The sequence below is a fragment of the Schistocerca americana genome, chromosome 4, assembly GCF_021461395.2.
Source record: "Schistocerca americana isolate TAMUIC-IGC-003095 chromosome 4, iqSchAmer2.1, whole genome shotgun sequence".
Classification (NCBI taxonomy): Eukaryota; Metazoa; Arthropoda; class Insecta; order Orthoptera; family Acrididae; genus Schistocerca; species Schistocerca americana.
The window spans coordinates 147,677,255-147,749,343 of record NC_060122.1 but is presented as its reverse complement, the minus strand read 5'-3'; positions in this window follow the sequence as shown (position 1 = coordinate 147,749,343).

Genomic DNA, 72,089 nt, shown 5'->3' with positions numbered 1-72,089 from the left:
AACCCTACATTAGGCAACGGCATTTTATTTACAGATCAAGCAGGGTTTACTAGTGCTGGTGTGTTCAGTTATCACAGTTCTCACGTTTAGGGTCACCTAGGCTGGAATCCACATGCTGCGCATTAGTTTCCACCTCTGCGCCGTTTCTCATCGAATGTGTGGTTAGGGGGTAGGCTGGAAGCGTTTCCGAACGAACTAGGTTTGTAAATTGTTCGCATGGAACCGTGATTAAAGTATACCGTGCATGGCAAAATGGCGCTGTCCAAAGTTGGCGCCAAAGCAACTGTGGTCCACCACGGGCTATATAGATCACAGGATGAACGACGGCTGCAGAGATGTGTAAGGGCGGATATACGTGCAACTGTTGAGCAACTTACCGCTCACATTAATCGAGGGGCGACCAACAGTGTCTTCTCAACGACTGTTCAGCTACTGTTGTTGCGTATGTGTCTTCGCAGCGGACACCTGGTTCATGCTCCGATGCTGTTCATCGGCGACGAAAGCTGGAATTTACATTCCAGTATCGCACCTGGATGTCTACTGAGGGGCGACAGATGGTCTTTTCAGATGAATCACGTTTTATGTTCCATCGGACACATGACCGTTGGCGTGTACAGCGTCCAACTTCTGAAAGTAAGCTCTCTGCAATAATCTTCGAAAGGTTCCGGTCCGGAGGAAAGAGGGTTACGATGCGGAGAAGTTTTTGTGGCATTCCCCTGGTGATTTCGTCATTCTACAAGGCACAACGCAGAACGCATCTATCTTTGGGGATCATGTCCACCTCTACATAGAGTTTGTTTTTGCTCGGCGCAGTGGCACCTACCAGCAGGACAATGAAACGTGCCACACAGTTCGTAGTGTTCGTGCTCAATCCGTAGAACACGAGGCCGAGTTTACTGTACTTCCCTGGCCACCAAGCTACCGAGATTTAAAACCTCGATCGGGCTGCTCGCGCCATGGATCCTCAGCCGAGAAACCTCGCCCAGCTGGCCACTGCATTGGAATTGCTATGGCTCCACATCAGTGTCAGTATCTTCCAGAACCTCACTCACTCTCTTTCTGCACGTCTCGCAACGTTCAGCATTGTAAAAGATGATTATTGAGCCTTGCGAGCAGTGGTCACGTTAATCTGACTGGACAGCGTACGTATATTGTTATTCCTTGTCACATATCTTTCATTTTTGTACATAGGAGACAGTTGAAAGTGGACGAAAAAGCTTAAAAATCTTGTTTCAGCGGAGGTGCAAGAATGGTGTTATTTAATAAATACTACGTAATGTATTCCACCGTGGCGAGGGAATAACCCCTAGGTACACGATATATATTGACGCTTCTGTAAAATAGCAATAAAAAAAATGTAAATACGTAAAACTGCAACCAGAAACTTTTTAGAATAGTCATTTATTGTTCCATGAACCGATTTCCTCACCTTTTCTGGTTCATCTTCATACGCTTTTCTAAAAGTTACATCACTATTTCTAGCATAATGCTGGGTGCGAGATCAGTGACGACAAGTTGGAACATGCTTTAACGCAGCGCCATGTGTATTGTTTATCTGTCGATATGGATGCAAAATTTTTTAGTTTTGCACTTACTGCGACAGTATGGACTACTTTTTCTCTGTTAGTGTCCATCTGTGTGCTCCCATTTTGATGGCCTGTTGGTACATCACTTCACACACTATTACACAATGTGTATGCAGAAGGCAGATGGCGGTTATAAGAGTCGAGGGGTATGAAAGGGAAGCAGTGGCTGGGAAGGGAGTGAGAGAGGGTTGTAGCCTATCCCCGATGTTATTCAATCTGTATATTGAGCAAGCAGTAAAGGAAACAAAAGAAAAGTTCGGAGTAGGTATTAAAATCCATGGAGAAGAAATAAAAACTTTCAGGTTCGCCGATGACATTGTGATTCTGTCAGAGACAGCAAAGGACTTGGAAGAGCAGTTGAACGGAATGGGCAGTGACTTGAAAGGTGGGTATAAGATGAACATCAACAAAAGCAAAACTGGGATAATGGAATGCAATGGAATTAAGTCGGGTGATACTGAGGGAATTAGATTAGGAAATGAGACACTTAAGGTAGTAAATGAATTTTGCTGTTTGGGGAGCAAAATAACTGATGATGGTCGAAGTAGAGAGGATATAAAATGTAGACTGGCAATGGCAAGGAAAGCGTTTCTGAAGAAGAAAAATTTGTTAACATCGAGTATAGATTTAAATGTCAGGAAGTCGTTTCTGAAAGTATTTCTATGGAGTGTAGCCATGTATGGAAGTGAAACGTGGACGATAAATTATTTAGACAAGAAGAGAATAGATGCTTTCGAAATGTGGTGCTACAGAAGAATGCTGAAGATTAGATGGGTAGATCACATAACTAACGAGGAGGTATTGAATAGGACTGGGGAGAAGAGGAGCTTGTGGCACAACGTGACTAGAAGAGGGGATCGGTTGGTAGGAGATGTTCTGAGACATCGACGGATCACCAATTTAGTATTGGAGGGCAGCGTGGAGGGTAAAAATCGTAGAGGGAGACCAAGAGTTGAATACACTAAGCAGATTCAGAAGGATGTAGGCTGCAGTACGTACTGGGAGATGAAGAAGCTTGCACAGGGTAGAGTAGCATGGAGAGCTGCAACAAACCAGTCTCAGGACTGAAGACCACAACAACAACATGAATTTACACTGCGATAGTGAAATTTTGCCAGCACACAGCATGTGCTATACGACTGTTGCTTGTAACAAATATCTTGACAAAAAGAAATGGCATAGACCTACTTTGCTCAGAAATGTGATTTGTTTTTGTTTGCATGTATTAAAGTCGATATGTGGGCAAACTGCTGGGCATTCATGTTAATGCCAATCTTGATTAAAGTATTTGCTCATAAACTGACTGTATTAAACGTTAATATGGGATAGGAATAAGACAGCAGATCACTTGAAGTTTGTTCTTGTAGTAATTCATTTATTTATTTTTTTTGTGCTCTCATGTTAATGCCTTAGTAACAGTCACGGGTTCTAAAATATCCGTAATGGATAAGCTTAATAACAAAATGCATACTCCCCGCAGAGCTTCGCGATGACAGTGCACTAATAATAACAATGGCCTGGTGAAAGTCATTCAATTGGACTCCACTTCGGCGACTCTCGTGTCCCTAGCCTATTGCAGTAATCCTGCTGCGGCAAGAGGACCTACAGCTTATGGTGGAATCCGAACCACGTGTCGTTCCGGTGTGAGAGAAAGCAGTAGCACGGCCTGATGTCCCTGCCAAAACTCACGAAAGAACGGCTGCAGACCTATATCCTGCTCGGTCACTCGTAGCCTGAGAACGACCTGCTCTCCACTCATTTACCGTCTCTAAATGCCGCCTGCGTGCACGGTACAATCTTCCGCGGCGACGTTTTATTGCTGTTCCGTAACCACCAGCAACTTGTGTGTCGTGCCAGTAGGCAGCGGCGTTCATTGCTTCATTAAGAGCTAGCGGATTCCCTTACATCCTCTTATACTTACAGATCACCACAGAAAGAAACGAGAGCTAATGAGTCTACCATTTTTAAGTCTGTACAACTTTATTATCGGAGCTTAGAGCGGACGAGAAGTCCAACAGTTTTTAACAACTGCTTGTTGGCTGTTGTCCCGTGATCTTCAGCCGAAGTTTGTTTAATGATTTTTTTGACGTTTTGCCTGCAGGAGTGGCGTGTCAGGTACGTAATATAATCTTCGACCGCGGCGTAGACTTCAGTCCGTCATCAGTAATACAGGGCGAAACTTTAAACATAAGGACAATCAGTAAACAAACGTCGACCGCAGATACAGGGGCAACAACCAACAAGCAATCCGTCAACAAGTGTCCACGAGAGCCTAAAAAAAATTTGTAGTATATAACAAATCGATAATATCAATAACGTGGATCCGCAGTGAAACGTATATCATTCCTTCTTTCCACGGGTTGATTTCGAAACTAACGGTTTCCGACGATGGCCTCATGGAGTGAGTTTACTCCATGGAGAACAGGAAAATTTTAGAATTGTACGGTATTAACTTATTTTTGAATCTGATCTACATTCAAAAATAATATTAGTGAAAATAGCTTTTGACTCATAGTTTTTGCAGAGAGTTCCTTATCTTTAAATACACTACTGGCCATTAAAATTAGTACACAAAGAAGAAATTCAGGTGATAAACTGGTATTCATTGGACAAATATATTATACTAGAACTGACATCTGATTACATTTTCACGCAGTTTGGGTGCATAGATCCTGAGAAATCAGTACCCGGAACAACCATATCTGGCCGTAATAACGGCCTTGATACGCCTGGGCATTGAGTCAAACAGAACTTGGATGGCGTGTACAGGTACAGCTGCCCATACAGCTTCAACACGATACCACAGTTCATCAAGAGTAGCGACTGGCGTATTGTGACGAACCAGTTGCTCGCCCACCATTGACCAGACGTTTTCAATTGGTGAGAGATCTGGAGAATGTGCTGGCCAGGGCAGCAGTCGAACATTTCCTGTATCCATAAAGGGCCGAACAGGACCTGCAACATGCGGTCGTGCATTATCCTTCTGAAATATAGGGTTTCGCAGGGATCGAATGAAGGGTAGAGCCACGGGTCGTAACACATCTGAAATGTAACGTCCACTGTTCAAAGTGCCGTCAATGCGAACAAGAGGTGACCGAGACGTGTAACCAATGGCACCCCATACCATCACGCCGGATGATACGCCAGTCTGGCGATGACGAATACACGCTTCCTATGTGCGTTCACCGCGATGTCGCCAAACACGGATGCGACCATCATGATGCTGTAAACAGAACCTGGATTCATTCGAAAAAATGACGTTTGTGCATTCGTGCACCAAGGTTCGTCGTTGAGTACACCATCGCAGGCGCTCCTGTCTGTGATGCAGCGTCAACGGTAACCACAGCCATGGTCTCAGAGCTGATAGTCCATGCTACTGCAAACGTCGTCGAACTGTTCGTGCAAATGGTTGTTGTCTTGCAAACATCCCTATCTGTTGACTCAGGGATCGAGACGTGGCTGCACGATCTGTTACAGCCATGCGGATAAGATGCCTGTCATCTCGACTGCTAGTAATACGAGGCCGTTGGGATCCAGCACGGCGTTCCGTATTACCCTTCTGAACCCATCTATTCCATATTCTGCTAACAGTCATTGGATCTCGACCAACGCGAGTAGCAGTGTCGCGATACGATAAACCACAATCGCGAGAGGCTACAGTCCGACCTTTATCAAAGTCGGAAACGTGGCGGTACGCATTTCTCCTCCTTATACGAGGCATCACAACAACGTTCCACCAGGCAACGCCGTTGAACTGCTGTTTGTGTATGAGAACTCGGTTGGAAACTTTCCTCATGTCAGCACGTTGTAGGTGTCGCAACCAGCGCCAACCTTGTGTGAATGCTGTGAAAAGCTAATCATTTGCATATCACAGCATCTTCTTCCTGTCGGTTAAATTTCGCGTCTGCAACACGTCTTCTTCGTGGTGTAGCAATTTTAATGACCAGTAGTGTAGAATCGCCTGAGAAAGAAGTGGCAGTTGTTGAGTTAGCTTAGCAAACAGACCTTTGTCTTTAATGTACGAGGGTCGTTCATTAGGTAATGCAACACATTTCTTTTTCTCAGAGCAGGTTATTTTTATTCAGGATTACAGTACACCGTATTGTCTCCGCTCTTTTCGGTACAAATGTCTGTTCTTCAACATAGCCTCCAGTCAATGTGACCGCCCTACTGGGAGAGCTCGTAAGCCAGCATGTTACCACTCTAGTGGTCGACATCGGAGCCAACATCTTGCTACCTGAAAAATTGTCACCGTCAGCCTCGTAGCGCGCAAACACCGCCCCACAGGTGGTCCTTCAATGATCTTTATGGCCTTCTGCTAGGCAGCGAGGAACACTCCTTTGAACCCTCCATGTGGTGGAGGGTGTGTCAACACTACCAACAGACATGTTTAGTTGAACAGCGAGGTGTTTTATTGTGATTCTTCAAACACCTCGAATGAGAGTGTCCGCACGTTCGAACACTGTAGGAGTCAAAGCTGTGTGCGGTGACCGGCATGCGGGAGATCGGACAGGTTTGCTCGACATTGTTGCGATGATGACTGACGCCTTGCTGAACGACTCACCGTGCTCTCGCCCAGTGCCAGGCCTCCGTTGCCATTCTGTAAGCGCCTCTGAATATCTGCGACGGTCTGGTTTTCCGCCAAAAGAAACTCAATGACAGCTCTCTGCTTGGAACGCACCTCCGTTACAGACGCAGTTGTGGCGGCTACGTATAGCGCACCATTGATCAGAATTTCATGGCACTATAGGGCATGAAGCGGGAATATCCCGCGACGTCCCACAACAAAATTCGACATTTGTCAACCGAAACTGGCCGAGAGAAAAATGTATTGCATTACCTACTGAAAGCCTCTCCCAAATGTTATTTTTCGCCTCAGCTGCTGATTAAAAAATCCAACTAGAGCTGAGGCGATGAATTTCAAAGACTGTAAAGTCCCAACAACTGTGCCAGCTTGTGTCCGAACATGTATGTTATTCAACGTGGATTCCACAAACAGTGATCGTGCCTAACCTTGTAAGTAGACTGTTTAGGTTTTTATGTTGGTAACGCCACGTAGTGCTCTGTATGAAAATCACTAACTGTGCTGTGTGCGGTCTGTAGCTGGTTGCACTCACTGTTGGAATATTCGCTTATGTTGAGCCGGGCAGCTGGATGTGAACAGCACGTAGCGTAGCGCAGTTGGAGGTGAGCCGCCAGCAGTGGTGGATGTGGGGAGAGAGATGGCGAAATTTTGAGAGTGGACGATCTGGACGTGTGTCGATCAGAAAGAGTAAATTTGTAAGACTGGATGCCATGAATTGATACATATATATTATAACTTTTGAATATTATTAAGGTAAGTACATTGTTTGTTCTCTATCAAAATTATTCATTTGCTAACTATGCCTTCAGTAGTTAGAATCTTTTATTTAGCTGGCAGTGTTGGCGCCCGGTCTGTTGCAGTAGTTCAAGTAACGAAGATTTTTGTGACGTAAGTGATTCATGGAAGGTATAGGTAATTGTTAGTCAGAGCCATTCCTTTGTGGGGATTATTGAAAGTCAAACTGCGTTGCACTAAAAATACTGTGGTCAGTTTAATGATGATCATAATGAGTAAAGAGAGAAATGTCTGAGTATATTCAGTTTTGCTCAGATATTTGAAAATCAAATAATGTGACAGGTCTTCCAGCACTGTCATTTTTAAATTTTTCTAGGGGGGCGTTACATAATCCTGGCAGGGTCGCCATATGTATAGTTAGCAAATGAACGATTTTGATAGAGAACAAAATATTTACCTTAATAGTGTTCAAAAGACATCATATATATATATATATATATATATATATATATATATATATCTCAATTCATATATATATATATATATATATATATATATATGTGTGTGTGTGTGAATTGAGATATATATATATATATAATCTCAATTCATGACATCCGTCTTCACTAATTTCCTTTTTCTGCCGGACACACGTCCAGATCGTCCGCTTATAGCAACCTCTCAAAACTCTGGCATCTCTCTCTCCACATCCACCACTGCTGGCGGCTCACTTCCAACTACGCAACGCTACGCACTGTTCACATCCAACTGCCCAACACTACAATAGCAGATATTCCAACAATGCAAACCAGCCACAGACTGCACACAGCACAGTCAGTGATTTTCATACAGAGCGCCATGGGGTGTTACCAACATAAAAACCTAAACAGCCTACTTACAACCTAACTCGCTCTTTTCGCCCACGAGACAAAGAAGGCAGTATTTACCGGCGCCAATTTTATGCCATGTTGACTTCCGAATGACAATCGATACAGTTCCGACCTTCGCCTAATGAATAAAATAGAAGCTTATGGAATGTCGGACAAGTGTCTGGATTGCAGAGTTTCTAGAAAATGGATCACAACATTTCATCCTTAACCGAGAATGTTGTGACCAGAAGAAACAATTATGCGGCGATAGCTTTGGGTTCCTTCATTGCTCTGTGAGATGGCACATCGGAACTGTAACTCATGAAATATTTGTTCATTCTGTACGATAATGAATAAATAATTTACTTAACTTCGACACAGTACTTTGTCACAGGATTGATCGATAACTTACAACAGTCATTGGCATCACTACTTTATGCTCTAATTAACGAACTGTTCCTTGTGGTATAATGTTCAACCTTCACTGAAGCACAAATTCATCAGAAACTTCAAGAACTTGTTGGTCCTACACTATGATGCTGACTCCTCAAGACTATATCGCGAACTGGGCTGAGTAGTTGCAGGCTCGACACTATGTTGAGTACAATGTGAGGGCGTTGCTATGCTGAGATGAAGGGCGCGTCTTCTGGAGGGTCTTCCATTGGTTGCTGCGGATTGCATCGAGCCCTCGCTAATGTCTGTTGTACCGTTTCGCTTTGCCGACTCTGGTGCGGCACCGCGATCTCTGGACGATACCCAGAGAGAAACCTCCACAAGAAAAAGTAAAAGTGGACGTAACTCAGCAGAGTGCTACAGGATCATTACTGTTCGCAATTGAACGTCTCCAGTTTATCTTGACCGCCGCAAATAAGTTTCCGTCTGGAAGCAAAATAAAAAATTTAACAATCTGATGTTTAGCTACCAGAAAAACATAAATTAGCATGACTGCCTTTATTGTAACTTCGTTACGAGGTAAAATCGGAAAGTAAGGCACAATAGTTTTATTACCAAAAATCTTTAACAAGTAACAAAACAAAAAAAAAAACACAAGTGAACTTACATCTTTTACCTACTTTTTTACATAGTCACCAACGTTCTCAACACATTTCTCCCATCGTGGTACCAGTTTCAGTACGCCCTGTTCGTAGAAAGCCGTTTGGTTGGAGTATAGCCCTTTGGAGACTGCTGGTTTCACTTCCGCTTCTCTCGCAAACCGTTATCCGACCAGGAATTTCTTCATAGGACCAAATAGATGGAAGTACGATGGTGGAAGGACCAGACTGTTTGGTGGATGCTGGAACACCTCCCATCCAAACTTGACTATTTTCTGATGAACAGGAGCAGCAACACGGGGACAAGGATCGTCATGATGGAGTTTGACACCATCGGCATTAATATTGTGGCGTTTTTTGCGAAAGGCACCGCGCACCTCAACCAGAGTTTTAATGAAGACTGCACAGCTAAAACCACCATTAACATACCATGCATATCCCAGAACACTGTCAAAAGCAATTTCCTAGAAAACTGAGTCACTTTGAATTGTTTTCGTACTTGAAAACCAACATGTTTTCTCTGCATTCAGACGTGCTTGGTTTCGAAATTGTAGTGGTGCGCCCACGACTGATCACTAGTGACAAATCCTTTCAGAAAGTCACGCGCGGTTCCGGACTGAGGCTCCTATAACCGCTCGGCCACAGCGGCCGGCACAGAGGTGGGAGTGGGCGGTAAAAGATAGAAGGGAAAGACAATGAAAGATCTAGGATATTAAAATGGAGTGAATCAAAGAGTAGTTACAGTGAAGAGAAGCTGAGACGGAAGAAATTAAGGCCAGATGAGTGGCGATAACCAAGGACATGTTGTAGTGTTAGTTCCCACCTGCGGAGTAATGAGAAACTGGTGTCTGGGGAAAGAATCCAGATGGCGCGTGTGGTGAAACGGGCGCCGAGGTCACGATTGTCACGTTGTAGAGCATGTTCTGCAACAGGATATCGTGAGTTGTCAGTATACAGGGGTGAAAAGTATTTAAACCGACAAACTCTGGGAGGTTGTAGTTGACATGAAAACAAATATTTTTCACTAGTGGCATTTTTTCCTATGAGGAGTATTTAAACCGGTAGAGGAAGATTTCTCTGGCGGCAAATTAATTAAACCAACAAACACTTTTCCATTTTTTTATGACCAAGAGACAACACATTAACACAACCCAATTTCAGTTACAGTAGATTTTGAAAAATGCCTCCATTGACATGTAAACAAAGGTTACCTGTCGGATCATGTTCTATCTGACACGGGCAGAAACCCCAGAAGTATCCTGAATTGTTCATGCTGCTGCTACTATCGGGGCAACCAGATCCTCTTCTGATGATACAGGAGTTGCATAAACAAGGTTGCGCATCTCTCCCCACAAAAAAAGTCCAGAGGGGACATATCTGAGGATCTAGCAGGTCATGGTACAGGACCACCTCAGCCACTCCACGTTTCTGGGAACCGTCGGTCCAGGAATCGACGCACACGTCGACTGAAATGTGCCGGCGCCCCGACATGCTGGAACCACATGCGTTGTCTTGTATGGAGCGAGACGTCTTCCAGTAATTCTGGCAACGCTCTGGGGAGAATATTGTAATAGTGCCTGCAATGTAATGGCCTAGGTGGCAGATATGGCCCAATTAAACAGTCCCCAACGACACCGATCCACACATTAACGAAGAACCGCACTTGAGGAGCGCTACTAACTGTGGCATGTGGTTTATCCTCACTCCAAACATGCGAATTGTGCATGTTGAAGACTCCATCACGCCCGAACGTTGCTTCATCGGTAAACAACACAGAGGATGGAAATGTAGGATGCATTTCACACTGTTCCAGGTACCACTGCGAAAACTCTGCACTGGGTGGATAATCAACTGGTTCCAGGTTGTGGACACGCTGTAGGTGAAATGGACGTAACAATTGCTCTCGAAGGACTGTTCTTACATACGTCTGATTCGTCCCCATGTTACGTACAATTGCACGAGTGCTGATTGAAGGATCCCCGGGATATGGCGATTAGGATATTGTTGTTGATAAACCCGTTGGACAGCTCGTCCGTTGTGGTGCGCTACGTAGTACGCACCAACCATATCAGTGTACTCACTCCAAGTGTATCGCTCCATTAGTAAACAGAGATAATGCACTACTACACTGGTGGACAGCAGTTGCCTACAACTGAAGAGCGTAATACGCCCTCTAACAACTGAAGATCGTAATACGACCTCTAACAACTGAAGAGCGTAATACGGCCTCCAACGGTTTGAATAATCCTCATAGGTAAAAATGACATTAGGGAAAAATATTTGTTTTGATGACCCCTACAACCTCCCAGAGTTTGTCGGTTTAAATACTTTTCACCCTGTATACCCTCTGCGTATGCCCACTCATCCTAATTGATAATTTGGTGGTAGTCATGCCGATTTAGAAGGCTGACCATTGTTAACATAACAGCTGGTATACGACGCGTCGTTTCGCAGGTGGCTGTCCCCTGCAAGAACGAGGTCAATGACGACTGAAGAGAATCGTCCAACGTGATAGAAGTGCAACTCTTCTCCCAAAATTGCTTCAGATTTCATGCTACGTCATCAGCAAGTGCCGGCCGCGGTGGTCTCGCGGTTCTAGGCCCTCAGTCCGGAACCGCGAGACTGCTACGGTCGCAGGTTCGAATCCTGCCTCTGGCATGGATGTGTGTGATGTCCTTAGGTTAGTTAGGTTCAAGTAATTCTAAGTTCTAGGGGACTGATGACCACAGACGTTAAGTCCCATAGTGCTCAGAGCCATTTGAACCATTTGAACCATCAGCAAGTGTCAGCGTGCGAACCATTCGACGAAACATCATCGATATGAGCTTTCGGAGCCGAAGGCCCACTCGTGTACCCTTGATGACAGCACGACACAAAGCTTTACGCCTCGCTTGAGCCCATCAACTCGTTAAGCCTCGTTTACGCTGGAGCGAATGAAAGCGAACACCAGTGAACGTACCGTCGCAGACAGTTTCCTAGTGTCCACAACCATCACGTGTGGCTGTGTATCAGTAATTGCACTGGAGTGGACTGAAGAACTCGTGGGACAACAAGTAATCAGCAAGCCAAACCTACTAACTTATGAACCCTGCGGGATTGCTTTTCCTCGCTAATAATCGTCACACTGCTTTCACCCAATACAATATTAGTTACAGCCAATGTGCAAAACTTCGGTACTCAGACAAGACTATTTTACGTTGAACAATTTAGGGTCTGAATTTGCACGTAACTGCGAAACGTGTGGAATCAATTCATTCAACAGTGAATTGCAGCTATAGTGTTCCTTAACATTGTTCCAAAACTTCGCACATTTCAGAGTTGGCTCTTTTTACTTGCATCTCATCACAGTAGAGGAAATAATTTAAAACCAGAACTGTAATTTCCGGCGAGCGATATAACATGAAAAGCTAGCATTTACACTCTGCTTATTAACAACTGAAACCAATCAATTGTGTCGCATTTCAGTACCTGGTGTATCTCTCGTAGTTCCTGGTATCTCGAGTGATATATCGAAGGTACTTTAAGGATTTTATTAAAGTACACATAAGAAAGATAATGTCTATAACATCTGCTTAATTAACTGTGAAATATCCATAAAACGTATCAAACAGGCTACTTGATCAAAGAAGCCAGTTGCAATAATGACTGTGTGGACGATGTGGCCTGTTGTACACCTTATTTTAGATCTACGTGACGATGCTGTGCTGATTGTATTTATATGTTTTTACAATGCCATTTTGGCCTTATCACCTTAGGACATGGTGTAAAAAAGATCTGAGGATGGTCATTACGGACTGAAACCGGTTATTGTCTAAAGAATTGATATTGTGATCAAAGACTGGAATGAGAAAAAAACATTTACTTGATAAAAGATGCACTGTAGTTTATTAGAGCGCAGACAGGCTGATGTCGGGAGAAAGATTGTTATTTATTGGGTTATTACATGAAAAACCTTAAAAATAACACTTAAACATCAGCCACGTAATTACAGCTACTGCGAACGTAATCAACGAGAGTGATCAGGTCGTTCGTATATTTTTAATTTCAATCCCAATAATGAGTTCATAGTTGTACTTGTTCACTTCCAATGAAATTTATTGTGCTGTCCTTTTTTTAAAGATAGGAAGATTTTGTTTTCTCACTTTTTTCCCCGCCTGATGAAAGTATCTAACGAATTTACCATCTTCCTCACGTTCCTAGTTTCAGCTTCGAATGCTTCCGTAATGTTCTACTAATTTATTGCATTTCTTTATATTCGACATGTGCCCCGTGGATTTCACTGGTCCGACAAGCACCTATGGTACTTGTATTCTCCTATCAGCAGCCTCACAGTCTCTCCACATCAGTCTATCGTTCATGCAACCCATGTCAACAACAAAAGTAGGACTCACGAAAGAAACAGCTGACTACTGCTCCCTCGGCTGCTATCGCCGAAGTGGAGAGGACGGGAACTTACTTTGGCGGTTCGCTGAAGGACACATAACCGGTGGAAATCAAGCGAGCACGAGCGAATGGAAACCGAACAAGACCGAACGCTGTTCGCACGTGCTCGGCAACCGTTTACACCAGGGACAATTCTTTGTCGATAATGCTTGTGTTCGCTCGGGTGTAATCGCGACCTTCAGACTGGTGTTCTACATCTACATGCTGTAGATGTACACTACTGGTCATTAAAATTGCTACACCACGTAGATGACGTGCTACAGACGCGAAATTTAACCGGCAGGAAGAAGATGCTGTGATATGCAAATGATTAGCTTTTCAGAGCATTCACAAAAGGCTGACGCCGGTGGTGACACCTACAACGTGCCGACAACAGCAGTTGACCGGCGTTGCCTGGTGAAACGTTGTTGTGATGCCTCGTGTAAGGAGGAGAAATGCGTACCATCACGTTTCCGACTTTAATAAAGGTCGGATTGTTGCCTATCGCGATTGCGGTTTATCGTATCGCGACATTGCTGCTCGCGTTGTTAGCAGAATATGGAATCGGTGGGTTCAGGAGGGTAATACGGAACGCCGTGCTGGATCCCTAGCAGTCGAGATGACAGGCATCTTGTCCGCATGGCTGTAACGGATCGTGCAACAACGTCTCGATCCCTGAGTCAACAGATGGGGACGTTTGCAAGACAACAACCATCTGGACGAACCGTACGACGACGTTTGCAGCAGCATGGATTATCAGCTCGGAGACCATGGCTGCCGTTACCCATGACGCTGCATCACAGACAGGAGCGCCTGCGATGGTGTACTCAACGACGAACCTGGGTACACGAATGGCAAAACGTCGTTTTTTCGGATGAATCCAGGTTCTGTTTACAGCATCGTGATGGTCGCATCCGTGTTTGGAGACATCGCGGTGAACGCACATTGGAAGCGTATATTCGTCATCGCCATACTGGCGTATCACACGGCGTGATGGTATGGGGTGCCATTGGCTACACGTCTCGGTCACCTCTTGTTCGCATTGACGGCACTTTGAACAGTGGACGTTACATTTCAGATGTGTTACGACCCTTGGCTCTACCCTTCATTCGATCTCTACGAAACCCTACATTTCAGCTGGATAATGCACGACCGCATGTAGCAGGTCCTGTACGGGCCTTTCTGGATACAGGAAATGTTCGACTGCTGCCCTAGCCAGCACATTATCCAGATCTCTCGCCAATTCAAAACGTCTGGTCAATAGTGGCCGATCAACTGGCTCGTCACAATACGCCAGTCACTGCTCTTGATGAACTGTGGTATCGTGTTGAAGCTGCATGGGCAGCTGTACCTGTACACGCCATCCAAGCTCTGTTTGACTCAATGCCCAGTCGTTATTACGGCCAGAGGTGGTTGTTCTGGGTACCGATTTCTCAGGATCTATGCACCCAAATTGCGTGAAAATGTAAACACATATCAGTTCTAGTATAATATATCTGTCCAGTGAATACCCGTTTATCATCTGCATTTCTTGTTTGTGTAGCTATTTTAATGGCCAGTAGTGTAGTTGTAGATGTAAGTATCCGTGCTGCCTCGGTCAGGCGCTGCCATCTTTTGTATGCACACAACAGTGATGGTCGGCCGCTCCGAATACCGTACCGGCCGCTGCAGCCAGGCAGCTACCAGTCCGCGAGCGACATGTGGCGTGGGGCCGTGAACTTGCCGCGTGTGGCGTCACACCAGTGACGTAGGTCGTGCCTCGCTGACAGCCGGCCGGCCGGAAAGCAAACGCCTGCAAGCGGCGCGCTGTGGCCGAGCCGCGGCCGCGGACGTCAATGGCGAAAAAACGCGCAAATCTGTCGCTGGCCGCCCTCGCCGCTGTTTGTTGTCGCATCTGCCGCCGCTGCGTGGTCCACGCCGAACAGTTCCGTCTCGGATGTGGGCCATTCACGGCGCTGCTCCGAGGAAAACGTCGTCCGTAGTCTCCTCCACACTTCGACCACAGATGCTAGTAGACTGGCCTTGCTGTGCACAAGCTATAGGGCTGGTGTGGCTCCAACATAAACCACGTGACTGTTGGCAAAACGTCGCGGGATTTAAAATCAGCGGTCTGCCTTCCTATGTTTGTATCGTATTTTACCCACATTTCTCAATTGACTGCCAAACGCTTCCAACAAAAATTACTTTTTTATTTGCGAAAAATTATGTCAGAACTACATTTGACCTGGATATGTTCACAGTACCATTTATAAAATCTAACAAATACACGGACGCCCCTCTGGTGGGCAGCAGGACGAAATTACTATAAACTATCAATTAAAGAAAATGTCGTTAAAATTCTTTTAAACAGTAAGAGTGGGCTCGTGTCAAAACTTTAAACATTGGATTCGCCGCGTTTTGAGTTCTAGTCACTTATAATAGAAAATGGGATATGGGAATTATGTCAATTGTAGGTGCCAAAATTTATAAGTAGGTCCATTTTAGAGTATCAATTTTAGGTGCACTTCAAAGTTTCAGTTCCTACTATTTTTACAAAAGTTTAAACTATCAGTTAAAAAAAATGATATTTTAGATGGAAGGTGAGACTTTGAAGCTTCAGAAAATGATTTTGGAAAAAAATTCTCTTCATGTGTGACTATATGTGCTCTTAGCTTATTATAATCTCACTTGTATATACAAAAAGGCGCTTATGTGCAGATGGCTTAAAGTTTTTCAGTTTTAGGGCCTGTATCCAAAGCTGCCTTCGGTTTTCATCCTTAGAGAACCTATGAGTAGGAACGAGAAACAGTTATACTTACTGCTGTAACCGAATTATCACAGATACTTTCCAAAATGTAATATGAGTCTGACTTTACAGGCATCACTTTCAACACTTTAATTTACGTGATACTCTATTTCAAGTGTAAAAAAACATATAAAAGTCACGTCAGCAGATTTCAATAAACGCATAGAAACACTTACACGTCAAATGTAATGACATTTCCCCCGACAAAATGCTGAGTACAGCCATAAGCGCAACACGAAACAAACATGTTTTGCAAACATTCACGTGACTTTAGCCCAGAGATGTTGGAGCCACGAAAATGACGTCAGGGCCAGTCTATTATATTTATGGTCGAAGCCTCCACACGTCTTATTCCAGAGATCGGCATTCACGTGGTCAGTAGATCACTACACGTTCGATGGATGGAACACTATGTTGCAGAATACGGACCGACCACTAACAACTCTGTACTTGCGACAATGTTTTGATACGAGCTGCCAGGCTTGTTTTTCACTGCGAGACAACATTGTTGTTGTTGTTGTTGTTGTTGGCTTACCATACGTCCAGGATTAGCCCGGACAGTCCTGGTTTGTTAGTGCTGTCCGAGGTACTGTCTGGGTTTGCAAAAATGTTCGCGGTTTTAGAATTTTGTGATTGACGAGTTTTATTTTAATTTTCTAATTTTAGACAAGAATGTTCAACACAAATAATAACACGGATTCATTACAGATGAATGGATAAACTGGTAGAGGCCGACATCGCGGAAGATCGGTTTGGATTCCGTAGAAATGTTGGAACACGTGAGGCAATACTGATCCTTCGACTTACCTTACAAAATAGATTAAGGAAAGGCAAACCTACGTTTCTAGCATTTGTAGACTTAGAGAAAGCTTTTGGCAATGTTGACTGGAATACTCTCTTTCAAATTCTGAAGGTGGCACGGGTAAAATACAGGAAGTGAAAGGCTATTTGCAATTTGTACAGAAACTAGATGGCAGTTATAGGGGTCGAGGGGTATGAAACGGAAGCAGTGGTTGGGAAGGGAGTGAGACAGGGTTGTAGCCTATACTCGATGTTGTACAATCTGTATATTGAGCAAGCAGTAAAGGAAACAAAAGAAAAAATTGGAGTATGAATTAAAATCCACGGAGAAGAAATAAAAACATTGAGGTTCGCCGACGACATTGTAATTCTGTCAGAGACAGCAGAGGACCTAGAAGAGCAATAGAATGGAAAGGACAGTGTCTTGAATGGAGGATATAAGATGAACATCAACAAAAGCGAAACGAGGATAATGGGAGGTAGTCGAGTTAACTCGGGTGATGCTGAGGGTATTAGTTTAGGAAATGAGACACTTAAAGTAGTAAAGGAGTTTTGCTATGTGGGGAGCAAAATAACTGATGATGGTCGAAGTAGAGAGGATATAAAATGTAGACTTGCAATGGCAAGGAAAGCGTTTCTGAAGAAGAGAAATTTGTTAACATCGAGTATAGATTTAAGTGTCAGGAAGTCATTTCTGAAAGTATTTGTATGGAGTGTAGCCATGTATGGAAGTGAAACATGGACGATAAATAGTTTGAACAAGAAGAGAATAGAAGCTTTCGAAATGTGGTGCTACAGAAGAATGCTGAAGATTAGATGGATAGATCACATAACTAATGAGGAAGTATTGAATAGGATTGGGGAGAAGAGAAGTTTGTGGCACAACTTGACCAGAAGAAGGGATCGGTTGGTAGGACATGTTCTGAGGCATCAAGGGATCACCAATTTAGTATTGGAGGGGAGCGTGGACGGTAAAAGTCGTAGAGGGAGACCAAGAGGTGAATATACTAAACAGATTCAGAAGGATGTAGGTTGCAGTAGGTACTGGGAGATGAAGAAGCTTGCACAGGATAGGGTAGCGTGGAGAGCTGTATCAATCCAATCTCTGGACTGAAGACCACAACAACAACAATGTTCGACCCTGCGATTTAAACATCTCTCGCAGCCGTGTCACACTCACCCGATCTTGGATCAAATGCAGACGTCGAAGGGGAGAGGCTGCTGACGGTTCGGCCACAACGTTTCATTTATTGTTAGTTATTTGGGAAGTCAACAGGGCTAATGTGTTTATGTTGTTTTCGTGGGTGAAGTAACTCGTGTACACGTTCCTGATCATTTTATCTCCATTTGGGTTTTGTTTCATGGTTTAGCAATGCACAAAACACAAGTGTGTTTAATGTTAAACTGAGAAGGAGAACGTTTCTATTGCACAGTATATACCGGAGAATTTTCAGTTGCACATAAAGGAAAGGGCAACATCCAAGATTATGTGAAAACAGATGAACACAGTTGTGCTGTTAATGCTACTACTTCACCAAACATAAGAGATCTTTTTTTAAAGATAAAGAGGCTACATTTTCATACCACAATGCTAGATATGAACTCGGTTTCCAGACGGCTCATCTAAACGTGTTAGAAACTTATGTAGACCTAACCCAAAATTTTCATGTGTTAGAACCAAAACTGAGGCAGCTTTTGCTAACATTATTTCATCATATATATCTAATAATGTGTTGTGTTCTTCGGCAAACAATAATTATCTAGCAACAGTGATGAATAGCTCAAACAGAAGTGAAGTAAAACTGGTTGTGAGTGTTGTAAGATATTTCAGTCTGGAGAAGGAAATTCAAGTTAAAGTTTTAAGTATTAAGTGAAACTGCTCAAATTTTGACTCAGTATATGTTGCAGAGTGTAAAAATATACAAAAATAAAAGTTGGTTTGTTATGCTGCTGAGAATATTAACAGTAATTTAGCTACTGTGAAGAGAAAGGGAATGAAAATGTGTCAAGAAAAGTTCAAAGTGATTTACATAGGCCTATTTTAGGAAATGGTTGTTCAGGCCACATTGTACACTAACTATTTCTGAAAAAAAACCTTGTCTTGTGAAAAATACAATAAATAAAGTTCAATGGTTCACTAAACTGTTAAGACTTCTAAATAATATCAAAAACATCAGCTGGGTTGGAGCCAAAAAAATATGGTAAGTCTTATATGTCATGGGTTGGACAAAAAAAAGCCCCCCCCCCCAAAAAAAAAGAAAAGAAACTGTGTTGTCAGATTTGCGATATGGGGACGTGCGTTATCACGAAGCAGTGGCACCCCTTGGCATACAATTGCACAACGGTTGTTTTCGACGATACACATTCTTTATTCTCCAATGGTTGTCCACCGATGTTACTCCTTCGGCAACTAAGAAAAAAATAGCAGAACGCTGGTCCAGTTTGGACGCATTTCGCATCAACGTCGCCATAGTTCACGTGCCACTCTGATCCCATTCTCTAATGTCGGTGCTTGTATACCCGCATTTGAATCGCTACATCGCATATAAGCTACAGCAACGCCCTCAAACGGGGTCTTTTTGATCGCACCTTATATAAATACTATAAACGTGAGTTATTCTTCCTTCAGTCTAATTTCTAGGACAAATTCCAGATGTAGAAAGTGTATTTTACCGATCTTCGATAATAGTTCTTGAACGGTGTTGTGGCAGACTCCAAGGACCTCGAACGTTGTCAGGTGATTAGGTGTCAAATACATCGTACGAGATTTCCATGCTTCTAAACATCTCTAGGTCCACTGTTTCCGATGTGACAGTGAAGTGCAAACGTGAAGGGACGAGTACAGCACCAGAGCGTACAGACCGACCTCGTCTGTTGACTGACAGAGACCGCCGATGGTTGAAGAGGGTCGTAATGTGTAGTAGGCAGACACCTATCCTGACCATCACACAGGAATTCCAAAGTGCATCAGGACCCACTGCAAGTACTATGACAGTTAGGCGGGAGGTGAGAAAACTTGAATTTTATCGTCGAGCGCAGGCGTGAGGTGTGGCTTATGAGCAGCTCATAGGCCACAAACCACGCATGTATAAGCCAAACGACGTCTCGCTTGGTGCCAGGAGCGTAAACATTGGACGATTGAACAGTGAAAAAACGTTGTGTGGACTGACAAATCACGGTACACAATATGGCGATCCGATGGCAGTTTGTGGGTATGGCGAATGCCCGGTAAACGTCATTTGCCAGCGTGTGTAGTGCCAACAGTAAAATTCGGAGGCGGTGGTGTTATGGTGTTTTTCATGGAGGGGGCTTGCACCGCCGGCCGAAGTGGCCGTGCGGTTCTAGGCGCTGCAGTCTGGAACAGCGGGACCGCTACGGTCGCAGGTTCGAATCCTGCCTCGGGCATGGATGTGTGTGATGTCCTTAGGTTAGTTAGGTTTAACTAGTTCTAAGTTCTAGGGGACTAATGATCTCAGAAGTTGAGTCCCATAGTGCTCAGAGCCATTTGAACCATTTTTGGGGCTTGCACCCCTTGTTGTTTAGGGAGGCACTGTCACAGCACAGGTCCACAGTGATGTTTGAAGCACCTCCTTGCTTGCCACTGTTGAAGAGCAATTAGGGGAAGGAGATTGCATCTTTAGACACTATCGAGCACCTGTTCATAATGGACGGCCTATGGCGGAGTGGTTACACGACAATAACATCCCTGTAATGGACTGGCCTGCACAGAGTCCTCACCTGAACAGTATAGAACACCTTTGGTATGTTTTGGAACTCCGACTTCGTACCAGGCCTCACCGATCGACATCGATATCTCTCCTCAGTGCAGCACTCCGTGAAGAATGGAGTGTAATTTCCCAAGAAACCTTCCCGCACCAGATTGAACGTATGCCTGCGAGAGTGGAAGCTGTCATCAAGGCTAAGGTTGGGCCGACACTATATTGAATTCTAGCATTACCAATGGAGGGCGCCACGAACTTGTAAGTCATTTTCAGCTACATGCCCGGATACTTTTGATGACATAGTGTATGCTGAGGCACTAGTAGTTATTTACTTGACAGTAAGGGGAAGTGTGGGGAGTAAGAACTTTAGAGAGAAACTAATGCATGACATCAGTAAGCAGCTTCAAGTGGATGTAGGCTATAGCGCTTAAGCGGCTATGTGGAAACTTGCACATAATAATCTCGCTTGTAGAGCTGCAGCAAACCAATTTTCAGGCTGAAGGCTCAAACGGCAACATCATAACCGAGTGGTCAACTTTTGTTTTCCGGTGCTGTATAAGTCTGTTATTTGAGGCTGAATCCAGCCTGTGGAGGCCATATGCATCGCTTCCTAGCCGGGTAAATGTGGACGACTCAGTTGTGACGAAGGATAGAAATCGTTGGCAGAAAGATCTGTAGGTTAGGATGAATGGTCAGACGATTACCCACGTAAACCTTGCTTAGCCGTATCTGAGCACGACGGTATGAGAGCAACACGTACGCTTAACATCACACGCCCCTTTGTTCTGAATGGCCAGTCGCAGTTTGTGAAATCTAGGCGTCTGTAAGAAACGGAAACTGCTGAGCGAAGGTTCCTTTGTGCACTGAACTGTAGTAGTGCCCTGTTGAGAAATTTGGTTGTCATTGTTATTTACCACTACCCAGCTATCAAGATTTCTAAATGCAAAGTGAAGATCGACACCTACAACGTTGTTGCGCCTAATATAATTGTTCAGATGTCGCTGTATTGCAATTTTGATCTGGTGAACCATCTCTTCACATCTGTATCTGTCTGACTGCCTTTGTCTATTTCATGTAGGTGCGGAGGGTTTGGATCATGTCTCAATAGGATTTGCACAAGCCTCTGCTTGGGTTCATAAGTTGCAGTTTCGTTCGTACGCGAACTTCTGAGAACAATTCGTAAACACGACGGCCAATACCTTTATTGTCCCATTTCCTTTACCACACACCTGTTGTCCAGAACTGTAACTGAACTTGCCATTTCACTTCCAGTAAACTGCGACCCCTTCCGGAGAAAAGTTTCACCGCCAGTTCTTAGCCAGCAATAGCAAACCATGGCTGTTCCGAAACCTTTCATCATAACGTAGGCACCAGATACTAACATCATCAGACTTGTAGTAGGCGGAAGAAGACATACGGCTGCGATACATCATTTTTGCGGACCACTGCTCGCGTATCTCCGTTTCTTTCGTTTCCACTTTGCTCTTTCTCACACTACTAGAGTTGTTTTGTAAAAGGAAGCGTTCTCTTTTGGAAGCTAGCAACTCTGGTTTACTCAAAGAATAGTGCACCTCGAACATTTTTTGTGGTTAAAATTATCTGTTTCAGCGAACCACGTGGCGTGTCGTCACGTGTACTTCCACCCAGGTGGCAGTCAATTTCGGTTCGGTTGGCGAACGCTACAGGCATAGAATGGGGTCATCAACATAAAGCCGGGGCTTAGGTGAGCGTTTCCCATCAAGTCTCACGTACGCAGTTCTTGATATTGTTCAAAATACAATTTCGGAGTGACTGGCCTGGTGTATTTTTGAGAACAGAAATTTATCATTGAATATAAATTTAAGCGTCAGGAAGCCATTTTCCGAAGGTATTTGTCTTGAGTGTAGCCTTGAATGGAAGTGAAATGTGGACGACAGTCATTCAGTGGAGAGGAGAACAGAGACATTTGAAATATGCTCCTACAGAAGAGTGCTAAAAATTTGATAGGTAGATCAAATAGGTAACGGGAGGTACTCAATGGGATCTGGAAGAAAACATGAGTATAAGAAGGAATCGGTTAGCCAGAACACATCCTGAGGCATCAAGGCTTAGCCAGTTTGGTAATGGAGGGAAATGTGGGGGTATAATTTGTAGCGAGAGCAAATGTGAATACAGAAAACAGGTTGAAATTAATGTAGGTTGTTGTAGCTACCAGAGTTGTAGACGCAGAGATGTACAAGCTTGCACTGGATAAGACTAGCATGTAAAGCTGCATCACACCAGTCCCCGGATAGAAGACGACAACAACAACAACAACAGAAAGAGTCTTTGTGAACATGAGTCTGCTGTTACCTTCAGATAACCTACTGTCATTTAGTAAAAATCAAAAATTAGTGGAAAAACACAGTTTGTTTGGTTTCTATCCTTAAAGAGATGATTGTTATGACCAGAAGAAACTAACAACGTCTGGCCATAGCTGAAGGTTCTTTGGTTGCTGTAGGATATAGCACATCAGACCTACAAAATATGAAATATTAGTTCATTTTATTACATGAATGGTAAAAAGATTTACTTAACTTGATGCAGTTCTCAGCCACAAGAGTGCTTGTTAATATATCTACATCTACATTTATACTCCGCAAGCCACCCAACGGTGTGTGGCGGAGGGCACTTTACGTGCCACTGTCATTACCTCCCTTTACTGTTCCAGTCGCGTATGGTTCGCGGGAAGAACGACTGTCTGAAAGCCTCCGTGCGCGCTCTAATCTCTCTAATTTTACATTCGTGATCTCCTCGGGAGGTATAAGTAGGGGGAAGCAATATATTCGATACCTCATCCAGAAACGCACCCTCTCGAAACCTGTCGAGCAAGCTACACCGCGATGCAGAGCGCCTCTCTTGCAGAGTCTGCCACTTGAGTTTATTAAACATCTCCGTAACGCTATCACGGTTACCAAATAACCCTGTGACGAAACGCGCCGCTCTTCTTTGGATCTTCTCTATCTCCTCCGTCAAACCGATATGGTACGGATCCCACACTGATGAGCAATACTCAAGTATAGGTCGAACGAGTGTTTTGTAAGCCACCTCCTTTGATGATGGACTACATTTTCTAAGCACTCTCCCAATGAATCTCAACCTGGTACCCGCCTTACCAACAATTAATTTTATATGATCATTCCACTTCAAATCGTGCCGCACGCATACTCCCAGATATTTTACAGAAGTAACTGCTACCAGTGTTTGTTCCGCTATCATATAATCATACAATAAAGGATCCTTCTTTCTATGTATTCGCAATACATTACATTTGTCTATGTTAAGGGACAGTTGCCACTCCCTGCACCAAGTGCCTATCTGCTGCAGATCTTCCTGCATTTCGCTACAATTTTCTAATGCTGCAACTTCTCTGTATACTACAGCATCATCCGCGAAAAGGCGCATGGAACTTCCGACACTATCTACTTCGTCATTTATATATATTGTGAAAAGCAATGGTCCCATAACACTCCCCTGTGGCACGCCAGAGGTTACTTTAACGTCTGTAGACGTCTCTCCATTGATAACAACATGCTGTGTTCTGTTTGCTAAAAACTCTTCAATCCAGCCACACAGCTGGTCTGATATTCCGTAGGCTCTTACTTTGTTTATCAGGCGACAGTGCGGAACTGTATCGAACGCCTTCCGGAAGTCAAGAAAAATAGCATCTACCTGGGAGCCTGTATCTAATATTTTCTGGGTCTCATGAACAAATAAAGCGAGTTGGGTCTCACACGATCGCTGTCACTCGCTATTAAAGCATCACCTGATGCACTAATTAACAAACTTCTGTTGAAGTACGGCGTCCAACATTTAGAAAAGCGCATTTATATCTGAGACTACTCGGTGTTGTTGACTGCTTCTGCTGAGGCCATGAACTGGGGCAAAGCGCTCCCATACTCGGCTCTCTGTTGACCTCCGTGCGAGGGCACTGCTGTGTGTAGGAGCGGGAGTCTCTTCTTCAGTCACTCCCATTCGTCGTTTGTGAACTGCAGCGAGACATAGCTAATGTCTGTGGAAACGATGTGCGTTGCCATATTTCGTGTGGCGCTACGATCTTTGGACAGTACCACAGTTGTGTTATACACTGAAACGCCAAAGACACTGGTACACCCGCCTGCTTTCACGTTGGGGGCCCGCGAGCACGCAGAAGTGCCGCCAGACTAGGTGGCATGGGCTCGACTAATGTCTGAAATAGTGCTGCAGGGAACTGACACCGTGAATCCTGCAGAGCTGTCCATAAATCCTCAAGAGTACGAGGGATTGGAGATCTCTTCTGAACAGCACATTGCAAGACATCCCAGATATGCTCAACTCCAGAGAGTCTGTTAGCCAGCGGAAGCGTTGAAACACAGAACAGTGTTCTTGGAGCCACTCTGTAGCAATTCTGGACGTGTGGCACGTCGCATTTTCCTGCTGGAAATGCCCAAATCCGTCGAATGCACAATCAACACTAATGGATGCAAGTGATCAGATTGGATGCTTACGTGCGTGTAACCTGTCAGAGTTGTATCTAGATGCATTATGAGTCCCATATCACTCCAACTTTACACGCCCCACACCATTAAAGAGTCTCCACCAGTTTGAACAGTCCCTTGCCGATACGCAGGGTCCGTGGATTCATGAGGTTGTCTCCAAACGTGTACACGTCGATCCGATCTAACAACCGCGCTAGAGACTTATTGTCTTATATTGGTGTTGGCGCTAGCAGTGCTGTATTCTGCCTGATTGCATACACTACTGGCCATTACAATTGCTACACCAAGAAGAAATGCAGATGGTAGACGGGTTTCATTCCAAAAATATATTATACTAGAACTGACATGTGATTACATTTTCACGCAATTTGAGTGGATAGGTCCTGAGAAATCAGTTCCCAGAACAACCACCTCTGGCCGTAATAACGGCCTTGATACGCCTGGGCATTGAGTCAAACAGAGCTTCGATGGCGTGTACAGGTACAGCTGTCCACGCAGCTTCAACTCGATACCACAGTTCATCAAGAGTAGTGACTGGCGTATTGTGACGAGCCAGTTGCTCGGCCACCATTGACCAGACGTTTTCAGTTGGTGACAGATCTAGAGAATGTGCTGGCCAGGGCAGCAGTCGAACATTTTCTATATCCAGAAAGGCCCGTACAGGACCTGCAAGATGCGGTCGTGCATTATCCTCCTGAAATGTAGGGTTTCGCAGGGATCGAATGAAGGGTAGAGCCAAGGGTCGTAACACAACTGAAATGTAACGTCCACTGTTCAAAGTGCCGTCAGTGAGAACAAGAGGTGACTGAGACGTGTAACCAATTACACCCCATACCAACGCCGGGTGATACGCCAGTATTGCGATGAACAATACACGCTTCCAATGCGCGTTCACCACGATGTCGCCAAGCACGGATGCGACCATCATGATGCTGTAAACAGAACCTGGATTCATCCGGAAAAGTGACGTTTTGCCATTTGTGCACCCAGGTTCGTCGTTGAGTACACCATCGCAGGCACTCCTGTCTGTGTTGCAGCGTCAAGGGTAACCACAGCCATGGTCTCCGAGCAGATAGCCCATGCTGCTGCAAACGTCGTCGAACTGTTGTTGTCTTGCAAACGTCCCCATCTGTAGACTCGGGGATCGAGACGTGGCTGCACGATCCGTTACAGACAAGCGGATAAGATGCCTGTCATCTCGACTGCTAGTGATACGAGGCCGTTGGGATCCAGCGCGGCGTTCCGTATTACCCCCCTGAACCCATCGATTCCATATTCTGTTAACAGTCATTGGATCTCGACCAAACACGAGCAGCAATGTCGGGATACGATACACTGTAATAGCGATAGGCTGCAATTCGACCTTTATCAAAGTCGGAAACGTGATGGTACGCATTTCTCCTCCTCACACGAGGCATCACAACAACGTTTCACCAGGCAACGCCGGTCAACTGCTGTTTGTGTATGAGAAATCGGTTGGACACTTTATTCATGTCAGCACGTTGTAGGTGACGCCACCGGCGCCAACCTTGCGTGAATGCTCTGAAAAGCTAATCATGTGCATATCGCAGCATCTTCTTCCTGTCGGTTAAATTTCGCGTCTGTAGCACGTCATCTTCGCGGTGTAGCAATTTTAATGACCAGTAGTGTATCTCTGTATTTCGATAGCCATGACTATACGAGTTTCTTTGGCGCTTCACTGTATTTTTATCGAATTTATAAATCTACCCTCGTACAACAGCATCGTCCAGGATAAATACGGTCACAGAGCTACTAGTTCGCAGCGACCCATTTTCGGCCTTTCCAGTTTGCCGCCGCCGTACTACTTTGCATCTTGTGGCGCACTTAAAAAGGCGTCCTCTGCAGCGGTGGCGACCGCTGCCGTACCGGGAACAGGAAGCGGGCCCGGGACGGCGACGCACCATGGCGGGGAGGCACCGCGGCTGCAGTGTTTGCCGGCGCGGCTTCCCTGGAACGAAGACGTCGCGACGTGTTGCGACGCACGGCGCGCTGCCGCCGCCCGCGGCTGCTGGAAGCATCACGCGGCACAGCGCGGCTGGGCTCAGCGGAGCTCGCCGTTAAGCCGAAAGGGGGCCCAAAAAACGGCGAACGGCCAGAGGCGCGCTCCGAGGTTTATTATTGCTGCTGCCTGGTGACGGCGGCCGCGTACGCACGAGGCCAGCCAGCGCTGTCAGATCCTGCGTCTGCGCCTGCCTCGTCTGCCCCGCACATGTCGCGAAAGTCGCGCGAGGTGGGGCAGGCTCTGCGAGAGGTAGCCACTGGAAACTCAAACTAATGTCGGTGTTACTCCGTAACTGCACATCACATTCACCCTTCGGTGCACTACATCTTCCCAACGATGGCTGTCTTGACGGAGACCTTGACTGTAAAAGTGCGCACTTTAGTCGTTCAGGAAACGAAAATCACTTTCTACATCTACATCTGCATCCATACTCCGCAAGCCACCTGACGGTGTGTGGCGGAGGGTACTTTGAGTACCTCTATCGGTTCTCCCTTCTATTCCAGTCTCGTATTGTTCGTGGGAAGAAAGATTGTCGGTATGCCTCTGTGTGGGCTCTAATCTCTCTGATTTTATCCTGATGGTCTCTTCGCGAGATATACGTAGGAGGGAGCAATATACTGCTTGAGTCCTTGGTGAAGGTATGTTCTCGAAACTTCAACAAAAGCCCGCACCGAGCTACTGAGCGTCTCTCCTGCAGAGTCTTCCACTGGAGTTTATCTATCATCTCCGTAACGCTTTCGCGATTACCAAATGATCCTGTAACGAAGCGCGCTGCTCTCCGTTGGATCTTCTCTATCTCTTGTATCAACCCTATCTGGTACGGATCCCACACTCGTGGGCGAACAAGTGTACTGTAACGTACTTCCTTTGTTTTCGCCGTTCTGGCAATGCATGACACGCTCTGGTTTTTTTTTCCGAAGTAGGATGAAGAAATCGCTGAAAGCCATATCAGGAGGGGATTGGGGATGGGAGGGACAGGGTGGGGGGAGAGGGGGAGTGGTGAAGCAAAATTTGGTAGCCCAGAACAGAAGTATTAGTGATGTAGACGTTGTTCAGTATCACAATGAGGGCTCTGCCGCTTGAATGATGTAGGGTACTGTATATAACTGTGCAAGCTACAATGTGTTTTGTTTTTGCTCGTTACATGTACGTTTCGGAGACTGGCACACTGCACGCGTTTCCACGTCACCGGTTAAAATACACAACTCGCTGACTGCCGTCCTCCACAACAAACCTCAAGCTATACAACATCTCCTGCTGCGATTACGATCCTAATAGGAAATAAAAGAGCCAATGTCAAGCGTAATGAATCTATGTAAAAATACGTGTCTTCCAAGAAGACGCGCTCGAAAATTCGATTTTTCACAGAGTCAAATATTCAAATGTGTGTGAATTCCTAAAGGACCAAACTGCTTAGGTCATCGGTCCCTAGAATTACACACTACTTAAACTAACTTATGCTAAGAACAACACACACACTCATGCCCGAGGGACGACTCGAACCTCCGTAGGGAGGGGCCGCGCAGTCCGTGGCATGACGCCTCAAACCGCGCGGAGCTTTTCACAGTCATAAGGAGTCAAGTGTTCTGGATAACTCTTCGTACTGTATCTATCCTGCAGCAGGAGGTCAATTTTTTAAAAAATTACACGCTTCCTCCAGCCTAGGCAAATTCAACAAATCGGTTGGTTCTTTTGCATTAGCCACCTAAGATCTATCGTCGACCAACGATAGATCTTAGGTGGCTTATTTTAAGTGTCACTTGTTTATGGACATTTCTTAAGGAAACCTCAAAAAATTGATTTTTTGGGTATGACAAGCACCAGTTGTACGGATGGCCAATTCCATAACTTCTATTCGTGGCACAACATCGAAATTTTTACCATACATTCGTAAGATAATGTTCTCGGGGAAACTCGAAACTTTTTTCGATATCATTATCCGTCACCGAGATCGAGAGGTTCGAAGATAACGTACTTACTCATATAAAATATGCAGGTAATATCCGTCCTGTAGCGTAAATGTGAAACGTCCCCATAGAACAATTATACATCACTGTGCTTAAACTGACACACAATATTTTTAGCGCAACGCAATCTGACTTTTAAAAATCCCTACAAAAGAATGGCCTTGACTAACATTAAGCTATACGTTTCACAAATCACTTACCTCACCAAAAATCTTCGTTACTCGAACTACTGCAATACAGCGAGAGCCACTTCTGCCAGCTAAATAAAAGATTCAAACTACTGAAGGCACTAACTACTGATAGGCATAGTTAGCAAATGAAAGATTTTGATAGAGAACAAACAATGTATTTACCTTAATAGTGTTGAAAAATCATAATAAACATAGCAGTTCATGACATCCAGTCTTACAAATTTCAAAACTCCGCCATTTCTCTCCCCACATCCACCACTGCTGGCGGCTCACCTCCAACTGCGCAACGCTACGCGCTGTTCACATCCAGCTGCCCAACACTACAATGGCAGACAGCAATGCAAACTAGCCACAGACTGCACACAGCACAGCCAGTGATTTTCATACAGAGCGCTACGTAACGTTACCAATAAGAAAACATAAACAGCCTACTTACTAATGTAGATATAACTGACGTTGTCGACACATGGCGAGGGTTGTAAGGGTCATCTTAAATCATCAAACTATGATTTCAGTTAGCATATTTCCACCAATAAAACTTTACGATGCGCTGGCTCTGTACAATGTCCATTCCACGCCTAGACAAATACCGCCAAAGTGGTACTGCCGTAACAAAAAAAAAATGGTTGAAAACTGTCTTGACACGCCAGAAGAGAACTTAAAATGACTGCCGAAACTTACGTAAAACTGGAAAGACTGCAAATTCATTAAAATATTTCTAATAACATTTTTACTCTTTTCAGATGATACAAAATCTTAAGTCGGGGGCTTTCCATGAACTGCGATCGATGAGAAAAGTATCCAGAAAAAACGTAAAGCAAAAGATTTTGTGCTAACCTTGTATTGTTTGTTGTTTATAAGTGTCAAAATATATAAGTGTCTCGAAGGGCATAAATAAACTCTCAAATCTTTTCTGACCTATACAGTTCGTTTTATACACTCCTGGAAATTGAAATAAGAACACCGTGAATTCATTGTCCCAGGAAGGGGAAACTTTATTGACACATTCCTGGGGTCAGATACATCACATGATCACACTGACAGAACCACAGGCACATAGACACAGGCAACAGAGCATGCACAATGTCGGCACTAGTACAGTGTATATCCACCTTTCGCAGCAATGCAGGCTGCTATTCTCCCATGGAGACGATCGTAGAGATGCTGGATGTAGTCCTGTGGAACGGCTTGCCATGCCATTTCCACCTGGCGCCTCAGTTGGACCAGCGTTCGTGCTGGACGTGCAGACCGCGTGAGACGACGCTTCATCCAGTCCCAAACATGCTCAATGGGGGACAGATCCGGAGATCTTGCTGGCCAGGGTAGTTGACTTACACCTTCTAGAGCACGTTGGGAGGCACGGGATACATGCGGACGTGCATTGTCCTGTTGGAACAGCAAGTTCCCTTGTCGGTCTAGGAATGGTAGAACGATGGGTTCGATGACGGTTTGGATGTACCGTGCACTATTCAGTGTCCCCTCGACGATCACCAGTGGTGTACGGCCAGTGTAGGAGATCGCTCCCCACACCATGATGCCGGGTGTTGGCCCTGTGTGCCTCGGTCGTATGCAGTCCTGATTGTGGCGCTCACCTGCACGGCGCCAAACACGCATACGACCATCATTGGCACCAAGGCAGAAGCGACTCTCATCGCTGAAGACGACACGTCTCCATTCGTCCCTCCATTCACGCCTGTCGCGACACCACTGGAGGCGGGCTGCACGATGTTGGGGCGTGAGCGGAAGACGGCCTAACGGTGTGCGGGACCGTAGCCCAGCTTCATGGAGACGGTTGCGAATGGTCCTCGCCGATACCCCAGGAGCAACAGTGTCCCTAATTTGCTGGGAAGTGGCGGTGCGGTCCCCTACGGCACTGCGTAGGATCCTACGGTCTTGGCGTGCATCCGTGCGTCGCTGCGGTCCGGTCCCAGGTCGACGGGCACGTGCACCTTCCGCCGACCACCGGCGACAACATCGATGTACTGTGGAGACCTCACGCCCCACGTGTTGAGCAATTCGGCGGTACGTCCACCCGGCCTCCCGCATGCCCACTATACGCCCTCGCTCAAAGTCCGTCAACTGCACATACGGTTCACGTCCACGCTGTCGCGGCATGCTACCAGTGTTAAAGATTGCGATGGAGCTCCGTATGCCACGGCAAACTGGCTGACACTGATGGCGGTGGTGCACAAATGCTGCGCAGCTAGCGCCATTCGACGGCCACACCGCGGTTCCTGGTGTGTCCGCTGTGCCGTGCGTGTGATCATTGCTTGTACAGCCCTCTCGCAGTGTCAGGAGCAAGTATGGTGGGTCTGACACACCGGTGTCAATGTGTTCTTTTTTCCATTTCCAGGAGTGTATAAGCAGCTCACCTTGCTGCAGCAGGAAGAAATGGGGACCAGCGGAAACATGTTCCTGTCGGAGTACAAAAAGATGAATATATTCCCCTTTAAAAGACTCTTACAGAAAAATGGCCTACCAGTTTTGTCAATCTCATTCCGCTTTCCTCACTAAAAATTTTGGCATTCGTAGACAGTCGCGTTTTTTTGTGCCGGGTGCAAGTCTTGTTTCGGGTGACGCCACACTGGGCGACTTACGCGTCGGTGATGATGAGATGGTGATCGTAAGGATGGCAACACAGCACCCAGGGCACGAGCGGAGAAAATCTCCAACCCGGCAGGGAATCGAACCCGGGCCCGCAGTATGGTAGCAAGCACGTTACCGCTTTCTTGTGCTCAAAGAGAGTAGCAGAGGGACAGTAACGTTGGAAGGGAGAGGAGACTGCCAGTGGACGAGAAAGTAGAAATCAAAAATACAGATGAGTGGAGACCACAGATAGGGTTGGGGGCGGGGGTTCAGGATTCTCATAGATCGCAGGCCAACGAACTGTATCACGTAGATGTAGGCGATGGTGCATTTTCGGCAGAAATTTTAAACACGTGGATGCAGGGGTAAATAAAAGTAGTACTCCCCCCCCCCCCCCTTCCAGAAGTCCTGAGCTGCCGATTTGTGGTGCAGACAATGACAGTTGGAAAGGAAGACGGAAGGAGACAGTGTTAAATGAGAGAGCAGACAATGGCAGTGCGATATAGGTAGCGGCAGTGTACGAAGCCTTAACCACAAAGATAGACCGGGGAAAAGGATTTAGAATTTTCTGTGTTAAAAAAGAGCGAATATATTCGCATGCCAAAATTTTTAGTGAGGAAGGCGGAATGAGGCTTGAGGCAGCTAGTTCCCAATTTTTCTGTCAGTCTTTTAAAGAGGTACATAATCTTTTTTGTGCTTCGACAGGAGTATTTTTCCGCTGATTCAGTCTTTTCTTGGTCACTAACGAATCAAGTTCAGTTTACGGAAGGAGTTTGAAATTTTATCTCGTGGTCTACCTTTGTATATCACGTGTTGAGACAAACCGAGTTAAAGCGTTTTACGAGAAATATCTCATATTTATTGAACAATGGCTGTATCAAAGAAGAATGGCTGTATCAAAGAAGAACGTTAATTTGTTTGTTCTTATTATAGATTTTTCATCAACTGGTTACATGCATGTCAGTAAGTTATTTAGTTTTGAAGTGCTACAATCCAGAAGTAGGTCTTTGGCTTTATAATTCTTCGACAACGTTTATTTACAAAAAGAATATTTTTGTGTTTCAAGGACAGGAAATACATACAAACTGTTTGTTGACAGGTAGTGCACCGTTTGAGTGCCTGGAAAACAGTTATTAACAGTTACTAACAACAAAAATTATTAATGACGGAAAATATCAATTTCAAGTGTAATTTCAGAACAGAAACCAACGATTCACTGATTTTATTGAGCGTCCGTTTAAACATTATTGCTGGTTGCCTGGGCGACAGAGAAAATCATTAAATGAGCTTTAGGCAATTTGTGCAAGTGAGTAAAGAAAAGAATTTTCCTTGCTTTGTCATATTTTTTTCTTAAGTGAGGAAAACCTACAGATTTGTCGAAATTAAGGATATGCAGCCAAATCGTATCAAGTATCAGACGAATCTGTGGTGCAATAGAGACGGCACACGGTTATAACATCACTAACTATATTCTTTAGCGACGTTTCTTATTTAATAGGGACCTATTTCACCAATATGTGTGACTGTTTTGCGCAGGATGAACTGTGGTGTTGTTGGGCGCAAAGACGTTTCGTATTAACGGCCTCCCGCGACTTCGTCATGTTATTTCAGTAGTATGCACCTGTGATGATTTGCCCCTTACGAGCTAAACCTGTTAGCACCAAACTATGACAAAAACAAAACAGGATAATCCTGCCCGATGGTTGAGTCTTAATCCCGTTTAGTGTTGGTGAACACACACGTTTCCACTACTTGCTGTGCTCCCTTTTATTGGAACAATATTGATTCACCCAGCATTGGTCCATGATGATTAGGCAGCTCAAGAAGTCATACATATTGACCCAACATTGCTATATTTCCCTTGCTGCTTCTGTTCTCTGCCATACAATGCTGTGCTCCAAATGTACATTCTTCGTTTTTTTTCTTCAAATTAAGTTCATGTTCGATACTATTAGACTTCTTTCGGCCAGAAATGCCTCTTTGCTTGTGTCAGTCTACTTTTTATGTCCTTTTCTTCGTCTGTCATCTGTTATTTTGCTTCCAATGTAGCAGAAATACTTAACTTCGTCTACCTGATGCTCACCAGTTTTGATATTAACTATATCGCTGATCTCATTACTGCTACTTTCGTCTTTCTTCGGTTTAATGTCAATCCTTATTCTGCACTCGCCAGTCTGTTCATTCCATTCAAAAGATCCTGTGATTCCCCTTCAATTTTACTGCGGACAGCGATGTGATTAACAAATATTTTACTGGTTTCCTTTATCCTGAATTTTAATCCCGCTTTTGAACCTTTATTTTATTTCTGTCATTGCTTCTTTGATGTGTAGATTGAATAGTAGGGGCTGAAGACTATACCCCTGTCTTAAACCCATTTTAATCGTAGTACTTCGTTGTTGGTCCTCGACTCCTATTTTTCCCTCTTACCGCTTGTACATGTTATGTGTTGTCCGTCTTTCCCTATAGCTTACCCTATTTTTCTCAGAATTTCGAAGATCTTGCACCATTTTATATTGTCAAACGCTTTTTCCAGGTCTACAAATCCTGTCAACGTGTCATGATTTTTCTTCGGTCTTGCTTGTGCTATGAACAGCAACGTCAGAACTGCTCCTCCGATGCCTTTACTTTTCCTAAAGCCACGATTTTCTTTTCCATTCCTCTGTGTATTATTTTTGTCAGCTACTGGGATGCATGACCAGTTACACTGACTGGAAGATAGTCTCACATTTATTGGCCCTTGCTGTTTCGGGATTGCATGGATGATATTTTTCGAAAGTCTGATGGTATATCTTCAGGTTCATAGATTCTACACATCTATCTGTACAGTAGTTTGATTACCCTTCCCCCAATGACTTCAGAAATTCCAAAGGGATGTTATTTATACCTTTTGCCTTATTTGATAGTAATTCTTCCAAAGCTCTGATAAACTCTGATTCTACTACTGAATTCCGTATACCTTCCATCTCTTCTCCTGTTATGCCACAAGGGAAGCGCTCCCCCTGGTGGAGACCGCCAATGTTCTCTTTTCGCCTATACGCTCTCCCTCTGCATCTAACAGCGGAACATCCACTAGACTCCAGATGCTGAAGCCCTTACCTTTAATTTCACCGAAGGTTGTTTTGACTTTTCTATATGGTGAATCGGTCTTTCTGATTAATATTTCTTGTTCAATTTCTTCACATATTTCTTGCAGTCACTTCCCCTTGGCTTTCCTTCGCTTCCTGTCTGTTTCACTCCTACGGTAAGTGACTTACGATATTGCATTCCTTTTGTTTATGTAAGCCCCCATAGTAGCTCACGAAAATTATAGAATATTAGAATGCCATAAAGTAGAAATACCCAATGAAAGCAGTAAGATATTTGCTTATATGACGTATTTCGTTAGTATTTGCATGAGTAATGGGTGTGTTTTAACTTGTAAATTCTTCCAGTGCCATACCTGCGCATTGTAAACGAGGTTATAAAGAATTGTGGCTGTTTCTGCGTGATTAGTGTCCTATTTGCTGTTGCAAACGTCTCAGGAAAATAATCTGTCGTTATTATTTGTACTGTCTGTTTTTAACCAAAAGATTTATTAATTTCGTAAGTGTCATTACAACCATTTTTTAAATAACAATGGTGATGTGTATGTTTGTCACAGAGCAGTTGTAGAGGAAATAAATGCTGCAGTGCTTCACGGCTGTGAAACGTCCTTCATGCAGGACTAGTTCCTCTTTCACCCCTAAAACTTTTCAGCAAAACTCTTCAGTGAACAACACGCAAAAACAGCTTGGATCGATCTATCAAGAACAAAGTAATTTTGATGCCCTCTGGAAGTATAGTGAACATTGGTGCTTGTTTCACATATACTGTCTGAGTTCTGAAACTTAAGTGTCAAGTTTACTGTGGTTCCTCTTTCTCCAAGCAAATTATTCTTTGCTATTTTGTCTAAAACTGACATGGTGAGACCGTGGCTGTGTACAATTAATGTAGGTTGATTCTTACAAAGAATAAAACAGCAACCAGCCACTATTAATACTACTATTTATTTAGGTAAATAATATTTATTAACGTAAATAATAAATTTAGGTAAATAGCCCCTTTACCGGTTTCGAGCTGGAAAGTTCATCATCAGACGGCTGTTCACATGATTTTCGAGACACTCTTTACATTATCGTCCGTTTTCGATTTTCATTATTCCACTGTGACGAAGTATTTTTGGTGCGTTGTTGCCCTACGGTAGAAAACAGTGTTAGTAGCGCCCTATGTGAAATTAGCTAACCTCCAAACGATGAAATACAGCGTAAATAAATATGTGAGGTTAAGTGGTTATGGTACAACAACATCGCGCGGAATTTTCGACGTAAGTACCATAACCACTTAACCTCACATGTTTATTTACGCTGTATTTCATCGTTTGGAGGTTAGTTATTTTCACATAGGGCGCTTTTTTACCGTAGGGCAACAACTCACCAAAAATACTTCGCCACAGTGTAATAATGAACATCGAAAACGGACGATAATGTAAAGAGTATCTTGAAAATCGTGTGAACAGCCGTCAGATGATGAACTTTCCAGTTCGGAACCCGTAACGGCGCTATTTACCTAAATAAATAGCAGTATTAATAGTGGCTGGTTGCTGTTTTCTTCTTTGTAAGAATTAACCTACATTAAATTATTCTTTGAGGGTAGGTTTTACCTGTTTTAACTTTGGGTGCTTTTTCTCACATAGAAGTATGTTTCTTCATAGGCTATCCATCTGAAAACTGAGTTCTCGTATTTAAAGTATTCAGTGCTAAATTTTTTTCTAACAGTGTGTCTGCTGTGGAAGTACCTGGCACAGCTGAGGCCAATTGTGTACGTTTCTTGCAATGTGTCTTTTAACTACCTGGGAAAATTTAAGACCTAGCAAGATATTAATTTAACATTCACTCCAAGTGCAGCCGACCGCGGTAAACCTCGTGGGCCAACTGAAACGATGCCCAGGCCACGAACAAAGACCGGGAAAACCGGGGGTGAGTGGTCCGGACTTGTTCCGGGTCAAATCCTAGCGCTAACGACTACTGAAACCAGCGGGTGCCTGTGTGTTCCCTTGGGGTCATTTAAGACTGCGCTTAGGTCTCGCCTGTCCTCAGAGTTTCTGCCGAGACCACACACAGCCAGGACAACTTCCACAACCCCCAACAAACACTGCCAGTATGACGACGGTCATTTCATGTGCCCCACCACTTTAACTGGACCACGGGAAATGCTTGCTGCTGCGACTGTCCTATTGTGCAGTTACGCAGGACTGTGTACAACATACTCGTAAAACAAAGCTGTCCTCGTAATACAAAGAGAAAATCTCGTTGGCTTCATATCTCATGATCTAGAGAGAAGGAATTCAAACCGTACTTCATGCCAACACCTATTGACAACTTACCGTCGCCCCATATCACGTACATATGTGATTGGGATGTGTTCAAGAAAAATTTCGTAAAATGAGATCAATTCATAACTTTTCACCTGTTATCCAACAGGAATGACAGACTGGCTTGGTTCAAATGGCTCTGAGCACTCTGGGACTTAACTTCTGAGGTCATCAGTCCCCTAGAACTTAGAACTACTTAAACTAACTAACCTAAGGACATCACACACATCCATGCCCGAGGCAGGATTCGAACCTGCGACCGCAGCGGTCGCGCGGTTCCAGACGGTAGCGCCTAGAACACATCTGCCACCACAGCCGGCGATGACGGACTGCCTACATAAAAACATTCAGCTGACGTTCATCAAGAACGGCTCTATATGTGCTCTCAATAGTCAGCATAAGCTCACCAGACAAAAACTTTATGCCGTGCGGAATAGCCGCGCGGTCTTGGATGCCTTGCCATGGTTCGCGCGTGCCCCTCGTCGGATGGTTCAAATGGTTCCGAGCACTATGCGACTTAACTTCTGAGGTCATCAGTCGCCTAGAACTCAGAACTAATTAAACCTAACTAACCTAAGGACATCACACACATCCATGCCCGAGGCAGGATTCGAACCTGCGACCGTAGCGGTCGCTCGGCTCCAGACTGCAGCGTCCAGAACCGCACGGCCACTCCGGCCGGCAGCCCCTCGTCGGAGGTTCAAGTCGTCCCTCGGACATGGGTGTGCGTGTTTTCCTTAGCGTAAGTTAGTTTAAGTTAGACTAAGTAGTGCGTAAGCTTAGGGATCGGTGACGTCAGCAGTTCATGACATAGGAACTTACCACCACCACCAAAACCTTACATCATCATTAGGCATGGGAAAAACCGACCGGTTAAAATCGATACCGGTATTTCAGTTCTGAATAACCAGTATTTTTCGGTAATTGTTTTATCTCTATGTTTTATACTTTTTACTAACAGCCGAGTAAAACAACAAAATACATATTAGCCGTAGCAGCAGTGCTGAACTGAAATTTGTGGTTTTTAGACAAATCTTTTTTTTTTAAATAAAAGAATAAAATTTATTTGTAAAATTTTCATTGTTTTGAAATATTGCCTTATTATATGAAATGAGAAAGCCGGCCGCAGTGACCGAACCGTTCTAGGATCTTCTGTCTGGAACCGCGTGACCTCTACGGTCGCAGGTTCGAATCGTACCTCGCGCATGGATGTGTGTGATGTCCTTAGGTTAGTTAGGTTTAAGTTGTTCTAAGTTCTAGTGGACCGATGACCTCAAATGTTAAGTCCCACAGTGCTCAGAGCCATTTGAACCATTTGAAATGAGAAAAGCGATCAGTGCTATTTTAATAACAATGCCAACATAAACTCGCAATAAACACATAGCATAAGAATTGGTACAGCATTGCTGAGACACTTATATTCCTGCAGCCGTGTGTGATGACTAAAGGTACGCGTGCACGCGCAGTGGCAACACTCGCCCCCACTTGCTGTATACGATAGTCTCTCTCTGTCACCGCCGGACTACATTAGTTGTATTGCAGAATCACACCAACCCTGGTCTGGAAACATTTAACGAAGTAACGTAGCAACGATGTACAATACTTCATTCGCTTAGAATATTTAAGATTTGTCTGTCATTTCTATGAAATAATAAAAGAGGAAGGAAATTTCGGTAACAGTAATAAATTAAAAATTATCAACAGTTCATTATAGGCTGCAATAAAAATAGTAACCTGTAGTTACATATTACATATTTATCTGTTTGAAGCCCTTGAAAACGGTCTTATTAACACCAAAAACAGAGTTATTCAACATCAGTCTTCACCCTTTAGCACTGGCCATTCTTAATGCCCAAATAGCGGTATGATCCCCGATTACGACATGATTTTTGAGCAGAGCTTCAAAAAGGTAAAGTCAATAGGAGAATTGTTATGATTTTACGTTAACATTCAACCATTTTTCGGAAAAGGTGGCGAAAATTGGACGAATTTATTTGCCTGTTTAATTTCATATTTTGTGTCTATGTAACTTGAAACTCAGAGAGTCAAAATTTTTCAATCTTTGTTCGATTTCTACGTTTACTACAGGAAATAATAGAAAAAAGAACTGAAAATAGGTTATTTCACAAACCAGTCATTTTGAGCGGTTTTAACAGTCAGACACAACTGGCGTGGAAACAAATGATACAACCGAAAACCGCTGGTTACAGCAATAACCGCCGTCCCTACCTTGGAGGCTTTGTGTAGGCCACTCGCAGAGAGGACAACTTGCACAACCCTTAATAGATAGCGCCAAAATCAGGACGGTCACTTTATGTAACCCACGACGTTCTCTGGGCCACCTGAAATGCGTTTTACTTTGACTATGGTATCGTTTACTCACGTAAGATTGTGTATATCATACTCGTAAAACAAAGCTCTCCTCATAATACACAGAGAAAATTCTACTGACTGTAGGTCTGATAATCAACGGAGAGAAGATATTCAAACTGTGCTTTGTGCCTTTCCCTGACAATTATGCCGTCGCCCCACGTCATATACAAATGTGGGAAGGATGCGCTCAAGAAACGCGATCTATTCCTAGATTTTCACCTGCTAGCCACTGGGGATAACGTATTTATGAATAAAAACAGTCAACTGACGTTAATCAGGAACGTCTCTATACGTACTCTAAACAGTCGACTTGTGCTCTCCGGGTGAAAAGCTAGTTAGCTCTAGGGAAATCATCGAAAGCATAATTTAATGCCGTGTAATTCCGCTACTGGATTTGATAAGCGCTTGGATTTGGTTAGGAAGTGAATCCACATGGTTGTGCAAGTATGTCGCATCCAAGTTAATCCATCCACTAGGGAAGCGTGCAAAGGAAAGTCACTGCAGTGGCGCTATTCATCTGTGTCGTCGGTGGCTCAGATGGATAGAGCGTCTGCCATGTAAGCAGGAGATCATGGGTTCGAGTCCGGGTCGGGGCACACATTTTCAGCTGTCCCCATCGAGGTACCCTGTCGGCACCTGAGGGTTTCAATTAATTATTATTTATTCTAGAGAATCTGCACGGTCATCAGTGGTGTCTGTTCTTTCGAAAACAGTTATATATAGTTAAAGGCTACCCAGCCATTGACGTTCGTCTGTGCGAATGCGCACAGGTTGACCCAACTCTTACGGGAATCGTCACCTTAGTGTGCGCGAGTAATGAGTGGATGGGTAAATATCTATTACGTATATTACGCATGTAGATTGTGAACAGTTGGGAATGTGGGTCTCACGGGAAGCGTGCAAGGGACAAGTCCCTGCAGTCGTGCTATTCATCTGTGTACTCGGTGGCTCAGATGGATAGCCGACACGGTAGCTCAGCGTGTTCGGTCAGAGGGTTTAGCTACCCTCTGCAATAAAAAAATTGAGTGAACGGATCAACGAGCAACCTGAACGGATGTTGTGGGACATCCGCGATCAACAAATTCAACGAACAATATAGAACAAAAAATGGGATCAACAAAACAAAAAATAAAGAAAAAAAAGAAGAGACAGAGCGTCTGTCATGTAAGCAGGAGTTCCCGGGTTCGAGTCCCGGTCGAGGCACACATTTTCAGCCGTCCCCATTGAGGTATATCAACAACACCTGTCGTCAGCTGAGGGTTTCAGTTAATTACCATTTACACTAGGGATATGATCGCACATTTCCAGAAAATTGCGGGGATGTTGATGTCTGAATTGTACTCAATGTTCCAACATGCCCCACAGATTTTCTATGGTGTTCAAGACAGATGATTTTGCAGGTCAGTCGAGATGTAGTATGGAAGGAGAGTCTTCAGGAAACGAGTCACATATTCTTCTAGTCCGATGAACTCCGCTGCTATCGTCTTGTAAAACAGGTTTATCACTGGAACATTATGCACATGTTGACTGAAAGGTAGTTGCATAAGAGCACAACAGCATGTCAACACCCTAACTTTTGGCGCCTTACGCATTTTTTGTTTATCTTACTTTGAATGCTGTTGAACGTAATGTAGATGCGGTAATCTGAAACACACGTCACTAAATCTGCCGCGCTGTGCTACATTGCTACTCATCTAGACTCCGTGAAACGTGGCATCAAGGTCGCGAGCAACCTTCAGTTGTCCATGTTTTAAGGACCTTTCTCGCATGTACATCTGGTGTGACGTAATTGCCTTCCAGGCCAAATACATACCGGTTTGACAGACGACGTGCGTGGTTCACAGCGTGCAAAACTAGTCCTTACGCTCAACTACAAGTTTGCATCAATGCCAACAGGTTGTAGCACACTGCAGCAGATTTTATCCTCATTCGCTTGGCATAAATCCCACTAGAAGGTAGCGTACTTCTCAGACATGCCATTTCTCTCACTCGGACACCATTACATCTTGTAGTTATACTAAAAGAAAAACTTGTTTTGTGGGATTGTGAATGAGATATAGTATATTAAGTTTTGGATTTTATCATGCAATAATCCATTTGAGGTGCTGAGAACCATATAGCACGTCATCGTTGAACGTGAGACTGTATCATTTACTCATGCTCCTAACTTCTGTTTATTTTATGGTGGCTGAGGTTTACCTTTGCTGTAGGCCCATAATATATATCTGAAAATTCACGAAAAAGTTTGTGTCTGGATTTGGTTGTTTAGTGCGACAGAATCAGCTTTCGAGTGCAGTGTCAACACGAACTCTATTACATATCTTTTAAGCATTAACAGAAAAACATTACCAGGAATAGTTAGCCGCAAAGAGACTAGGGCCTCCCAGACCAGATCCGTAGACTGAGAAAGTGATGAAATCAAATAAGCGTGTCTACAAGCTAACATTAACAAAGAAGTATACAACAAGCGTAAGCAGTATGGGTGCAATGTAAGAATGTCTGATTTTCAGCTCAGAAGTTAATTCGTTAACTAATACATATACACGTTTTAGAATGCTGTACTTTTGTCCGAAAAAGTAAAAAGTACGGAAACGTCCACTTACACAAAAATGCGAAATGGATAGTAGCAAAAGCTTAAAATTATTTCGTCCTTGCCCTAAACTGTACTTAATCGTGTGCAAAACAATAAAATTCTAAAAGGCAATTCTTTCAAACAAGTTATGCATATTATTATTATTGCTGACAGTGGCTATAGTTGTATAAATACGTTGATAAGCATAACTGTTATACAGCAGATGCTATTAATTTCACTCTCGTATTTATCTGAATCTAAATATTTTTGAACACCCAGAATGTATGCTCATGAGCCGCCACTGCTGGAAGACTACACCTGATCATTCACAATGTATAAATGAAGATGCTGGTTCACTTTGGTGGTCAACTCAGTGGCAACACATCGCAGACACACCTCTGGCTTGAACCCGACCTTGGGCGAGGGGAGGCGAACTTAAGTCTTCCACTAGTTCGATGGTTCCTTTGATTCATGATTGTAAGCATAGCACCAAATTTTGTCACCTGTGATAATTTTTGGGAAAAGGTTTGGATCATTTTGGCACTCTTCTTTCAACGCACCGCGACCTTCGGTTTGTTCAGCAGTCGGCAGTCGTAGAACGAATTTGGCACCCACCCTTTTCACTCCCAAATCTTCTGTCCCAATTCGCTGCACTTAACACCAAGTCACTCTCGACAGGTCCATAGTTCAGTGGACGTCGTCAATCTTCGCTGGTGACTGAACAATTCTTCTCAACAGTTTCATGTGTTCGGACCGTGGAAGGACGACCAGAACAAGGTTTATCATCAACCGACATTTCACCATTTTTGAAACGAGAAAACCACTCAAACCCATGAGTTTTCCGCACATTACGTTCCTCGTACGTCGTTTTTAACATATCAAAAGTATCTGTTACACTTTTTCCGAGCAAAAAGCAGAATTTCACCGCTGTACACTACTCAGGAGAAAGTTCTGTTTGTTTTGGTTACACCACGTATATCCCTTTTTTAGTTCACAAAAATGCAAGTGTCCATTTTGACTGTCACATATCTTTTCTGCACACGCGGGCGCTTTTGTGTGTGTGTGTGTGTGTGTGTGTGTGTGTGTGTGTGTGTGTGTGTGTTTGTGTGCCTGTGAATTGGCGAGAGAGCGAGAGAGGAGAAGAGAGAGAGAGAGAGAGAGAGAGAGAGAGAGAGGGAGAGAGGAGGAGGAGGAGACGCAGGAGGAGGATTGCTTATCTTTCTGTGGCTACACGTGATATTTATTCACTTAATGGGTTAAGTGCATTGCTCCGAATGTCTAGCTCCACAATAAACAGATGCTTATTGTGTCTTCGTTTACTGTAACTGTGATAGCTTCCTTTGCTCTTATCTGCTATATCCATCAACCTCCATCCTTCTACCGCTGTACCATAGGTCCATGCTGAGGCACAGTCTTCATATCTTACGTCACAAGCATTTAGTACATTCCTCCACAGAGTTCTAAGTTGAACGCACAAATATACACTGAAGAGCCAGAGAAACTGTTACACGTGCCTAATACCGTATAGGGCTCCCAATAGCACGCAGAAGTGCCGCAACACGACGTAGCATGGACTCGACTAATGTCTGAAGTAGTGCGATGGAACTGACACCATGAATCCTGCAGGGCTGCCCATAAATCCGTAGAGGGGTGGAGATCTCTTTTGAACAGCACGTTGCAACACATCCCAAATATGGTCAATAATGTTTATTTCTGGGGAGTTTGATGGCCATTGGAAGTGTTTAAACTCAGAAGAGTGTTCCTGGAGCCCCTCTGTAGCAGTCCTGAACGTGTTGGGTGTCGCATTGTCCTGTTGGAATTGCCCAAGTCAGTCGCAATGCACAATGGACATGAAGGAATGCAGGTGACAGACAGGACCTTAACGTGCGTGTCACCTGTCGGAGTCGTGTCTAGACGTATCAGGGGTCCCATATCACTTCATCTACACACGCCCTGCACCATTACAGAGCCTCTACCAGCTTGAGTAGTCCCGTGCTGACATGCAGCGGCCATGGATTCATGAGGTTGTCTCCATACCTGTATACGTCCATCCGCTCGATACAATTTAAAACGAGACTCCTCCGACCAGGCAATATTTTTCCACTCATCGGTAGGCCTAAAGCTTTGTGCCGTGCGGTCATCAAGGGCACACGAGTGGGCCTCTCGGCTACGAAAGCCCATATCGTTGATGTTTCGTTGAATTTCTCGCAAGCTGACACTTGTTGATGGCCCAGCATTGAAATCTGCAGCATTCTGCGGAGTGGTTGCACTTCTGTCATCTTCAACGATTAACTTCAGTCGTCGTTGGTCCCGTTCTTGCATGAGCTTTTTCCGGCGGCAGCGATGTCGGAGATTTGATATTTCACCGGATTCCTGATATTCACGGTACACTAGTGAAATGGTCGTACGGGAAAATCCCCACTTCATTGCCACCTCGGAGATGCTGTGTCCCATCGCTCCTGCGCCGACTATAACGTCACGTTCAAACTCACTTAAATCTTGCTAATCTGCCATTGCAGCAGCAGTAACCGATCTAACAACTGCGCCAGACACTTGTTGTCATGCGTAGGCGTTGCCGACCGCTACGCTGTATTCTGCCTGTTTACATCTCTCTGTATTTGAATGCACATGCCTATACCAGTTTCTTTGGCGCTTCAGTGTATTACGGGCTTTGTGTGGCACTATATCGATCGGGCCTTCTGAGCTGCCACCATTGCTTGTATAAGGGGTAATGAAAAAGTTTCCGTTTTGGGGAATTGCTGCAGCGTATATGCAAAGCAGTGAGGGTATAGAAGCACTGACATGTAGGCAAGGGACTGGTGCGGCATTCGTGTCTTTCCGACGAGCGTGGGTAAATGCGGAAACAAGAACTATGGTATCCTTATTCCCAAATGCGTCGAAACAGGAGCAATGTGCTGTTACTCTTTCGTTGGCTGTCGAAGGACAAGCACTGATAGACATCCGTCGGCGAGTTCCAATGGTTCAAATGCCTCTAAGCACTATGGGACTTAACATCTGAGGTCACCAGTCCACTAGAACTTAGAACTATTTAAACCTAACTAACCTAAGGACATCACACATATCCTTGCCCGAGGCAGGATTCGAACCTGAGACCGTAGCGCGTCGGAGAGTGAAGAATGTGTATGGGGCAGCATGTCTGTCAAAAACCACCACTGTGGAATGGTGCGCCAAGTTCATGATAACGCACGTCCCCATGTGTCTCATATGTCGTAACGCAGAAGTTATGCCGACTGAACTGGAAGACACTAGAGTACCCGCCCTATACTCCTAATCTCTCCCCATGAAATTATCACGTCTTAGATCCCTTAAAAAAGGCTTTGATCGGTCGACGATTCTAGTAGGACGAGGAAGTGCAGCAGGCAATTATGCACCTCTTCACGCAGCTGGTGCGTTGGTGGGTTGATTATCTCAATTCTCACGGCGATTTTGCCTGATTGGAATACTGTTTCTGGACTGTACGCCCTTTAAACGGAAGTATTTTGATCACCTCTTACACCTCGCCGCTGGTCTGGATAGCATGTGCTTATCTGCGAGCGCGGTGTAGCCAGTTAGAGGGAAGTTGAGCTCGGCAGCCTGACCGTAAGTTTTTGGAACTTCGTCGTACGCATGCACGGAGTGATTGTGGACAGTGTCAATCACAGTTAGCAGAACGACGAGGAAAGAAGTTGTGCTCTGTAGCCAGCCCGGGACTCGAGAGCGAGTTTGTTGCTACGTGGCCGTTCGCATGCACGGAGCTTTCATGGACCTGTTACGAGGCACTGAGTGAAGGCTCCAGGAAGGTCGTGGTCGGCGGCTAGCCCGCGAGTGGAGACCGGGTTATTTACGTGGCCGCTGGCATACACGGAGCTACAGAGAGGCTGTCGGGATGTGCCGTTTGGAAGCCCTGTAACCTGTGGCTGACCAATTTGCTGTTGATATCGCTATGTTCCATCTATGTCCGAGACACGGAATTGTACTGGGCCCACGATGCCCGCACAATTGACTGTGGCAAGGAACATTCAATTCGAGCAGGTACTTTTCTTTTGGATATGATACCTCACGTCGCTAAGAACTATCCAGTGCGTCTTCATAGTGCTTCATAATTTATTGTATTCATTTGGTCCGTGCCATCCACAAAGTTTTGTGTGTCTTGTGTAATCTCGTGCAACTTGTGCAAGTGTATGTTCTAAATGGACACCTGTCTTATTAGATATTCTATAACACAACTACAGTGATAAGCTGGTTATGTTTACGGGGATCCAAAATATATTACGTTTGTTCTGTAAAGTTACGGACCTTGTGTGGGGCACTGTGCTCGGGGACATGTTATGAGTAATGAGTCTGTGTATTGGTGGCTGCACCAGTGGTGACTTCTGTTACTCATAAGATGTATAGTTGTTTATATTCTTGATGTGACGTTTCTGCGTATCTGTTCTGGGATTTCTTGTGCCATGTATTTGCTGGCAGACTGAGACACCTGAACCGAAATCTATCTGACAGCGCTGTTCTCACTGTAAACGTCCTGGCTCCTGCCAAGGAGGACTTCATTCCTAATAATCGTCATTGTAATTATTTTCTAACTGTTCTTAATTGGTTGAGTGGTGGTGGCTAGTGTTTAACGTCCCGTCGACAACGAGGCCATTAGAGACGGAGCGCAAGCTCGGGTTAGGGAAGGATTGGGAAGGAAATCGGCCGTGCCCTTTCAAAGGAACCATCCCGGCATTTGCCGGAAACGATTTAGGGAAATCACGGAAAACCTAAATCAGGATGGCCGGAGACGGGATTGAACCGTCGTCCTCCCGAATGCGAGTCCAGTGTGCTAACCACTGCGCCACCTCGCTCGGTTTGGTTGAGTGTACACAAAGTGAATACTGATGCTTTTGACTCAGTGCTGTTCCATACTTGCTGCACCAGTTTGTGTCCTGTGTTATAAAACTGAACATAGTACTAAAGTTTAACTAAAAATTTTGTTAAATGTGTTTTTATCTTGGGATATCAGAGTAATGTATCCACAAATTTATTTCCTCATTGCACTGGTTTGTTATTTTATGCTATGATACTGGACACATGGTGCAGAATTTTAAACTACATGTACTCTTTCTGTAGTTTTCATTTTCGCAAATACTGTAATCATGAAATGAATGTGTGTAATTTATCATTCAGATCAAATTAAAATTACGGTGTTAATAATGAATAATTATGGTATTTTAACTCAAACAATTGATTCCACTCTTTTACTTCTCCTGTGGGCCCCACCCGCACGCCACATTTGGCTTGAGACTACACAGAATACCGTGGCCTGTACATGCGCAGATGGCAGGGAACGAATGAGGAGAGTGGTAGTGGTGGGGGATACGCGCAGGCGCTGTAGGGAAAATGCTGAGCGTTGGAAGGGAAGTTCCAATGTTGAGCACTGGAAGGGGAAGTGCCATTCTTAACTGAACCCTGCACTCACATCTTTTGTGAATATGAAGTGTGGCAACTCCATGCCCACACTCGCTTGTAGATCATTTTAAGAGATCTGACACCTCTTCTTTCGTTAGTATCTAAAAAGAATTGTGCCGAAAATGCAACGATTTATTTAAGCCTGGCTTGTTACCAATTTGTTGCTTCCAGAGGAGTGTCGCAAGTGGCGAATTTTCAGTAAAACCTACACATTTCTCTTGCTTCCATGTTAACATTTGCTTCTTTTGCCAAAATACAACGGAGTTTACACAGTCTCGCCTCACTAACATGTTGTACAGGCGGAATTGGGAGAGAATTCTGAAACAGTGGTTTATTAAGTTCATTAATTGAGAAACTGAGGAAAAGTAAGGTCAGTATTTCATGAAAAAGCACATCCTCAATACAAAACAACCGGTAATGTAGTCACCTGTGTTGTTGCAAACCTTTCATCGAGAAAGTCTGTAGTTCATGGAATAACATGGTAGATCATGAGGTTTTGCATAGTAACCATACGGGAAAATACTCTCCTCTTTGTATGCTATCATTTGCGAAAATCCCATTTAGATATCTGAAACCGTTTATGAAGTATGAGGAATGTTGCGGATATTCCACTCAGGCTTTATCGCTGGTGTAACTCTATCGTAAATGAGTGTGCAATGTCAGATCAGTTTAACGAGACTGGTGACAGACAGAGACATCCATATAAGTGAAAAGAAAAATTCATTACTTTAGCTAAATTTCGTATGCAGCAACAAACTATGTAATACACTCCTGGAAATTGAAATAAAAACACCGTGAATTCATTGTCCCAGGAAGGGGAAACTTTATTGACACATTCCTGGGGTCAGATACATCACATGATCACACTGACAGAACCACAGGCACATAGACACAGGCAACAGAGCATGCACAATGTCGGCACTAGTACAGTGTATATCCACCTTTCGCAGCAATGCAGGCTGCTATTCTCCCATGGAGACGATCGTAGAGATGCTGGATGTAGTCCTGTGGAACGGCTTGCCATGCCATTTCCACCTGGCGCCTCAGTTGGACCAGCGTTCGTGCCGGACGTGCAGACCGCGTGAGACGACGCTTCATCCAGTCCCAAACATGCTCAATGGGGGACAGATCCGGAGATCTTGCTGGCCAGGGTAGTTGACTTACACCTTCTAGAGCACGTTGGGTGGCACGGGATACATGCGGACGTGCATTGTCCTGTTGGAACAGCAAGTTCCCTTGCCGGTCTAGGAATGGTAGAACGATGGGTTCGATGACGGTTTGGATGTACCGTGCACTATTCAGTGTCCCCTCGACGATCACCAGTGGTGTACGGCCAGTGTAGGAGATCGCTCCCCACACCATGATGCCGGATGTTGGCCCTGTGTGCCTCGGTCGTATGCAGTCCTGATTGTGGCGCTCACCTGCACGGCGCCAAACACGCATACGACCATCATTGGCACCAAGGCAGAAGCGACTCTCATCGCTGAAGACGACACGTCTCCATTCGTCCCTCCATTCACGCCTGTCGCGACACCACTGGAGGCGGGCTGCACGATGTTGGGGCGTGAGCGGAAGACGGCCTAACGGTGTGCGGGACCGTAGCCCAGCTTCATGGAGACGGTTGCGAAAGGTCCTCGCCGATACCCCAGGACCAACAGTGTCCCTAATTTGCTGGGAAGTGGCGGTGCGATCCCCTACGGCACTGCGTAGGATCCTACGGTCTTGGCGTGCATCCGTGCGTCGCTGCGGTCCGGTCCCAGGTCGACGGGCACGTGCACCTTCCGCCGACCACTGGCGACAACATCGATGTACTGTGGAGACCTCACGCCCCACGTGTTGAGCAATTCGGCGGTACGTCCACCCGGCCTCCCGCATGCCCACTGTACGCCCTCGCTCAAAGTCCGTCAACTGCACATACGGTTCACGTCCACGCTGTCGCGGGATGCTACCAGTGTTAAAGACTGCGATGGAGCTCGGTATGCCACGGCAAACTGGCTGACACTGACGGCGGCGGTGCACAAATGCTGCGCAGCTAGCGCCATTCGACGGCCAACACCGCGGTTCCTGGTGTGTCCGCTGTGCCGTGCCTGTGATCATTGCTTGTACAGCCCTCTCGCAGTGTCCGGAGCAAGTATGGTGGGTCCGACACACCAATGTCAATGTGTTCTTTTTTCCATTTCCAGGAGTGTATATACCAAACACAAAATCATCGCGACCCCTATTTTTCACTGTAAACGTTTTCGAATTCCGCGCAGTGTCTTATTTCCACGTAAATATCACAATAACTATGACCATTAACGAAACGATGGGCACGTCATAATGAACCTGACATATAATGCTACATGTAAAACAAATATGAATTTTTTATTACCAAATAGCGTCTGTAAAGTCGTTTGAGAAAGATTGCAGGGCGTGCTCCTCGATTCTGCCGACCGGCAGGAAAGTGATAGATAGTGTCGGCCTCCCGTTCCAAACAAACGAATGAACTCACCCAGCGCTTTGGACGATAATTGGTCACTACACATAGGCCACTGTATCCTGTGCAGATTGTGCACATGGGACTGCGACTGTTGATTTGTTGTCTTTCTAGGTCTCCATTCTTGCGTATGCCAGCATGGTCACAACTAACTTCGGCACGATTCTGCTTTGATTCATTAGCTTAGGAACCTACATGTATGTCCAGTCTAGTGAATGTATAGCTTTTACACGATTTACGTGTGTTCATAGTATGGTGTTTCTTCTTTTTTGCACGTATGTTGAATCAAAGTGATTACTCGGTTACTGGAACAGTTGGCGTGTTTGGGGTTTATTGATTAGACTGTTCATTACCTGTCTGTGCCTTTAAACAATTTTTTCTACTAACCATTCTTTCCGTCAATTTATTCTCTGTTCTCTTTTGAAGTTAAATGGTTCTTCTGCAGATCCTGTTGAATCCATGCAGCATGTAACCTATTTAATTGCGTAGGTATTTTTGTTTCTGTGTGACAACTGTGGTTGCATTTATCATTCTCTCTTTTATTATGGCCTCCCAGCAATTGTCAGAGGAGGACAAGGTTTCCCTTTTGATTTTGTTCTTATTACGGTCTTTATGCCGAAGACTGACTTCAAGCAGCTGTACTGTTCATCCCTGCATAACTACAGCAACCTGCATTAATTTGAGCCGACTTACTGGTATAAGCCCTTGGTCTCTCTCTTTCTCTATAGTATTTTTATCCCTACCCTCCCACTCTCTCTCTCTCTCTCTCTCTCTCCTCTCTCTCTCTCTCTCCCCCTCTCCTGGCCGCGCGGGATTAGCCGAGCGGTCTAAGGCGCTGCAGTCATGGACTATGTGGCTGATCCCGGCGGAGGTTGGAGTCCTCCCTCGGGCATGGGTAGGCGTATTTGTCCTTAGGATACTTTAGGTTAAGTAGTGTGTAAGCTTAGGGACTGATGACCTTAGCAGTAAAGTCCCGTAAGATTTCACACACATTTGAACATTTCTCCCTCTCTCTCTCTCTCTCTCTCTCTCTCTCTCTCTCTCTGTCTGTCTCTCTCCCTCTCTATCTCTCTCTCTCTCTTCCCTGAGTTGAATAATTTTTCCGCAATACGATCCAGTACCTCCTCGTTAGTTATTTGGTCTACTCATCTAATTTTCAACATTTTTCTGTTTCGACACATTTCAAAATCTTCTATTCTCTTTTTGACTGAACCGTATGTCGTTCACATACAAGACTATACTTTAAAAAAGACTTTCTAATATTTAAATTTGTGTTAAATATTACACGACTTTCTCACTAATTTTATATCCCCTCTCCTTCGTGAATTGTTATTGAGTTTGCTGCCTAGGTAGCAAAATGTGTCTACCTTTAATGTCTCGTTTACTAATGAAAATCTATCGGCACGAGCTGATTAATTTCAACTACACTCCTTTGCTCTTTTACGTTTGTTGACATTCATTTCATAACCTTTCTTTCAGGATATTATCAAATCTGTTCAACTGCTTTTGCAACTCCTTCCCCGTATCTGAAATAACTACAATGTCATCGTTAAGCCGCAAAGACTTAATGTCTCCTCCCTGAACTTTAACTACGTTCCATATTTCTCCTTGATGTCCTCTATGCCTTGCTCAGTGCGCACATAGAATAATGTTGGGGATAGGCTCCAACCCTGTGTCAGTAGCTTCTCGGCCACTGCTTCGACTCCAATAACTACAATCTGGATTTTTTACAATTAGTGGACGACATTTAGATCCCTGCTACCTTCAGTATTTATAGTCCACACTGGCAAAAACCTTCTCTAAATACACAATTGCTATAAATGTATGTTTACCGAACTTCAATCTGCCTTCTATGATAAGTCGAGGATCAATATTGCCTTGCGTGTTTCCACATTTTCCGGAACACAACTGATCGTTCCGAAGACGGCTTCTACAAGTATTTCCATCCTGTACAGAATTCCTGGCAGTATCTTGCAACTATGTCCTATGAAAATGATCATCCGATAATAATGACAGCTGCCAGCGTCTGCTTTCTTTGTAGTTGGTATAATACAACTCTATTTGCTTTCTGAGTGTACTTTTCCTGTGTCATTCACTGAGAAAACAAAAGCCACGGCACGAACTGTCAGTTGTATTCAGGTGATTCATGTGAAAAACTTTCCGACGTAGTTATGGCCGCCGGTCGCTGTGGCCGAGCGGTTCTGGGAGCTTCAGTCTGGAACCGCGATGTGTGTGATGTCCTTAGGTTAGTTAGGTTTAAGTAGTTCTAGGTCTAGGGGAATGATGACCTCAGATGTTGAGTCCCGTAGTGCTTAGATGCATTTGAACCATTTGGTGATGGCCGCAGGACGGAAATTAACAGACTCTGAATGTGGAATGGTAGTTGGTGTTACATGCATGACACGTTCCATTTCATTAAGGAATTCAATAATCCATTACCCGCAGCGTCAACAGTATGCCAATAGTACCAAATTTCAGGCGTTGCCTCTCACCACGGACAACGCAGTGGACGACGTCCTTCATTTAACGACTGAGAGCAGCGACGCTTGCGTAGAATTGTCAGTGCTACAAAGACGAGCAACACGGCGTGAAATAACCGTAGAAATCAATGTGGGACGTACGAAGAACGTATCAATTAGGACGGCGCAACGAAATTTGGCATTAATGGGCTGTGGTAGCAGACGACCGATGCGAGTGCCTTCGCTAACAGCCTTCCACAGTGCCTCTCCTGGGATCGTGACCAAATCAGTTGGACCCTAGACGACAGGGAAACCATGGCTTGGTCAGCTGAGTCGCGATTTCAGTTGGTAAGGGCTGATGGTAGTATTCGAGTGTGGTGCAGACCCCACGAATCCATGGACCCACGTTGTCAACAAGACATTGTGCAAATTGGTGCCGGCTTCATAATGGTGAGGGCTGGGTCTTCTGATCCAAATGAACCCATCATTGACTGGAAATGGTTATGTTCGGCTACTTGCAGACCACTGCAGCCATTCACAAACAATGAAGGGATTTTCATGGATGACAATGCGTCATGTTACCGGGTCACAGTTGTTTGCCATTGATTTGAAGAACATTGTGGACAATTCGAGCGAAAGATTTGGCTGCCCAGATCGCCTGACGTGAACTCCATCGATCATTTATAGGACATAATCGATAGGTCAGTTCGTGCACAAAGTCCTGCACCGATAACACTTTGGCGATTATGGACAGATTATAGAAGCATTGTGGCTCAGTATTTTTGCAGAATACTTCTAACGACTTGTTGAGTCCACGCCACGTCACATTGCTGCACTACGCTGGGAAAAAGGAGGCCCGACAGGATATTAGGAAGTAACCCATGACTTTTGTAAGCTCTGAGTATATCCTCTCTACTTCCGCCACCGTTAGTTATTTTGCTGCATAGGTAGCAAAATTCATCAACTACCTTCAATGTCTGATGTACTACACTTCACTGGTCTTTTACAGTTATTGACATTCATTTTATAATACCAAATAAACTAACAAACGACGGAGCTGATCCTCCTTGGTACACAAAACGGGTTAGAACACTGTTGCAGAAATAACGAAACAAACATGCCAAATTTAAACAGGCGCAAAACCCCAAGATTGGCGACCCTTTACAACGGCTCAATAGCTCTGAGCACTATGGGACTTAACTTCTGAGGTCATCAGTCTCCTAGAACTTAGAACTAATTAAACCTAACTAACCTAAGGACATCACACACATCCATGCCCGAGGCAGGATTCGAACATGCGACCGTAGCGGTCGCGCGGTTCCAGACTGTAGCGCCTAGAACCGCTCGGCCTCCCTGGCCAGCAGTTTTATAATATTCTACTTGCTTTCTGAGGGTATTACGCCTGTCATATACGTATTTTACAAAAGGTGGAATTGTTTATTCACGGTTCGCTCTCTCTAGTGTTTCAGTGATTCTGTGGGAATTTTGTTTACTCCTAGATCCTTGTTTCGTCTTACGTCTTCTAGTGTTCTGTCAAATTCTTCTCGTAGTATCGTATCTTCCATCTCTACTTCGTCTGCTTCCTCTTCTCTTTCAGTAATATTGTCCTGTACATTCCTTTAGTCCTCCAGATTTGCTTATTACTCGCTTGTCATCTGGGCTCTTAACCATAGAGGTGCTTCTCTTTTTTCCAGAGGTCTCTTTAATATTCCCGTTGGTGGTGTCTACGAGGACTTTCAATGCATAATGCAACACACTGTCTTTCGTCTGAAAAAATGCGAAATTTGTTCTGGGACGTCGTGGTCTATTCCCACTCCAGCCTCTATAGTTTCATAAAATTCCGATAGGCGGCGGCTCTACATGTGGTCTTCAAAATGGCGTTCCAAAGAGGAAGCTGTCATTGAGTTTCTTTTGGCGGAAAACCAGAGAATCGCAGATATTCACAGGAGCTTGCAGGATGTCTACGGAGACCTGTCACTGAGCAAAAGCACGGTGAGTCGTTGCACGGGGCTTCTGTCATCAGCGCAAGGTCGCGCAAACCTGTTCGATCTCCCGCGTGTTGGCCGGCCGGTGAATCATACAATGTTGGAACGTGAGGACAGTCTTATTCGAAGTAGTCGACGGATCACAATAAAACACCGCCCTGCTCAACTGGACTTTTCTGTTGCTAGTGCTGACACACTCGTCCATCAGTTGGCTTACTCAAAGGTGTGTGCCGTCTGGGTTCCTCACCGACTAACAGAAAATTATAAAAAGCAACGAAGGACCATCTGTGCGTTATTGCTTGCGCACTACGGGGCTGTACCTGACATTTTTTGTCGAACATCGTCACAGGCGATGAAACGTCCGCCCCCGGTAGCTGAATGGTCGCCGGCACGGTAACTCAGCGTGTTCGGTCAGAGGTTTAGGTGCCCTATGTAATAAAAAAAACTGATTCAATGGATCAACGACGAACCGAAACGGGTGTCTTGCGACGTCCGCCCCGAGCAGATACAACGAACGAAAACGAACAAAATGAGATTAAAAAAAAAAAAAAGGTCAGCGTGACGGATTGTCAATCCTCTGGGCCCGGGTTCGATTCCCAGCTGGGTCGGGGAATTTTTTCCGCCCAGGGACTGGGTGTTGTGCTGTCATCATCATCCTATCATCCTCATAGACTGCAGGTCACCGAGGTGGCGTCAATTTGAAAGATCGGCACCCGGCTGACGGCCTGCACGAAGGGGGGCCCTAGCCATACCATGAAGTAAAATAAAACAGGCGATGAAACGTGGATTCATCCCTCCAAACCGGAATAAAACGGCAATTCGTGGAGTGGCGCCATACCACCTCTCCACCGAAAAAAAAAGTTCAAAGCCGCACCCTCATGCGAATCATGGCGACGGCCTCCTGGGACTCTGAAGGAGTTATTTTGTTTGATGTCCTCCCTCAAGATGCAGCAGTCATCTCTGAAGCGTATTATGCTACCATCTGGAAACTGTAGAAACGACTTCAGCGTCACCGCAAAAATGCAAAGGAACTTCTTCTCTTCTCCATGGCAATGCAAGGCTTCACTCAAGTATGTGCGTGCAAGAGGAGCTCACAAAACTTCATTGGTCTGTTCTTCTTCATCCTTCCTATAGCTCGGATCTCGCACCTTACGACTTCCATTTGTTTGGCCAAATGAGGGATACACTCTGCGGGAAGCAGTGCGTGGATAAAATGTAAATGTCGTGTGACTATTGCCTCCCATCGGGTAGACCGTTCGCCGGGTCTTTCGATTTGACGCCATTTCGGCGACTTGCGCGTCGATGGGCATGAAATGATGATGATTAGGACAACACAACACCCAGTCCCTGAGCGGAGATAATCTCCGACCCAGCTCGGAATCGAACTCGGGCCCTTAGGATTGACATTCTGCCGCGCTGATCACTCAGCTACCGGGGACGGACTGTGTTGTGGATGATGGGGAGGTTTCAGATGCAGCAAGGTGTATTCTCCGACGTCGACAAGAAGAGTGGTTCCACGTCGGCATACAAGCCCTCGCAGCAAGGCGATGTAAGTCTGTTCCATTAAATAGATATTATGTTGATAAATAGGGTTTTTTAGCCAAAAGGGTGGGACATAAGATAGTGTATTGGAATCCTGAACAAAACCAACCTGCTTTCAGGAAAAAATGTTTTGCATTAGTTATTTAACTCCTTTTGTATCTATCAGGCAATCAGGCATGCTACTACAGGTTTGCGTTTCTCCTCTAGCCATTTCTACTTCGACGTTTCGTACATTCTGTTACTCTCATTGCTTTAGATATCTGTATTCTTTTTTTTTCTGCTCTACTTCCTGAATTCTTGTATTTTCGCCTTTCGTGTGTTGAATTCGATACCTTGTGTTCATCCAAACACTTCTACTACCTCATGACTTTTTTCCTATATGACGTTCTGCTGCCTTCACTTTCATCTCTCAAAGCTTTGTCTTCTGTTGTACTCCTTTCACCTGTTTCGGACAAAAGTTCCCCAATGCTCCCTTTGAAACTATCAATAACCTCTGACTTAATCAATTTATCCGGATCTCACCTTCTTAACTGCTTAACTACAAGTGTATAAACTGGAAGAATTTAGGATGATTCATCATATTTTCTGAATCGACGTTGTCCGCTGTGCGGTGTGTAACACTCTACCGCCTATCTGTGTACTTGAATATTTTGATGGTCTAGTAGCGTCAGCGTTATTCAACAAGTTCTTTACATAACTGAGATAATGAATATAAAATGGATCTTTTGCATCTGGACGATTATTAAAGATTTCTCTTTGAATGGTGCACTAAATTTTAAGATGGGCAGAACAGAACTTTGTGGCCGGCGAACGGTGACTCACAGTCACGTGCCTACAGAGCGGCGTAAGGTCCGTCTGTAAGTGCTCTGCACATTTTGAATACTCGTATTATTACATCGCTAGTACAGACAGATTCCGTTCACAAGTACCATGATTTTGACCATGAGTATCATAGACGTCTTAATAATTTGCATTCTACTTCTGGGATGAACTGGGGTTAAGGCTTTGAAAAGGTGAACGAAAGGACGTTGCGCTTGTTTGCGACAAGTGTAACAGGTATTTTTTTATATAAGAAGTAATGTGAGAGCTACAGATATTGTTTTATACAGCCCATGACCATATTACCGAGCCTCTATTTTAATAAATTGCGATATGGTAGCATTTCGAAATCGCTTCCTAGTACGCCAAAGAGAAAATATTCCGAAAAATACCGAATTTGAAAGTAATTTTTGAGAATATTTCTCGTGGAGGTCAGGGGTCTACCAAAAAGTACTTTAAAAATTGTTCAAATGGCTCTGAGCACTATGGGACTCAACTGCTGAGGTCATTAGTCCCCTAGAACTTAGAACTAGTTAAACCTAACTAACCTAAGGACATCACAAACATCCATGCCCGAGGCAGGATTCGAACCTGCGACCGTAGCGGTCTCGCGGTTCCAGACTGCAGCGCCTTTAACCGCACGACCACTCCGGCCGGCTACTTTAAAAATGAACACAGACAGTCTCGATCTCAAAAATCATTTATTTTGTGGTAACCGTTTTCGGTCAATTTTTGACTATCTTCAGACACTCATACCATGATGGTAGGAGGAGCGGGTGTCATAACTCCGCGAAAATCAACTGCTCTGCGAGTGGAGCATACCATCATGGAATGAAGGTTCGAAGATGGTCAAAAACTGAGCGAAACCGGTTACCACAAAAGAAATGCTTTTTGCGGTCGAGACTGTTCGTTTTCATTTTTCAAGTATCGAATTTGAAGCTAGGACATGCAACAAAGTAGCAATTTATTACACTGTGTAATATTTTATGAGACGAAATTTATCTGCTTTTACCTTCTGGTACAATATCTTCGTTCACTCTCCGAGAAAGTAAAATATTAATCGTACAATCTCATTCTCCATGTAATAGGCACTAGTACCACGGTTTTATGTTGTAACTTCTTTAAAATGGTTCGAAAATGTGTATGACCTCGATGTAATGCTTCATACTGTCATATATGATATTTATTTGCGTGCGAAAATTATTTGAAATTGCGTATACGTTCAACGGACTGCCTGGCAGCACACTCTCGAATTTATCTTGCATTTATCTCGTAAATATATTGCCGTGCAGTCGCATAATTTTCACTACCGTATTAATTATTTGTCACATATTGTTTCGAAATTTCTGAACACATGTATTGCTTCTTAGTAGCATGATAACCATTATTAGATATTCATGATACGCTGTCCTATCTATGATAATTCACTTTTCCTTCTTTGACGTATTTCGTTTTGAGTCGCTAACAGCAATAGTTTCTCACCATTACTAAGAAATCAATGTGCAAAAACAGATCAAATACATGTAATATTAAAGTTTCGCTCCCCAAAAGCTGTAAACGAACGACGTTATATGAAAGTCACGTAACAATGAATGTTTGATGTTGTCACATGCGCAACGGATCAATCCATAGATACTCCTACTCTACGTGGTAAGCCAATGATATCCGTACAATGTTTACGCAGAGATAACAGCTGTAGCCACATCATGAACTTCGTTGAAGAGAGAAAGAGTAAAAGAGTGTCGGTTGATGAAACACTCACGCTTAGTTCAGTACCATTACAATCGGTCGTTGCAGCTCCGTATCGTTTGGTCATATAATACTTTAAAAGAAACCGAGCAGTGTTCGTTGGTAGAACACGGCGGGCGTAAAACGGTGTTATTTCGGGAGACAGTAGTATAGCAGTAAGGTTAAGATTCCAGTTATATGGAAGCGCTGTGAGTCATGTCATATCAAGAGTCGTTTAGAGAACATCAGTTACGTGCAAAGGGGAGTTTAGACGTAGAGGTAAATTTAAGTAAATTTTTTCCGTTGCTTGACTTCACAAACTGTGTATCTTCACGAAGTTTCTGTAGAATATCCCCTTCGAGCGTTCAACAGCAACGCATTTCATCAAACTATTTAACAACACGTCGACGCAAGGTAAGTGTACCCACAAATTATGTAGTATACATCTTGTGCTGCGTAATGTATAGTTATTCTGGTTCACGTAGCTGTGGTTAAAGTTTTATCAAGAAGTTGACTGGTACGTATCAAGTATTGTAAATATTGCCTCTTTCTGATCAAATTTATTTGAATTTCTAGAATATCCCCAAGTTGCAGTTAGGATGGGAGTCAATGCCTTAATTTAAATTGCTGCTTGCGGAATGGACAGCACAGACATTACTTAATGGAGATGCTACCCCATTCTGATCGGATTTATTTGACTTTTCGCTATGCCGAATCGTTGGCAAGGTTGACTGTGACTGTCGTTGTGTATCAGGTGACGAACAGTGATATTCATTGTAGGAGAAAATCTAGCGTAGTTTCATAATTAATATTGTTGTTTCGTATAATCGGACACGTGAAGTCGCGTAAATGACATGGACGTGCAATAACATAATTAGCCGTACGAAAGTATTTACTGCACTATCCATAAATTTTTCCACACATAAATCACCTCTTACTTTTATGATAAGCATTATTCGACTTTCCTGGTATTTAGGCCTATCAATAAATGTAACTTTTCTTCCTCTGATGTATTTCGATTTGCATCCGTAACAGCAACAATCATTCACCACTGCTGTTTCTAATAAATAATGCATAAAAGCAGGGCAAATTCGTCTAACGTTAAAGTTTCACTCTTAGCACAAAATAAGTGTAAACAAACGGCCTTATACTAAAAGTACTATGAAACTCAGTTTGACGTTCAGGCACACTAAATATATCCTTTCTTTCAGGAGTGCTAGTTCTGCAAGTTTCGCAGGAGAGCTTCTGTAAAGTTTGGAAGGTAGGAGACGAGGTACTGGCAGAAGTAGAGCTGTGAGTAGCGGCCGGGAGTCGTGCTTCGGTAGCTCAGTTGGTAGAGCACTTGCCCGCGAAAGGCAAAGGTCCCGAGTTCGAGTCTCGGTCGGGCACACAGTTTTAATCTGCCAGGAAGTTTCACACTAAATATAGTTCTATCATTGTTTCACACAGCTTCAGTTGCACAGACTTTCATCGCTATATTATGAATATTTTTTGTTAGCTATCACCGTATCCGTAACTTACGGAACTAAATGTTTTTATGTTTATAGATACATTATGTATGAGTATTTCAGTAACATTTACGCGTATTTACAAGTAGTAGAACACGGACTTGCATATAATCCTTTTACATACCAAAATGACATTTCACAAGATTTTATGATGACTAGTCGTACCAAAAAGCGGTGCGTTTTTCATAGATTCTAGATGGGTCATTGCTCTCTGGCCCCATATTTGCATATAACTCAAGTTGTTATACAAAATCCAGCAGATATGGATCTTCAGCTTTAGCGTCATATAATCCTATACAGCTGTTGGTCTGTTGTCAAATTGACCACAGTAGAGCTATCATGCCGTAAACTATCTATTTTCTCTGTATACCACACATATTCGAAGCAGACTAAAAAAGGGAGCAGCAATTCACGCTAAAATCATGCCTTATTTTAACCAACACTACGGAATACACATCATATTTGCCAGAAAGTTCTACAGATATACGACATGTACTCTCTCGATATTTATGATTTTTCCCAATGAGGAGCAAGACTTTCAATCCGCGTGTCATCAGCTTGACAAAAGTGCGATGTCACATACCGTGGCCTATGATGATCGAGGTGACGGTATGTTCACAAGCCGCCGGTTGAAACTATTGTCGTTTATTGTGTGTACAGTGGCGACAGGGAGGAGGCATAGAGGGTAACAGGAAGCTGGTACGTGTGGGAAATAGAACGGAACTCGGCTGCTTGCTGTGCTTGTGTTCATTGGTTCAAAAGCAGTGACAGTCATACCAAGGTACGCTGAGCTACAACCTTAAATTGCCTTTTCCGCCACAGGTTTTTGTTTAGCACCTGTTTCTTCCTTGAGTTATGATACGCGCGCTTATGACCTTAGTAGTTTTGCGCCCTAAAGCACCAACTAACCATCCAACAACCTGAAATTACAACTATTACATCACTGCTCCTTAGTATCTGTATAGTTTTACTGTTACTGTACATAATGCGACACTTCTGTATGTCTAGTGCAATTCTTATTTATTCATTAGATATATAAAATAATGTTTTTCTCTCTGTTGGGGTCAGAGTTTTGCGGTTTGGCGCCAATGTTTAGGATTTCTGTACTTAACGTGTGCTGTAGAATTTTGTTGTCTGTGGATCTTTGTTTCCCTGTTACATTCTGCGTGATTTTTTTTTTCTTGCTTAGTTGCGCGCTGATCATGTTAGTACTTTTGTTTCTGTAGTGTACGTCTGTACAGGTCTTTCATCAATTATTATTACTTGTGTGTGGTATTGTTTCTTTTATTTATGATAGGTTTGCCTGTTACGTGGAATTTTGTTTAATCTGTGTACATAATTCAGTGCTGCATGTGGTATGATTTTTTTTCTGTAAATTTCAGACTTCTGCATAATGATTTTATCTTTTTTTTTTGTTATTTCCAAGATATTTGTTTTTGTTCTCAGTTCTCCATAGAGTGCTATATTTTATAATGAACTGGTTTTGTTTCCGTATGAAAGTTTCTCTGTCAGTTTCTAGAACTTTATCTATTTGACATGAGGTCACCAACATACCTGTAATGATAGATGCTTTCATAATCTTAGTTTGTTATTCGGATCAAAATATTTTCTGTATAGTTAACAAATATATTTACCCATGCCTTTGATGTTGGGCGGCCCAGTGGTAAAATTGAAAGGGCTTATACCATGGTTGTGACGTTTCCTGTGAAGCACAGCGTACGAAATATCTGCGCCAATGATTGTGTACAGCCACATCTCTTTCAGGCCAGTTAATTTTGCGTGAACTAATAGTTTATATTTACAATGAATTAGTCTGGTTTTTTCCTTTTTTTGTTTTAATGCCTGTAGATTGTTGACTCGATGTCTACAACAGTGATTCCAAACTGCTTCGCGGCTCCCAGAGACGTCACACTGCTTTCCTAAAAATAGTGACTTGATTAATGATTAAAGGAACAGCGTGTGTACTAGTAGTGACATCGAGCGAGTCGGCAAAAGTGTGGTTAATGTGGCACTATGGTAGATGACAGTCGAATCTTACTGTTAGACTATTGTTTTTATTCTGCAACAATTAGTTTTGTCGAATGCAGATCGCTTTTAATTGTCTTTCGTCTTCTGTGAACTGTGTTTCCGTTATCATGGACAAATTTTTAAATTTAAATACAAAACGTTATGATTCAAACGTATCACGCAGTTATAAATGCAAGAATATAGGAAAATACAGGAAGTATGGCGAAAGAGACTTGAATTTCGGTTTTACCCGAACCTCGTGTTAGAACTGGACAACGACGACAGTGATTCATTTGTTTCGAAGTCCTAGCTTCTACAGGCGTGTTTCTTAATAAAATGAATCGACATTTGGAGTCAAATCACGCTAGCTTGGAAAACAAACCATGCAAATACTCTTCCCACGAGTTAAAAAAAAAAGACCGAAAACAAGAAATTTCACTAAAACTGAGATTTCTACAAATGCTCTTCTTTCACCTTATAAATTTGCCTAACATGTAGTAAAGAGCGAATAACCTCAGACACAGCGGAAGGCCTCGTTTTACCAGCTACCGTAGACACGGTATCTATTACGACAGGTGAGTCAGGAAATGGCAAATGTGCCTTTTTCAGACAATCCTATTAGAGGTCGAGTACTCGAAATGGCTGACGATGTTAAGTTGATTGAAAAACTCAAAGGGAATGGGAATTTCATTATTCAGTCGGAAGAAACTGCAGGTAACCACAATGATGCAGATGTGATTTGTTACGTGCAGTTTATATTTGATGACAAATTTCCTTTAGGCCTTCTTTTCTGCAGCAAAATAACTCTGAGAGCAAATGCAACAAACCCTTATGGAATACTAAGCTCTTGTGTGAATGAATGATGATGATAGGATCCTATACTCCGAGGAGCGTAGGGAACGATAACGATGCGGGAGACCCGCACCGCTGTACTAGGGAAGGTCCTAGAAGTCATCTCGAGGCAGGAAAAATCCCTGAGCCCGCCGGGAATCGAACCCGGGACACCATGCGCGGTAAGCGAGAACGCTACCGCAAGACCACTAGGTGCGGACTGTTTTATGAAAGGAAACAATATTAATTGGGAAAATTATTTAGGCATGTGTACAGATGGATGTTGCAGTACGACTGGCAATTAAGCTGGGCGGCAAGCCTGATCTGTAGAGTCTCCTGAGTCTGTTTGGACACATTGTTTTATTCACCGAGAAACACTGACGTCAAAGCGCTGAAGCCCTGTCTTTCATGAGATTCTTCAATTAGTGACCGAAGTGATAAACTTCATCACAAGTCTGCCACTTACGTTACGATGTTCTCAACAAATGTGCGTCAATGTGGGACTGAACACGTTTTCTAATTTATAACAGTAGCTCTCGTTGGTTGTCACGCGCGAATGTCTTGAAAAATATGTATGAACTCATAATGAACTTTACTCTTATCCTGTGCAAGAGAAACATCAGTTACGAGAAATTTGTAGAGAGTGACTTTGTATTGAAGCTAGTATAAGTGATATCTCCGAAAAACTCAATTTAATGTAGGCCTACAAGCTAATGGGAGCAACATTCTGCAACCGTCAGACAAAATTACAGCCTTCAGGAAGGAACTAATACTGAGAAATGAACAGTTGGGTGACAGATACACCCTGTATGTTACGTTTTCCTTGCCCTTCGCAGTATTTTAGGAGACAATTCCTTTCACTAGAGGGAAGAATTGAAGTCTGTGTTTGTGTTATTTAACTGAACTTAGTGACTACTTTCTGACTTTCCTTCCAGAGCTAGTTGGTCAACACAGCCGGATCAAAGATTCTTTCATTACAAAACTTCCATGAGCACCTACAGCTGAAGAACAAGAGCAGTTTATTATTTCTTCAGATTTCAAGAAATTGAAGTTCATTTCCTCTTCGCTGATAGATCTTTGCAGCTTCGTAGAGAAAGGATATCGGCAAATAGTTAACAAGGGCCTAGAGTTTTTATAACTTTTGCAGCATCCTACTTACGAGAGGAATGTTTTCGGCATTGACAGCCTTCAGTAAGAAATAAAGATCGCGAATAAATGTGGACAAAGAGATGCGAGTAGCAACTTCCAATTTTGTGCCGAGATTCGAGGACCTGATTTCGTTGCAAGCGTAAGATGTAATTATATTAAAAAATCATTAAAATGCGTTAAGAATACAGGAGAAATTAACCTTATTCAATTTTCAAATTTATGTTTATTTACTCAACACTTCGAGTCGAATGTCAAGTGCGAAGGGAACCGCGAGTGCTTACGTTCAGCACGATAGAGCCACGGACCCCCAGAGTTTCAAAACCTCTGCTCTATAGTTTGACTGCGGAAAGCAGTCCGACTGTCCTGTTGTGTAACGTCGTGCAAGTCAAGACATTTCGTGTCGACTGTTAGGCCAAGAAAATTAGTTCTGCTTTCTAGAAATCAGTGAAATTCTGTAAACTGTTTTAACCGCTCATTTAGGCCTCTGGTATGAATAATCTGAGTTTTTCCCGATTTCTGAGTGGAGATTCAGCCGTAATATAAGAAAAACTACGAAAACTTCAGACTTTTTCTATTTTTTATTTTTATTTTTTTCAGATTCCTCCGAAACTAAGCGTTTAATCGAAAGAAAGCAAGGCCACCAAAATGTAGGGAATTACATTTTGCTTGTATTGAGTACCAATGAAGCTTTACCATTTGATTAACTGAAAAAAGAAAAACCTAGCTGCTGAGTAAACATCGCCATTATTCAATTACAAATAAATCACATGGTCAATACACAAAATCTGCTTTCTACAACCAATGATTTTTTCCAGTATTCACTTTTTTTATTTATGTTGCTGGAACATAATCTCTAGCCTACACGTTAGTTTATATAACTACGAAATTAACAGAATAATATTAAATCTATTATATTATACGGGGTAATTCTGTGATGGTGTTACAAATTGTCAGTGATGATGGAGAAAGATAAATGTGTCAATTTGAAATGGGGAAACGACACAGTCGACAGTTGTAAGCGAAAATCGTTCTGATACCTCTGACACTGTAATACATGTACTGGTGCTGTTATTGCTTAGATAATAGGGTAGGCAACGGGCCAGAACAAGAAAAAATTGGCCATTAAATACGGGCTCTAAAAAGCATACTTTAAGAACTATGGGCACCTCTTCGGTGGTGCGTACTACCACCTCCTCAAGTTGCCCACTCTACAGTCTTAGCAACAACAGTACTGGTACATGTATTCCGCTCTTACAGATATCAGAACTATTTTCGCTTATAAATTTCGACTCGTTCGTTTCCGGACGCTGATCTCTTACCTCAAATTCCATCATCCATCATCCTTGGCAGTCTGTGACATCACAGAATCAACCTGTATATAGTTCAACAAATTTGTTTGCAAGGATGTTGGTTGACTGGTTGTCTGGTTGGTTGGTTGGTTGATGGGGTAGGAGACCAAATAGTGACGTCATCGTTCCCGTCGGCTTAGGGAACGAAGTCGGCCATGCCCTTTTAAAGGAACCGTACCGGCATTTGCCTGAAGCGATTTAGGGAAACCACGGAAAACATATTTCAGGATGGCCAGAAGCGGGTTTGAACTGCCATCCACCCGAATGAGAGAACAGTGTGCTCACCATTGCGCCACCTCGCTCGGGAGGGGTATTAGTGAAAAGAAATGCTTTAGGTTTATTATTGTTTTATTAATAATAAACCACTTAATTCTGTTAACAAGATGAGTGACATATGATTATGTAAAATTGCGTTAAGGTAATATTACAAATTACGTTAGAGTAAAAGATTGTTTACAATCTTTTGTTCTCAAATGTACAGTTTAGTTCTGTATACTCCTGGAGGATGAGGGTCAAAATAACATTCTATATTCCTACATTTCTTCCGTATTTGTAGTTTTGGTGGGATCTCTTCCTCCTTCCTCCAAAATGTCATTTTCTGTGTCAGTCATCAATGTTAATAATAGGGATGCCAGTTGGGACATTGGTGAAGGATTCGCCTTTGCATAGTTTGAAAACAATGGTACACTGAATGCTGTGCCACATGCGCAGTAAATGGTTTTCAACATTTGAAGTGAGTGCTGCTTTCTTCAGTAGTTATAACTGGCAAGACGCCAAATTTTCAAGCCTTCCAAACCCATTGCGGTGAATCTAGTGGGTTGTTTTTCCAAGCTTGCACCAGTAAACACGGTCTCAGGGAATGGTTCAAATGGCTCTGAGCACTATGGGACTTAACATCTGAGGTCATCGGTCCCCCAGAACTTAGAACGAGGCAGGATTCGAACCTGCGACCGTAGCGCTCGCTCGGTTCCGGACTCAAGCACCTAGAACCGTTCGACCACACCGACCGGCTCTCAGGGAAAGCTGTTGAGCAGTTGCTTCTGTATTAGGCAAAGAGGTGAGGTAGTATGGACTGTGCGGCTGGTCCCGGCGGAGGTTCGAGTCCTCCCTCGGGCATGGGATTGTGTGTTTGCCCTTAGGATAATTTAGGTTAAGTAGTGTGTAAGCTTAGGGACTGATGAACTTAGCAGTTAAGTCCCATAAGATTTCACACACACAAGATTTGACATAAGATGAGGTAGAATGGCGTCTCTGATACACGTTTTTCAAAAATTTGGTAGCGATGAACATGTAGTGGCTCTGTTTCATCTTCGACGTACAAGGCTACTATGGGCTTGTGTCCAGCCTCATCAGTCTCCGGAGCAGTAGCACTAGAGTTGCTGAATATATCTGCTGCTTTCTGTAGGTTGTTTTTCGTCACAAACTCTTTTGGAGAGTTTGCTTTCCGTTGCCGAAAAACAACGAAGTCGTATCGCGGCCACTGAAGGCACGTAAGATCAGAACGTTATCTTTTGATACTTGAGATGACTTGAAATTTAGGGGGCTGCAGACTACGTCGCCTGATATGCCTTGCCTGCTTTTGTAGAAAAATTTAGGGGCAATGGTGCTGAAGCGGTCAGTCGGAAGAAGGTCGGGGTGCTGAGAAACGTCAACAGCAGTAGCTTCAGTTACAGTATCGGCGATCTCAGCAAATTGCCTACTTTCGCAGTGCTCTACCGCAAGTTGTGCGGTGATCTCTGTGTTGCTGTCTATCAGGGGGTGGTGTCCCTTTGGCATCGCCAATGGTCCTCCCTTCACGGGGATAAGCTCCGGCTTACTAAGCCCCTTCCAGCGGCTTGGACGACCTGCTCTCTGCTCTCCCTCCGGGAGGAGGTCATTTTAACTCGGCTGCGTATTGGGCACAGCCTTTTTAAGCCATCGTCATTTGATAAGTGGCGCTACCCCACCACTTTGTACACATTGCGCACATGTTTTAACTGCCCGCCACTTCCGGACGGAATGCCCATTTTTTAACCGTTTGCGTTCCCGCTTGCCGTCTGAGTTATCTGCCCGTTTTAGCAAACGACGCACGGTCTGTCGACCGTGTGTTACTTTCCATCCGCCAAAGCAATAGGGCAAAGACCATTTAATTTTTAGTTTTGGACCTCCGTTTCTGTATGGTGTCTGTTTTAGCCAAATTCCACATCCCTGTTTTTAGCTGTCTTCTCTTATGTCAATTGGGACTGACGTATAGTCGTTTTTCAACTCTTCTGTCTTCGTGTTCTATAGTTTTGAATTGGGCGCGTATGACCCCAGTCGTTTTTTCTTCCCTAAAGCAAAACAAAACCAAAACCTCAGTTTGTGCGAACAGTAAAGAAATGAGGCGCTGTTTATTCTGTTGGTTCCACAGAAACAAATCTTCTTCCACGGTTACTGACGCTTCATGAAAAGTGACTGTAGGTACAGTTCGTGGTTCTGCGCCACCGATCAACTGATTTCGTGCTACTGTTACTTACTACATCAGGGTATCCATCAGACACAATCGTGATCTTTCGGCCATGTCAACGTTTGATGTACTCTACTACTTTGTAATAATGTTTGGTTGGTCTGGGAAAGGAGACCAAACAGCGAGGTCATCGGTCCCATGGATTAGGGAAGGAAGTTGGCCATGCCCTTTCAAAGGTACCGCGCCGCCATTTCCCTAAAGCAATTAAGGGAAATCAGGGAAAACCTAAATCTGGATGGCCGGACGCGGGTTTGAACCGTCGTCCTCCGAACACGAGTCCAGTGTGCTAACCACTCGACATAATAAGGGAAGAAAATGGTTCTTTCGCCTCTCATGCTACCCTGTGCATTAGAAATCCTCCATCTATCACGAAATCCGCTTTTTCGATACCAATTGGTCTTTAAAGACATCGAACAACTTGTAAAACACAGCTTTTTATATTTTCCGCGTACCAACGTAGGCAGAGAATGAGTGTACCGAAAAATAAAAGAAGAAGAAGAAGAAGAAGAACGAACATTGCAGGTAATCAACTAAAAGTAGAAGGCTGATAGTGGTCGTTAACCTTGTGATCGGCATACTATTGAATAATGGCGATATTTAGATACCATCTCATTTTTTGTCACCCACTTTGATATTTTGAAACCACAATTTGATGCTCTACAACTTCACCTCGCCCCCCCCCCCCCTACCCCGCCAATACAATCTTGCGTCCGATTGTGCAGTTCTCGGATGCTGCACGTTTTATACCGACGAAACGAGTGTTTTACCCCCCCAGGGGGTCCACAACTCTTTCGTGGATACGTGCGTGGCGAGCACGGGGCCCCGAGCCATTGCAGCCTTCTTTCTCTCCCGGGCTGCATTTCCTTTCCCTTCCCCTCCTTTCCCCTCCATACCCCTTTCCCCTCGCCCTCTCCTCTCCCTCTATTGGTGTCCTTGCTTATGTTGGCCCCCGCTATCCTCCTGGTTCTGTTGGTTTTACACTCTGGCTTTGTTGCGTAATCATCTCCTCCTTTTGGCATTCCTTGGTCCCCCTCTGGGGTTTGACCTCCATTCCAAAATTTCTCTTCCGTAGTGTGAGCCATTTGGGGAAGAGCACCTTACCTAGTGTCTCCGACGTGTGCCCTCCTAGTATATTCCACCTTTTCTTCTACGTCGTTGTCTGATGCTAGGGTGCATAGCCAGCACGGTAGCCAGCCCGTGTGGTGGGGTCGCTATGTACCCTTTTGGTTGAGCCCCCTGAACACACAGGGATCACACTTCTGATACCTGAGCTGTGACCTCCTCATGCATGCCTTGGAGTGGTTGCTCGTCATCCTGGAGCATCGGAACTCCCGGCAATGGCCGCCGTGCCAGACGGCCCTTGCTGTGGCTGGGTGGCGCCCGTGAGGAGAGCCCCTGATCGGAGTGGGTGGTGGTATCAGGGCGGACGCTATGCAGATGAAACGCATAAGGGTCCAAACCTCTGGCCGCTCTTCTGCGGCCGTCTCTCTGCGTGGTACTGATTCCTCAAGTGCTGCTTCTCTTGCCCCTTCGGCCTTCCCTTCCGTGGCTACCCCCTGGGAGGAGGGTCAGGCCCGTCGTCTAGGGGCAAAACCTTTCCCCCGTTATCTAGTTTGCACCAGGACTGATGGAGATACTTTCACCAGTGTCAAACCTTTATTTTTTGTGGAACACATTGAAGACAAGTTCGGCGAAGTGGACTCCCTGAGCAAGATGCGGTCGGGTTCATTACTGATAAAAACTGCTTCGGCTGCCCAATCTGCGGCCCTTCGTGCCTGTACCCATCTTGGCACAATTCCCATGTCCATTACCCCTCACCAGTCTCTAAATATGGTACAAGGTGTGATTTTTCACAGAGACCTCATCCTTCAAACTGATGAGGAACTTCGGGACAATCTCGGACGGCGGGGTGTTCACTTTGTTCGGCGTGTTCAGAAGGGTCCTAAAGATAATCGTATTGATACTGGTGCCTTTATCCTGGCCTTTGAAGGGGATACCCTTCCTGAGAAAGTTAAGATTATGGTCTATCGCTGTGATGTGAAGCCGTACATCCCACCTCCTATGCGGTGTTTTAAGTGCTTGCGTTTTGGCCACATGTCTTCTCGCTGTACCCAGGACCCTCTCTGTGGTGACTGTGGACGTCCACTCCATGAGGGGAGTCCCTGTGTTCCCCCTCCTGTATGTGTAAATTGTCATGGTAGTCATTCTCCACGTTCAGCAGATTGCCCAGTCTATAAGAAAGAAAAAAAGATACAGGAGTATAAGTCTCTTGATCGTTTAAGCTACACAGAGGCCCGTAAGAAATATGCACGATTGCACCCTGTGTCCATGACATCTAGTTACGCCTTGGTTACATCTTCATCCCTTCCTCCCCCTTCCTTACCCCCGTCCCGGACCCCTCTCCTTCCCCCCTCCCCTGCGGCTCCCACACCTTCTCCTCTGGGCGCCGCTCCCCCTCCCCAGCCGGAGAAGTGTCCCACTCCTTCGGCGTCTGCCGGTCAAGGGCGCCTCTCCCGGGATGCCCCTTCCCGGCACCTTCCAGGTCAAAGGTCTGCTGCAGCGCGGCGACCGCGAGAGCCGCGGTCTATCGGCCCCCAGGTCGCCCGGTCTCTTTCTGTTCCTGATCTTGCTGCAGCTGGCTCCATTATGCCACACAGCCCTCCTCGATCTCAGCCTGAAAAGAAGAAGAAACATAAGTCCCGGGACAAAGAGCCTCTGGTGTCACCGGAGGTCCCTTCCCCGGCTTCACAACCGGATTCTGACCTGTCGTTTATGGATGTCGCCCCCTCCTTGTCGGTGACGGGTGGGGACCCGGCGGTATGACTGGATTTAGCGTGTTCAGCCCTCATTTAAACCATCGTTCTGTGGTTCTCCAATGGAATTGTAATGGCTACTATCGTCACCTTCCGGAATTGAAATCCCTTCTTTCGTCCTACTCAGCAGCTTGTGTGGTTCTCCAGGAATCTCATTTTACTGATGCTCACTCACCGACCCTCCGTGGGTTCCGTGTTTTCTGTCGCAATCGGGTCGGACCCTTGCGGGCTTCTGGTGGCGTTTGTACGTTGGTCCGTACAGACATTGCTAGCACGTGGATTCCTCTCCAAACTACATTGGAAGCAGTTGCTGTTAGGGTCCACTTAGACTCTGCAGTCACAGTATGCAATCTTTATCTCCCTCCTGACAGGACTCTTACACCTGCTGCCTTAACCACCCTTCTTCAGCAACTTCCTCCTCCCTTCCTCCTCCTTGGGGATTTTAATGCTCATCATCCTTTGTGGGGCAGTGCCTTTCCATCTAGACGAGGTCTTCTTATCGACCAATTTATTGCAGACCACGACCTGTGCCTTCTTAATGATGGCTCCCCTACTCATTTCAGTGCTGGTCATGGTACCTTTTCTGCCATTGATCTTTCTCTTTCTTCTCCCTCTCTCCTCCCTTCATTACACTGGTCGCCACACGACGACCTTTGTGATAGTGACCATTTCCCGTTGATTATCACGCTCCCTTCCCGCTCCCCGATGGAGAGGTTACCTCGTTGGTCTTTCCACCGCGCCGATTGGCCTCTATATACTGCACAGGTCGAGTTTTCTCCCTCTTTGTCGGGTTGTATTGATGACGTCCTACGTGACGTGTCTGACGCGATTGTTCGCGCTGCTAACCTTGCTGTCCCGCGCTCATCTGGACAATTTCGTCGTCGGCAAGTCCCGTGGTGGAGTACGGCCATTGCCATTGCCATCCGTGATCGCCGTCGAGCTTTGCAACAGTTTAAGAGGCACCCATCTGTAGCCAGCCTTTCTACCTTTAAGCGCCTTCGCGCTAAAGCCCGTTATTTAATCAAACAGAGCAAGCGGATATGTTGGGAACGATTCGTTTCTTCCCTTGGTTCCACTGTCCCTCTGTCACGGGTATGGGCTACACTTCGCTCTCTCCAAGGTTGCCATCGGCAGTCCACCCTCCCAGGCCTTCACCTCCCAGATGGCATTTGTACGGACCCATTAGTTCTCGCAGACCATCTTGCGACCCATTTTGCAGTGGCATCAGCGTCGGCCTCCTATCCAGCTGCTTTCCTTCATCAAAAACAGCAGGCTGAAGCTGTCACCTTATGTTTCACCACTTGTGAGTCAGAATCTTACAACGAACCTTTCACTGAATGGG